This window comes from Euleptes europaea, chromosome 1 (assembly GCF_029931775.1).
Source record: "Euleptes europaea isolate rEulEur1 chromosome 1, rEulEur1.hap1, whole genome shotgun sequence".
NCBI lineage: Eukaryota > Metazoa > Chordata > Lepidosauria > Squamata > Sphaerodactylidae > Euleptes > Euleptes europaea.
The window spans coordinates 76490813-76562901 of NC_079312.1; positions in this window are offsets into that span (position 1 = coordinate 76490813).

A 72089-nucleotide genomic window follows, 5' to 3' on the forward strand; every position below is an offset into this window, starting at 1 on the left:
TTTATGTTTTATGATTCTTATCTTGTTTGAATTGCACCAGTTCCGAATTTCCAGCAGAATAAAAAAAATAATAATATATTTTTTTCTTGAAAATGCTGTTGTTTTTGTGGGGTCATGTAAGTAAGGATTAATTAAATAACCATTAGCCAAAACTCATTTGTGAACAATTAGAAACAAAAAATTAGATCAGGATAAAAGTGCTTTGTGAAAATTTTAATTTTTAAATTCTTTTTTTCCCTGTCCCACAATTGCTTTGTTCCTTATAGGCATGGGCATGGCAGCAGGGGCATTCCGTTTTTGTGTATAATTGGCACCTAAGGGCTACACCATGTTTTATATCGGCACAACTTTGTACATCGGTCAGGGGGTGTTCCCAGGCTGAAAGGGCTTAGGGAGCCAACTAACTCTGGCCATGCCCCCAGAACCACCCACAACCATGCCGGTGCAGGGGCCTGTGCCTCAGTTGTGTTGATGGGCAGCAGCTAGGGTTGCCAACCTCCAGGTACTAGCTGGAGATCTCCTGCTATTACAACTGATCTCCAGCCAATAGAGATCAGTTCACCTGGATAAAATGGCTACTTTGGCAATTGGACTCTATGGTATTGAAGTCCCTCCCCTCCCCAAACCCTGCCCTCCTCAGGCTCTGCCCCCAAAACCTCCCAACGGTGGCGAAGAGTGACCTGACAACCTTAGCAGCCACTGCAGGGCTGCACTGGTGCCCAACAGCAGTGCAGAGGTTCTGGGGTCCTGTGCCAGTGTAACTGACCATTACGCTGGCATGTTTCGGATATACACTGGTATAAAGGTCATTTCTCCCTGAGTGCATTCAGCCCCCCCCCCTTAGGATTGCACTCTAAGCACTCTTATGTGAATAGCCTGACCCAACAGAGAGAATGGAACCATTTCAGTACACAATAGAAATTTGGAAAGCTTGCTTGCTGTTTCCAGCTCATGGCCAGTCAAAGGAATCTTGGCAGAACTTGGTATTAAAGAAGAGGATGTCCATTATCATCCCCGATGTATCACAATCTTTTATAACTATCTTATTAACAGCAATGCTTAGAAAGCACTTCTAAAGGAATTGCTTAATCAACCATTAGCCAATACACATTTGATCAGGATTTGAAGCACTTCACATACGTTATCATCATAATCCTTAGTCTTGTAAGGAAGGTTTAGTATGATCAATCCTGAATGGCAGACCAGGAACTAGGGCTAAAAGATGGGGCTTGCTAAAGGTCATCTAACAAGTTAATGACAAAGGAGAGATTTGAACTAGGAACTTCCTGGTCCTTTATTAAGAATTTTGAAGAATGACAATGCATAAAATTTGCCATGGGAATCCAGGGTGACAACATTAATACAATTGTCAGCATAACAGGAGAGCCTGAAGTTTGCCAGGTGCCTCGTTGGAAGGTTTCGTAGAAGGCATAGTTGGCTTTTAACAGACATTTCATGCTCCATAATACGCTCTCGAGACAACTCTCTCACCAAGCTGCTTCCTGTCACCTCTGACATCAACAATAGAGCCTCTCGCTTATCTTTGGCATGTAGGTGGTTCATTATACTTATTCCAGTTCTGATGGCCCCGATAAGTGACCTGTGCATTCAACCCTCCCTCTTTAAGTTCCCTCCTTTGGCGGACAATGAACCAATTAAGATCTGGATGCTAACCTGCTAATGCAAGCGGGCACGGCCTCTTTCCTGCCCTCCCCCTGCACAATGACAAAGCGCCCCTGCGACAACAGGGCCAGCTCGTTAGTGGGGAATCTGGGACTGCGGAAAGCCTGGTGGCAGCCCTGCCTCTGAACTTTGCTGTGCAATTATATGTAACCATTTCTGGTTCATCTCCTCTGTATTCATCATTTTATGTGCATGCTCAATTAATGATTCAAGGCCAAGGGGCCACTGGTAATGTGGTCATTACATTGTGCAGGCTGAGGCAGTTGCAGCCAGCTCCATGGGAAAGTTTAATGGGGTGGAATCCACCTTCAGACAGACCATGGCATCAATTTCCACTAACCACAATCTGTTTGGTTCAATTGATGCAAAATTGCTTTGCTAAGAAGCAGCCAGAAATGTCTTTTTGATCTGCACTGATCGTCTTCTTGCAGTCTCACAATGTGAAAAGGCAAGTGAAAGAGGGCAAGTGAAAACAACTTCCAGGTCCATTGCAGCTCTGCACCCATTGCATCTCTTGGGTGATCCCCAACCCCACTTTCAACAGCATCAGTATATTTGAGCTGCCAGTGCCATGTGAACCCTGGCCCTATAGAGTGGAAAGGAATACATTTCCTTTTGCAGGTCCTCAGATGGCTTTGGCATCTACACTTCTGCAACAAATTACATCTGTGTGTGTGTGTTGGGGGGGGGGAATCATGGGTACAACCACAGAGTGACATACATGAGAAATTAAAGTACTCACCATTGTCACGTGCTACCAGATCAAAGGCCAGATACCCTGGATCCAGCCTAGCTTTGAGTATGAATTCCCTCTGTCCCTACCCATTCCATCTGTACTCTTCCTGCATCTGTGGCCCTGGGCACAATGTCATAGAAAATCAAGTTTTTGAAACAATATAGGGGCAAAGTACTGACTATTACAGGACCAGCAGTGTAAGCCTAAACAGAGGTAGGCCTTTCTAAAACCATGGTTATCAATTGACTTAGAAAGGTATGACTGTGCTGATTGCACTGTGGGTCTTCCTTACCTGTGAAGAACTCACAGGTCTCTCTAGAGTCGATAATCCAGAAGATCTCCTGTCTTGCCTATCCACCACAACAAGAGAGAGAAATTACCATGATGCCCTGCATATGCCCTTTGTTGTGGCTAGCTAGCCAACTTAACTTTGTTTTAATAATATTCCAGATGTTGGGACAGGTAAGGAGTGGGGGAGAGAATCTGATCAAATGCAGCAATTAGAATGTAAGTTAATCAAACTAGGAAACGAGATTAATTTTTTAAAAATGTGTCATTTAAGTGATCCCTCTAGTAGTACAGCATTGTCCAAATTTAACTCTTAGTACAGTGGTTCCAGCCCTGCCCTGGATGGCCCAGGGTAGCCTGATCTCATCAAATCTCAGAAGCTACACAGGGTCAGCCCTAGTTAGTACTTGGATGGGAGACCACCAAGAAATACCAGGGTTGCTGTGCAGAGGAATGGCCATGGCAAACCACCTCTGTTAGTCTCTTGCCGTGAAAACCCTGCTAGATTGCCATAAATCGGCTGCGACTTGATGGCACTTTACACACACACAGTGGTCCCAAAATCTTTTGCTGAGAGGATCCACTAATAACATCCCAGCTTTGTCCAAGAAGACCTCCTCTTGGCATCAGCCTTTGATCTTCCAGCGGAATCGAGCATTGTACTCCATGTCTCTGTATTCTGGTAGCCCATTCATGAGTTTCATGTCACCCACAAGTGAGTTGTGAGTTTGACTCACTTTGCTAATACATTCTTGATATATCTGTCATCATTTCCTACACATCTGTATGCTGGTGTGTGTCTCCCCCCCCCCCCCATGTGAATTGAAGAATCTCTGTCTTGTCTGTCTGCACATTTGTCTTGCTCCTGGTTTCACTGTCTCTCTGCACATTCTAGTCTACCCGCTGGACCTCTAACCTTGTCACTCCCTTAACCTCCCCCATATTAAAGAACACTGTGGTCTTAACTAATGACCCTTGGGAGCACCAGAATCTGCTCCAGAGGCCAGAATGGATCACTTCATATAACAAAAGCCTTGTGTTTCCAACACTGGCTCTTTCATGTCCTCCAAAGACCTGGACTTTTAACCTTGCTGCTAAGGCTGTTTTCCTAACCCCAACAGGAACTCAGCTCTCCAAACCTTAACATTAGCCTTACTTTCCCCTCTTGACCTAAGCCTAGGTTTCTGGATTCCTTAATGCTGTCAGCACTAGCTCCTGTGCTAATGCCCTGGCAAGTTTCCCTTATGGATTTTTACCCAGACTGCAGGCCATTCCTTATCATGTTCAGAGAGACCCATTCTTCCTCAGAAAAGCTGGTCATATTAACCTCAGACCAAAGCTGCTTCCAGAAAGGGGTTCACCTCCCCTGCATGGATAGCAAGAGGTCTCAACAGTAAAGGGAAGCATCCAGACAACATTATGCTCAATTGGGGCATGACTCATCTAGAGCCTGTTTTCCCCCCCTTTTACTCTGGAGAAAATATAAAGCTCACTTTCTCTGAAGTAAAGGAATTGAGGGATGGCTACAGGATGGAGCTAACCTTCAACTTCAAAATGGCAGAGGTAACCTCTTGATTCCCCTCCACCCTTCAGCCCTTTACAAGTGTTTTTTTCCAGTGCATGACAGCAATACTGAGTGGCTGGGGAAAAAATCCCTTTAAGAGGTTTTAAAGAATGGTTGTGGGCTGTGTGGGGACGTTCCACAGAAAGCACAGCAGGGAGGAGTGGGGGTCAGCAGCACAGCAAGTGGTATTGGAAGAGGGTGTGTGGACAATTTTTCTGCCAGTGCTGCAGACATGGCAGGGGGGACGGGTATCCTCTGTTGGAAAAATATGCCCTTCTTACGGTGTCACTTGTCTCCACATTCAGAGGGGGGGGGGACTGGCCAGAGAGTCAGATAGATAGACAGGACACAGGAGGTCCTCTCCAGTTACACCTCTCTCTCTTCCATTTCCTGTCCCCTTTGATGTTTGGAGTTATATTGTCAGGGAAAATCTTCCCTTCCTTCTTCTTCCCTCTCCCCTCATCCGTGCAAGCCGCTAGAGCCGAGCGCTCCCCCGCTCAGACCTTCTCATCCCACAATGGAAAGAGAAGGCAGGATACCTTTTGATATCTAGAAAGCTAGCAAGATAGATTAGGATAAAGGACCCTGTTTGTTCTTTCCTATACTCATTTTATTTCACCAATAAATGAGTTTAGTTTAATTAGAAAGGACGTCTGATGCTTCTTTTGTTTTTCTAACTTGCACACACGCCTGTGTTGCGTTGATTGCATACTTGCGCACTCTGCGAAGAATGTGTAATATCAGACCATAGGTATTACAACATCCTCACCCCATCTGAAAGCAATCTTAGTGTCCCTAAACCAGTACCATGTGACTGGCTCACCTTGTCTCCTTCTAGCTACTATTATATATCACTGATAATATCTGCAGTTGAGGTAGGGTTGTCAAGTCCCTCTTTGCCACCAGCAGGAGGTTTTGGGGGCCGAGCCTGAGGATGGCGGGGTTGGAGAGGTGTATCAACCTGCAACCTCTCGCCGAGGTCTGAAATGCTAACGACGGCCTTTTCAGACTCCCAATGGGCAAGGTGTGGTTCGTTTAATAGTAAGGTCAGGAGATTTCCTTTGCCAAAGCCTTATCTCTCTGGCTTTTGGTTCCTCCCCGGGAAAGTTGCACTCACAACACGCACAGCTCCTCTCATTAGTTTTGTAAAACAAAATTTATTTTTAAGAAAATAAAGAAAACTCTTTCAATTAATAACAAGCAAATAAAACCATCCTACACACTAGTGAAGATTGTCAGAAGAGGAAACAACAACAACCACTGACTCCAGTTTGAGGCTAAATGCCTTAAAAAACCTCCCCCACCAATCAAGGCCCAATGCTCATCACTCTCTGCCAAGCAACATTCAGTTTTAAAGCTGTACACCTGTTACTTCCATACAGGAGGGGAGGGATTTCAATGCCATAGAGTCCAATTGCCAAAGCGCCCATTTTCTCCGGGTGAACTGATCTCTATTGGCTGGAGATCAGTTGTAATAGCAGGAGATCTCCACCTACTACCTGGAGGTTGGCAACCCTAAGTTGAGGGGTGGTAGCAGCAGCTCCATGTACTGACTTATATTCATTAGATAGGTGTGTGGGGATAACAGGGTTTATCCTGTCATGGCCCTGGTTCTTTGTACGTTGACATTGATCTTGCTGCCCATTTGGCAAAACTCGATCGAGTTTCCTTCTACTCGGACTTGCCAAGGAAGGTCCCTTTCAACAGGTCATTTCCTCTAGCAAGGACTAAGTGTTCCCACCCGCTCCAGGCTGAGATATCACCTCCAGCCTCCCTCCGCTGAGCCCATCACCGTGGTGCTGACACAGCGCAGGCTCGTTATCTCCACCATCCCACCTTGCCTACGGCACAGCGAGAGGGCGACCTGTCCCCTGGGGAAAGTGATAAAAAAGAAACTACATTGAAGAAAAGGGAAAAAAAATTACCTTTTCTGAATTTAAAAAACCACCCCGGGTTGCTGTAGCAACTGAAAGGTGCATCATGTTGCCATGGCAACTAGGGAACATCCTCATTTGACTTGCTTAGCTTTGTGGACTGCAAATGATTACATGTGGGCTAGTGAAGAGAAAGTCTGGAACGGAGAGAAACCATTCTTGGGGATCTCTCCCCCCCCACACACACACACATTTTATAGAATATTGTTACTGGAAACCAGTACCAGCCATATTCCTTATGTCCTCCTTCTCCTCAGTCCATAATTTCCTCCATTTTCTTCCTTAGGTATGCTGCTTCCAGGGAAAGCAACTTCCAACAACTTATTACCACCATTTACTACCAACTATTTACCACCACCAAGGGTCAATCACTTACTGGTACTTTTTTTAGGGTTGCCAACCTCCGGGTAATAGACTAGAGATATAGAAAACCTATGCTGCAAATAGTGAAAGCTGTATGAGGGGCAGCACGTGGCTCAAAACTGAAATATGCAACATCAAATGCCAAAAAAAGTTGTAAGCATGTATCATTAAATTATTAAAAGAAGCACTAACACAAAACCAAATACTCGTGGTAGCCTCACAGGGCTTAAGGCTAATATTGCTTACAATCACAACTCAAATATAGCCAACCGACTTGATTTTAAGACGTCAAAAATATTAACAAAGCCAAAGGCTCATATTTCTACACATATGTTTAAAAGGCACATATGTTATATGGCATTGAAGTCCCTTCCCTTCACAAACCCCGCCCTCCTCAGGCTCCGCCCCAAAAACCTCCTGCCGGAGGCGAAGAGGGACCTGGCAACCCTTTTTTATAAAGTGGTGACAACCAGGAAGCAATAAGGAAGAGTGGCTTAGAAGAGTAGGCAATCTCTCACATGGTTAACTCTTAGCAAATCCCACCCCTAAGAGGGCCTATTGGAAGGGTAGGCCATAAAATTGAAGGCAGTGGTGGCATATCTTCTCCATGGAGGACTCTCAAGGTATTATGTAGTTCTTCCTTAAATGCATGGGAAGTTAAGAGCCCACTATGGTGCCCATAAAAGGTTGTCTTGCTTAAAAAAAAATCCCTTCAACACTTAATCCCCCAGTATGGTAATAAGAACATAAGAAAGGCCATGCTGGGTCAGACCAAGGTCCATCAAGTCCAGCAGTCTGTTCACATGGTGGCCAACCAGGTAATGTTTCTCTGATAAAGACACACACACCCCTAATATGTCACTGTGATGAGATTCCTTGACAGTTATGGTGATGGAAGGGAGCAGAGGTGTCTCTGTGGCTGGGAAGAAGGGGAGAAGGTACTCTTTGCTGGATTCAGAGCATCCTTTTCCAGCAGGGAGGAATATCATACTAGTCTTTTGGGGAGAGGCCATGGCTCAGTAGTAGAGCATCTGCTTGGCATGCAGCAGAAGGTCCCAGGTTCAATCCCCTGCATCTCCAGTTAAAGGGACTAGGCAAGCAGGTGATGTGAAAGACCTCCACCTGAGACCCCGGAGAGCTGCTGTTGGTCTGAGTAGACAATACTGACTTTGATGGACCAAGGGTCTGATTCAGTATAAGGCAGCTTCATGTGTTCATGTGATATTTTAACACCTCTTGATTGGAGAGTCCCACTTTATTGGAGAGTCCCGCTGGAGCCCCAAGGTTTAGCACCCAGATTGGTTGAGACCCTACATGTCAGAGACATGTGGAGTGGAGTCTGAAAGGGGAAGCTATTGCTTTGTTTGGGGCTCTTTGTTTGAGAACTCTTTGGAGCGTGTGTTTTACTGTGAAGAATAACAGAGAATCATGCAAAAGACAGTTGCAGATGCAGCAGGGAAAGGGGCATCATGGAACTGCCAAGGATCACATGTAACATGGATTGTGAATACTTAGTTAACAACTGTCTTTTTGTTTAATTTTTCTTAGTGCACCTAAATGCTGCCCTTTGCAATACCCTGAGTTTGTGCCTTATAGAAATAAAGTTCTTTAACTGAGAGAGTCGGCACAAGTCCATACCCACCTGCCTGGCTGCTTGATGCACAATAGAATGATACCCCTGTGAGGCTGGCTTTCAGCAACCCATGTGGGGGCCTGGATTTTACCCAGAGACCACAACAGCCACACAGAGACCACAACAGCCACACAGAATTTTGACCTAAAGACAAGCTACAAATTAGGTACCGGTAAGTGAGTAAACACTAAGGATTTGGCACAAAGAGGCCATGTGCTACCGGTAATTAAAGCCCACCCTGCAATTAGTTATCATCTTTGACCTGGTTGAAAAGGTATGGTATGATGCTGGAGGATCCTGCTTTATCACATCAGTATTCTCCGGCTGTAACTAACGTGCACCCAAGCCTGCAAACATTTTTCAGGAATTTGGCACAGGCATATCCTCTAGATCAGACTCTAATCAAAACAGATAAGGTGAATGAACAAGTGAACTTGTGTTAGTGCAGGCATTCATCCTAAATAATTATGCTAGAGACGGAAGTACATCAATGTGTCATCACATTTTTAGCAGTTCCTTTTCTTTTCACCAGTTGTCACAGCTTTGCTCTCTTTTCCCGGCATGGAGAGAGCTCCTGTACGTCATCTGCTTGTTTCCAACAAGTCAGCATTTAAACTGATCTGGGTGGGTGTCGAGCCGCTTCAGGGCCAGGACAGGAGACTGTGGCAACACCGGGCTGGAGGAGCCCCACCCACCAGCAGCTCTGGGTCCAGGCTGGGAGGCCACAACATGGGCAGGGCAGAAAGAGCCCTCCCAACACTCACATGGCCCTTCAGAGCAGGGCTGGAGGGCTGCAGCATCAAGGGGAAGGAGGCAGCAGCTGGGGAAATCCATAGGGTTGCCAACCTCCAGATGGTAGCTGGAGATCTTCTGCTGTTACAACTGATCTCCAGCCGATAGAGATCAGTCCACCTGGAGAAAATGGCCACTTTGGCACTTGACCTCTATGGCACTGAAGTCCCTCCCCTCCCCAAACCCTGCCCTCCTCAGGCTCCGTCCCAAAAATCTACAGCTATTTCCCAGCCCAGAGCTGGCAACCCTACTTCAATGCCACTCTAATTGCCAAGGCAGCCATTTTCTCCAGGTGAACTGACCTCTATCAGCTAGAGATCAGTTGTAATAGCGGGAGATCTCCAGCTACTACCTGGAGGTTGGCAACGCTACTGATGCAAGATCCCCTACCAGGAATGGTGGAAGGGGGAGGGAAGAAGACACACCAGCATTTCCAGAGACAGTGGGCCCTGTTGGCAATCCAGGAGGGCGGAACAGGACTAGGGCAGGAGCCACAGAAGGGGCCTGGAAACAGGCAGAGGAGGGTGACACAGTGGCGTCCTCGGAGCAGTGCCGACCAGGAAAAGGGCCTTTTTGAGGCCTCAGATCGAGTGAGGCCAATTGAGAAGTAATGCAGAGGGAGGCCCAGGAACTGAGAATAGGCCAGGCATGATGCGGAAGCCAAGCGGATTAGCAGTCTTGTCCAGGATACCCATCAGAAAGTCCACGGCCACATAGAAAAAGTGTAGTTTATTTGTACAGTGCAGAAATATATACAGATACTCCTTTCATACTCTCCGCTCATATCATCCCGCATAGAACTGCGGTTTCACTTCATTATATACACCTGGTGATTTCAACCACCAATCACAGTAGATATCCAATTATCCTGGCATTGCTACTGCATTGCATCAGCCACCTGGCTATAGCTGGATCAGGCCAGCTTTCTCTAGCTCCCCAGGTACTTTCCAGGCTGATTACATCATCCTTAGATCTCACTGATCTATCCTGCACCTGTCAAACTAACTGACAGACTTGTAATCTTGACACTCCTTCTCAAGAATTTCAGATTAGTTTGATTAGTTTCATGAATCTATTGCAATCCACAATTTTTGTAAATAGATCTGCCACATTACCAGCACTGGCACACTTTACAATACATACCAAGCCTTTGTTCACAGATTCAATTACATTGACATATCTGATTCTTATATGATTACTTCTGCCTTTAAAGTTTTGCTCAGTCGCAAGTTGTAGCGCTGATTGACTGTCAGTATACACCTTTACTGGTAATTGTACAGACACATTGAGTTCCTTCATGAGATAGACAAACCATTCCACCTGATTTATACATTCACTCACAGCACTATATTCTGCTTCACATGAACTCATGGCTACAAATGACTGTTTTACAGATTTCCAATGTATGGGTGCTTTACCAAAATACAACACATACCCGGTCGTTGATTTCGCGTTCCCCTGATCTGACCATGATGCATCTGCATACGCAGTCAGTTCCCCATTACATGCATTCAAGCATAACTGTTTGTTCACAGATCCCTTCAGGTATCTGAGTACACGCTTAGCTGCTTTCCAGTCACTCTGCTTTGGTGACATATTTTTCCTGCTCAGGCAATGTACCGCCTGATATATGTCTGGGCGAGTCCAACAAGCAAGATATAACAAACTTCCTATCAGGGACTGATACAGAGATTTGTCACACTCTTCTTGTTCCTGAGACTCTTCACATAAATAACCTGTGACCATTGGGGTTTCAGCTGCATTAGCATCAAGCATGCTAAACCTTTTCAGCAACTGTTTTATTTTTTCTGTTTGAGACAAGTAAAAAACACCTTTACTGTCTCTGTTTATTTTTACCCCTGGAATCACATCCAGGTGCAGCCAATTTACAAACTGCCACCTGTTAGATTAGAGTGAGAAACCTTGAGCTATTGGCATTCTTCCATTTCAGCCTTCCTTGCTCTGAACCACAATAGCTTTTCTCTTTCATTGTCAGCTACTATTCTTTCATAGCTGCCAGGTTCACCATCATCCATACTGTAAACATGATCACAATCTTCAAAGCCATATCTTTGTGGAGGTACTCCTTTATTACTTCTGTCTGACCGTCTGACCACTGTGCCACTAGACTCCCCTCCTTCTGGAGTCTCAACCTTTACTGTTTCCCTGCTTGCAATAACTTCAGGAAAAACACTTTCATCTGCCTCTGGCTGTCCATTAGCCGGCAATAAAACTTCTTCAGAAACCTTCTCATTTCCATGTAATCTTGGCCAATTAAAAGATTCTCCGAAATTCGCAGATTTGCTAAAAGACACCTGGTTCTGATCATTAGCAAAGCGATAAGATTTTGCTGCATTCTGATATCCCAGAAAAATCAGCGGTTTGGATTTCTTGCCACCTGCTCTGCGGTTCTTTAAAGGTATATTCACCCAAGCCTTTGTACCAAACACTCTTAAATGCTTTAAAGAGGGATTTCTATTGTACAATGCCTTGTAGGGAATATTGTTGATGCTGGAGGTCCAAAGTCTATTAATCAAATAACAAGCCACCTTGATGCCTTCCCCCCAGAACTTGGGTTTTAGATTAGCATCCTCTATCAAAGCTTGCAACATTGACTTTAGATAACCAATCCTCCTCTCAGCCACACCGTTCTCCTGAGGAACACAGGGATTAGCCAATCTGTGCTCAATTCCCTTGCTTTCTAACCACTGGGTAAATGCACTAGAGACAAATTCACCGCCTCTGTCAGATTGTATACTGGATACCTTGAGGTCTAGCTGCCTTTCCACCCTTTTAATCCAATACTTGATGGTTTGACATGCCTCACTTTTCTGCTTCAGCAGATACACCCAGCCATAACGAGTAAAATCATCCACAATACATAAAGCGTACCGGTTCTTAGACACACTCTCAGGAAATGGACCACAGAGATCTAAATGAGCAATTTGCAGAGGTCTGCTTGCCACCCTTTGGCTTACCTTAGCCACTGGACTACGTCTGCTTTTAACAGATTTGCAGACAGTGCAATCTAGGAAAGAATTACACCCATTCAACTTAATGTCATCCTTCCCTAACACACTCAGGGTCTTCTTTAGAATGGAAAAGGAGGCGTGGCCAAAACGCCTATGTAGAAGGTGTATGCACTCATTATGTGGATTTTTATTCACAGACTCCACTACCATAGAAGTTTCTCCTATCCTTCTATGCACCACATAGACATCCTTTTGCAAGTGCCCTTCTAACATTACAACCTCCCCCTGGCTTATCTGGCAGGTGTTTCCTTCAAACTGCACCTTAAAACCAGTCTTAGCCAGCACAGAAACACTTAGCAAACTATGCTGTAACTCAGGCACACAAAGTACATTTTGAAACTTATGATTTAACTTTGGTAAAAACACCTCCCCTTCAGAGTGTACCTTTAAGTGTCTCCCATCTGCTAGACTTGCATAAGACTTAGCAGACTGCTTTTGGTTAACCAACATGGAAGCTTTGTTAACAAAACATGTACTTGCCCCACTGTCCAAGAGCCAAATGTTCTCTTTGTCTCCAGCCTCTGCCAGCACAACAGAAGTGTAAGTTCCATTCACTGACTGTCTCTTTAGTTGCTTTTTCCTGGCCAACTGGAGACAATTTTTTTTCAAATGTTGTGAGGACCCACAAAGAAAACACTTTCTGACAAACATCACGCATTCCTCATCTTGCTTGTAGCTCCTACTCTGCCTTCCGTCGCCTCCCTATGCTGCTGCCACTGGCTCTGCGCTGAGTAGACCTCTTGCCCGTCTCGGGGTTGTCTAAACAGCTCGGCTGCAGTCCTCGGCGTAGACTCTATCCAGTCTCTCTGCCTGGGATGAAAAACGCGCTGGGGGGCTGAGGTCTCGGCAGATGGGCGATTCGTTGATTTAACCTCGGGGGTGTATCTCAGCTGGGCTGCTGTCTTCTGCTTACGTCCTTCCTTCCGTCGTTCCTCTTCTTCCAGAATTCGTCCAGTCAAGTATTCATAGGTTAATTGCCCTGCTGCCAGGCTCTCCAGCGAGGCTACTAAAACATCAAAGCTCGCATCCAGAGAACTCAAAAGCAAATACACCCGGTCCTCCGCAGATATAACTTTTCCCCTCAACTCCAGCGGTCTAAACAACTCTGCTAGGGTCTTCAAGTGGGCTGCGGCCGGCGTGTGCAGTGATTTATGGCATCTATAAAGACGCCTCATTAGTGCTAGCAGCGTGCCAGCTGAGTCCCGGAGATACACGGCTCGCAGACTATCCCATGCCAACTTTGCATGCTCTTTGCCCACAACAAAAATGAGCTGGTCATCTCCCACCATCAAGGTGATATTGGCAAGGGCTTTTATGTCCTTGGCAATCTCGGCTGCTGTAGTAGGGAGTCTTTCCACAGCATCCCATAAATCCTCCCTTTTCAGATACTGCTCCAACCTCACAGACCAAACGTGGTAATTCTCTGAGGTGAGTTTATCCACTGGGATAAAAGATTGTTGTGCCATTATTACTCACACACAGCCATCACTTCTCCAGTAGCCTCTGAAAATCCTGGACTCTGCTTAACTACCACCACACATAAAACCTGCTCAGTGTAGCAGAAAACACTCCTGTAACGTAGAGGAGCTGGGCCCAGAGCCCTGACGTGGAAGCCAAGCGGATTAGCAGTCTTGTCCAGGATACCCATCAGAAAGTCCACGGCCACATAGAAAAAGTGTAGTTTATTTGTACAGTGCAGAAATATATACAGATACTCCTTTCACACTCTCCGCTCATAACATCCCGCATAGAACTGCGGTTTCACTTCATTATATACACCTGGTGATTTCAACCACCAATCACAGTAGATATCCAGTTATCCTGGCATTGCTACTGCATTGCATCAGCCACCTGGCTATAGCTGGATCAGGCCAGCTTTCTCTAGCTCCCCAGGTACTTTCCAGGCTGATTACATCATCCTTAGATCTCACTGATCTATCCTGCACCTGTCAAACTAACTGACAGACTTGTAATCTTGACAAGGCAGCACCTTTAAACAAAGAACATTGGAGGAGCCTGGGGTGGTCCTGTCCCCAGGCAGGCCTTTATTAGGCAATGGCCCCAAGACCCCAAGGCAATCTGGGAGGACAAGCCCAGCCAGCAGGTAGACCAAAGGTTGGAGGAGAGATGGCTAACTGGTTAAGGGTGTTGTGAACCCCCCCCCCCACTTTTCTGAAACTCCTGTACTGGACCTTTTCTCCTCTTCTGAGAAGTTCCCTTAGAGTTGCCAACCTCCAGGTACTCAGTACAGGAATACAGCTGTAAATAATGCCAAATATATTCTGGCTATATCTTTACAGTATGTGGTAATATGACCACCAACATCATATATTACCAACAGACACGTGTATTTTTTCTTATTTATAGAATATTCCAACAGGTAAGTTTACAATCAATTCCTCTATCAGGTAAGTATTGAAGCAAAGTTCACTTAAAATGTCCTTTAAGGTGTATTTCTTTCTTTTCAGCAGCAGCAGGATATTAAAGGAGAAAACGATCGTTTCGGAGCACAAAGCCCAATTTTGGATTACACACATTAACAGATCACTTCAGGATACAATGGTTCCATATTAACATACCATACCCTCATTAGCACATTATCTTGATACTTACAGGACAATACTTTTGCAGGACAATACTCAGCTCAAACCCAACCCCTTTCTGACTATATATTACTCTTCCTACACCCTTGACACTGAGAGACACTGTCCTTCAGTGTTACTACTCTGAAGATGCCTGCCACAGTTGCTGGCGAAACATCAGGAAAGAAAATTCCAAGACCACGGTTACACAGCCCGGATAACCTACAAGAACCAATGAACTCTGACCGTGAAAGCCTTCGACAATACAAAGCCCAATTCTTCCTCAGTTCTTCCTATATAATACAATAAATAAATCTTTTTCATAGTCTCAAGCTTCTTATCATCCATTCCATGTTAAGCAATAATTTACTACAATTAAAAGTCAATTAGTAATTAAATACATACAAAAAATACTTCATATACTTACAAAAATATAATGTGTGCAGTTATACATCACCACCCATGATATCTGGTTTCAGATGCAATAGCTCCTGCTATTACAAATGATCTCCAGCTGACAGAGATCAGTCCCCCTGAAGAAAATGGCCACTTTGGCAATTGGACTCTATGGCATTGAAGTCCCTCTCCTCCCCAAACCCCACCCTCCTCAGGCTCTGCCCCAAAAACCTCCCACCGGTGGTGAAGAGGGACCTGGCAACCCTAATTTCCCTTCATTGTGTAGTACAATTTCTTTGGAAATTCTAGTATAGATTTCCACAGGGCTGGGATCATATGGGTACCTTTTCTCAGCCCAGCAATACTTCTGACTACTCATAGTATTTTTTTTTAATACTGTCAATTAAACTGGGATGGCCCTGTGTGCACGGCCTGCCCTCTGCCATTGAGAAACAGATCTTCTTCATATCAAGTGTGGGTGATGAGCCCATAAAATCCCAGAGCATAAACTTTATGATTGCCTTGGCTTGCAATTACTAGCCTGCTGTAACAGTGGCATACAGCAGGACATTGGTCTGAGCCTGGCTTCTAATTGAACTGGCCTGTATCTAATTTGGGCCTATATCAACTACATCTGCCAGATTATAATCTGAATCTGAAAACATCAGTTCCAAGCAAAAACTGAGCGTAAAGTCCTAGGACCCCAATGCTGAGTCAGAGTTTTTTGCTTTAGGCTTTGGTAGGATGGGATGAAGACAAAACAATCTTGCCATTTTCACTTGCCAGGTTTAACAGTGGACGTGACAAAAATGGATCCTCCTCTCTTAGCCTTCCCATTTTTTAAACATATGCACAGCAGTGCAGGCATCCCACCCCCAGAAGTGAGACTCCTACAGCAAGGTATCGCCACTCTTTGTCCCTTATTCGCCCATAGTTCCCAATTAACGGTTTGCATGACAATTGCGCAAAAGAAATAATGTGGTTGTAGTGTACTTTGTACGATCATATAAATGAGCCCTACGACACCAATTCTCTTTTTAGTGCCTTGTCCGATTTTTGAAAACTGAGCAGGAGAGCCCTGGGAATGCTCGTTCACATATTACACAAATAACTTTTAGCTAAGTCTCAAAACACTCCATGCCATTGGTAGCTACTGGAATTCCCTTCCCAGACCAGCTGACGAACTGTCCAAATCTCTCTGCATAACATAGAGATAGATCAACTTCTGTGTGATGGCCAGTGGGTAGACAAGAATAACCTGTGCAAGACTATTTCCAACAAATCTTTGGACCTTAAGAAATGGCCACAATGCTGGGCTATGGCTGACCTTGCCAAACTGGCAAACAAGCAAGCATCATGTGTACTGTAAAAGAGCCTGTGCTGTGGAACAAATGAATAAGCCAGCCATATACACAATGGCCCATGCCAGAATAATGCCACCAATAATCACCACAGTATTTTTAAAAAGAGTGAGAATAATTCAAGTAGCCCAGAAAATGCTTTGGATGGACCAAAGTACTACAATGTTTAAATTCCTAAATTCTGAAAGTTTTTTCTGGTGCCTTCCTATCCCTATTCAGTCAACCTTTGGCTAGAACTTTGTTAACCAATGAGCAAGTCTCCAGCAAATACTTTAGAGCATGGGGCCAGCCTTCATGCTACATGTCCAACTTGCTACACAGTCTGACGGGGGGCTGTCCAGATAATCACTGGTGACAGAGGAGGGGAGAGCTTAGGGGTCCATGAAAATTTTGAAATCAAAATGGGATCTTTGGATCGCTAAGGTCTGAGAACTGCTGGCCTAGACAATGAAAACCTGTTATCGAGGAGATAAGCAGAACCCACTGGAGCTGGATCACCAAATTCCTCTTTGTTTGTTTGTTTGTAGTAAGTCAGCATAGAGCAATCGGATTTTTAAATTAATTTGGGTAGGTGGTTTTAGAAATATATTGGGGGGAAATCATAGTTTAGAAATGTAGAACTTTGAAGGTAATTGTTTTCAAAGCTTTACTGGCCTGGCATAAGTGATCATGTATATCATTTCATCAGAAAGTGAGTAGGATTCTGCACAAGTTGAAAGCCTAGTTTCTGATGAGAGATTTGGGCACGATTGAGGAGCAACACATTTCGGACAAATTTGTAGGGGCAAAAAAGACTTGGCCCCACTCACTGCACATTTCATCTGGTCTCCAGAAGCCTTTGCGTATAAATAAAAGCTTCAAGGATGATCAAGTAATCCTCAGACCAGCAGACCGAGATTCTGTGCTGATTTGGACAGCCTATGGACTTCAGGAGAGCTGTTTACTTAATATGTGATGACAGTCTTGTAATATCTGGCAGCCACTTCGTAATAGTCTGCAATTAGAAAGAAGTGTATTTTAATCGTCTGTGAGTGATTCTGCTCTGGAATTATGTCTATAAATTAGCAGCATTAGAAATAACTTTCTCATCAAAGGAATAGACACTGAAGGGAAATATTTATGGAAAAGGTTCCAAAATATACCCAAAGGGTTATTCCTAAAATTAGGTCTCTGTATATGCTTCTGGTTACTCTGTCAGCAGTTGTTGAGCAAAATTAGGCATTGTGTCTATAAAATTCTTAGCTTCTCTTTTATCAATATTTGTTCATATTTCACCATCAATTCCACTGGCAATGGAGACTGGACTTTAGCTATTATATTGATGCAAGACATGCATTTTTTTCTCTGAGAATAAGTGACCTTTGAAATTCAGGTGAAATAATAATGGTATATTTGCAGGGAGTACACTATATTGTAATGCTACATTTTAGAGTCCTTTTATTTACTGCACTTCCTCCACCCTTCCTCTAAGTAACTAACCGCGCATTCCTGAGCCCTGCCGGCATCCAGGACAAAAGTCCTCTGGAGGCCAGCGAAGGCCTGCGCCAGCGCAAGAGCCCACCGCGCCGGCATCCGGGCAGTGTACACCAGCATTTGTGGCCCCAATGCCGGTGTGAAAGCCGGGCCGGGCCGCCAATGGAGTCTTTCGCCAGCGTCCAGACTCTGGCAAAGGCTGCAGTGGCATCCCGGGAGGTGTTCCCGGGGTGTCCCAGCATCCCAGGAGGCGTTCATGGGGTGTCACAACCCCGGCCTAGGGGCGGGGACACCATTAGGCAGCCTCCTAAGCCGTTACGGCTCAGGAACGCCCTCCTTTTTTGGCTGAGATATCAGGGTTGCACAGATTTTTGGTGCTGGGCAGAGGTTGCCTTCTAAGCCCGGCGCAGACATTCCCCTCAGGCATTCCCCTCAGGAATGCACAGTAAGTGTAGAATACATAGCTTACCCCTCCTCCAGTACATGCTCAAAACAAACCTGTGAACAAGGGGTTGGGGTACCTTTTCTATGAGGAAAGGCTGCAGAATCTGGGACTTTTCATTTCAGAAAATGTTGGGGGGGGACATGATAGAGTACACAATAAAGTTATGCATGGGATGGAAAAAGTAGAGATAACTTTTTTCCTCTTCTCCCATAATAACAAAACTCAATGAAGTTGATGGGAAACAGATTTGGGGAGGAAAAAGGAAAGATTTCTTTATTAAGCGAATAATTAAACTGTGGAATTGTGGAATTCATAGAGTAGATTATTGGAGAAAAGATGAGGGGGCAAAAGAGATGGGAGTAGGTTGACAAATAAAGGGATTGGTAGAAAGGGGGAAATAGGGGTAGGTTGACAAAGAAGAGGAGAGGTAGATTGATGGAGAAGGGGTGGGGACAAAAAAGATGGGGGCAGGCTGACAGATAAGGGGCGGGGAGAAAGAGAGGGAAGATTGTTAGAGAAGAGGGGAAGGACAGGTAGCAAAGGGGGGCAAGGTGTATACCTTGTCTGCATGTTTCTTGCGGGTCCCCATTTATACAATAAGTAACTACTTATCTGCTAAATTTATGACAGGTTTGAGAACCTGTCAATAAAAGTTTATCTGCTGAGACAGACAGATCACTAGCCTGTCTGTAGATTCCTGTATATGATCCTAAAGATGTTTTTATTGTTTAATGCTCATAGGTGTAGGGCAGTAGAGCTGATGATCATCTGCATATTGATAACAAATCTCAAGATGACTCCCCACCACCACCACCCTGTGATTTTTGCTGATGTTAAATAGCACTGGAAACAATATGGAACTTTGAAGCTCTGCACTGAAAGGCCATAGGGCAAGAAAAATCTCCAAGCCCTACCCTCAGAGAGCTACCCTTCAGGAAGAACTGGAGTCATTGCAAAATAGTGCCACCCAGTCCCAATCTGGACAGGCAATCCAGAAGTACAGTATGGTCAATTGTACTGAACTCCATTGAGAGGTCCAAGATGAGCAACAGAGATGCACTCCTCTATCTCTCAGCGTAGATTGTTCACTAGTACAATAATATCTGTTCCAAAAGCCAGGTAGAAACCAGACTGAAATTAGTTTAAGGAATTAGTATAATCCAGGAATCTTTGCAGCTGCATAGACTCTACTATGGACCATGCTGGCCTCCAGGTCTCATTTGGACTGTGGAAGTCAATGATCAATGGAAGCATATCCATCCCCCTTTAAATCCACTACTTAGACACATAACTGCTAACATGCTGGTGCAATCTTAACAGACTTTCCACCTTTTCAGTGTCAGGGGGAAATGCTTGTCAATTGCACATTTGCATCTGCTTATTAATTTCCCTGCATGAAAATTTAAATTTGCCTGTTGCTATTCAGTTTGAACCTGACTGGGAAAAACCCAATGTAGGCCAATGGCAGAAATAATCAAGGCTAGTTTAATCTGCTTCAAATACCATCCCTTGGTTGGAGGCATCATAAGTTGCGCAAGATGAGCTCCCAGATACTACTCATTTTAAAAAAAATGGTCTTTTTCTAAACGAGTAGTCCCCGGGAGCTCGTTTTAGAGCAACTTATGCAATGTTCAAATTTATGCAACCTTAAAATGTGTATTTAAGTGGAATTTCTGATACTGTCACAAGTAGCCTGAACTGCCCCTAGAAGCTAAAATGACTAAACTGAGGCTATCATACTTTGGTCCTATTCTGAAAATACAAGAGTCACTGGACAAGACAATAACACTAAGAAAAGAAGACCCAATGAGAGATGGATTGACTCTATAATGGAAGCCATGACCCTCAATTTGCAAGACCTGAGCAAGGCTGTTAACGATAGTATGTTTCGGAGGACACTGAGTCATAGGGTCACCATGAGTCAAAGCAACTTGATGACAATATGCACCCCCCCACACACACACACACTATTTAGCCATTGATTACATTTTTGAAGTGTTGATGGGACATACTGTTGTGATGTTCGTTACACACTTTTGGAGCTTTGTGTTTGTCACATGAATATATGTACTTATCACATTTATGTGTGGTTATTTTGTTTAGATTTTGCAGAGGTCTTTACTTTGTAGTTTCTTTCTTGCTTCCGAGGAGACAATTGTCCACTATGATAAATGTGCTGCCACTGGGAGCTGCCAAGGGCAGGAAGGGAAAGCAGAGAAGCAGGGGGTGACAAACAAAAGCCCCCCCCATCCTCCGTGTGCTGTTCTTATTCTATAAGCCACACAAACAAGGCTTCAGCCTCCAGGGGCTGTCAGTCTGTGGAAGATTTCAGCAGTATGAAATCCATTAATTTAAAAACGTATTTATTTTATTTATTTATTTTTACAAAAAACACCCTCCATTGCAGTTTTCCCAGGCTCTGTAATTAATCTCACTCAGCATCTACGACTGACTAACCGTGTGCTTAGGTAAATTATTCAAGCTCAGCTACACCTGTCCAAATAGAACTCCCTTCAAAGGCTGCACGAAACAGGTTTCTGCAGCTCAGCACCATCTCCCCAATGACAAGAGCAGTTTAGCTTCCTCAGTATCATCAGCAATCAGCCATGGCAGGGATAGGTTTGTGCAGAGACATTTTCAACGCTTCAGTCAGATCAGGTGTTTTCCAGAGATACCAGCTCTCAGTGGACTCCGGCTTCCTAATAACAACTTTTGCATACTGAGCCTTGGATGCTTCTGTCCCCAAGCGGAGCGCAATCTGCATTAGGTCACCGCTCTGCAAATTCCATTTCCCTCCCATCAATCTCCGTCAAGAATGTGTCAGGATGGAAATGTCTTACATTCTTTATTCTTGAAAGGGGGAGGAGAGGATCTTGACAGGCAATGTCGTTTTCTCCGGTGCATACAAGAGGGGACACTGGAAAACCACCCTACTTTGCCTAACCCAATTCTCCCAGGACGTTTTACCAATATGTAGTTAATTAGAAGAGGGAAATGAATAATTCTTTTTTATAACCCCTTTTTCAGTCGAGCTCTGCTGAGCAGAAGGCACAAGGAACCTCTCAGCACAGCTATTTATACTCTGAGACAGATTTCAAAGTGTGGCTTTGATGTTCTTCCACGCTTTCTGGGAAAAAATAGTCCATCTCAAAAATAAACTTTTTAAAAAGTAGCATCATTTCATTCTCAACATTATTCAGACGGGGGGGATCTTGAATGGATGGTAGAACAAAAGTCCTCATGTTTAGCCCATCACATACACTTTTTAAGTTTCCTCCCAACCTCTTGCCTCAAATGCTGGCACAAAAGGAGAGAAAGAGGAAACTGGGTACTTGAAGTTTCTCAAATAGCCAGGCCTGTAACATTATGCCAATAATAACTGTCCAGATGAATGGTTCTCTCATTAAAGAGGCTGCTTTGGCTGTATACCTAGTGTGAATATCTCTAGAAATCTAGATTTGTATTTCAGAAAGTTTGGTAGCAGATTATGAAGAACTCCCCTGAGGCAAGGCTTTTTATATTTGGCCTATTATCTCAAGCCTTTTATGAGGTGTTTTTACAAATATATGGGTAGCACACACAGGTGGAGGCAAAAGAGAACCTCTTATAGGGCAGCAGCCCCACTACCCCACATCAGATCCCACATCACTACCCCACATCAGATCAGAGAGAGAGACTCTTCACCAACCAAGGGGCTCCAACCAACCTCCGGCAGGGCCTGTCTGGTCCTCTCTCTCATGCCTTTTGCAGCATCCAAACCACACTTTCTTGCCATACGGACACCCATCTGTTCCCTCCCTTCGACTAGGTGAGAAGCTTCCAAGTCCTAATAGGCACAGTGGCCAGAGTCACAATAATCCTACAATTAAGGCCCATTGAGGAAATATCTACAACTGTTATGACATATTACCATTCCTTTTGTAGGATAGATGGAACCAGATGATCAGAAGTCCACAACAATTATTTCCTTTCCAGACCTTGTCTCTCGACGATGCTGCCTCCTCCACCCCATTATCTGCTTTCCCTGCTCAGCTAAGAATCTTACTGCTTCTGTGGTTGACCTGCACACAGCAGTTTTTTTTTTTTTTTTTTTTAATGACAGGCCCAAACCCCCCACCTCATGGTTTCTTTAATAACAAAACCTGTAGTTGACACATTCCTGGCTTTTTCTCCAATTTTTTTTTAAAAAGCAGAGTGCAGGCAAAGCTGAGACATGTCAAAGATGTTTGTTTCTTTGTGGCTTCAGAACTCAAAGACTTATAGAATGTCATCTTTTCATTCACATGTTACTAATGACCGTGGTTGTGCTGAATAAACTGACCTCCATGCATTCCTGTTGTTGCAAATAATGAAGTTTGCTAAATCCAGTGCAATCCAGTAAGACCCTAACAGGCAGGCTGTACATTGAGACATTTCTCAGGGGACATCAGCAACATACCAAACACCAGGGCCAGAGTTTACTGAGGTAGTAGTATGAAATCAAAATGACTCAAGCCGTAATGCCTGCTGTTACTCACTTTACCAGGGCATGGCTTCCAAGACCATTAGAAGGGATGAGAGCTATACTGGTTGCTCCACTCATCAGATCTCTGGAAACAAAACATGTTTCTTCCTCGTACACTAATCCGAATAAATTGGGGGAACTATCTCAGAAATCATCTGGATATGGCAGTGAGTTGCCAAGAGATAAGGGCTAGACTTCCATTTGTTTCCCTTCATAATCTCAAACAAAACCAGACAACAAATAGGCTACTCTTTCTTCACCACCAGGTTTTATTTTTCATTTTATGAATTAATGATGCTGATGAGGACTACAATACAGTACACAGTAAGAGTTCTTAGTCCTTTCAATTACTGTTCGCAGAATTCCTTGTTTGGGAGCCACAGGAATGAAACTAGTTTTAAACAGATTTAAGCGTGTAGTGTACATAATGAGGTAGAAGCTTTGATTCCTTTCACTGAAAACCAAGGACTCCAACATTCTTTAGGGTCTGATATACCATTAAGATCTTGGCTAAAGTAGTAAGGTGCAGGGCCAAACTACATAGAATCATAGAATTGGAAGGAGCCATACAGGCCATCTAGTCCTACCCCCTGCTCAATGCAGGATTAGCCTAAAGCATCCCTGACAAGTGTTCATCCAACTGCTGCTTGAAGACTGCCAGATGAATGATACGATTTCTAACACATTTGGATTGGTTCGATCTCAGGATATTATTCTAACAGAGGTCTTTTATGCATGGGAGTTTTACCTGGGGGTCGAGGCTCACTCAGCCTACACTTTTCTGTTGCAAATTCTAAAAAATGCTATGCACTAGCAAAATCACCAGCTCAAATCTGGAAGCATCTGAGTCCCCACCCCTTGAAAACGCTGCTTTGTAATTGGCTGCATGCTTACTGTGAGAAAAATGCGGTCCACCGTAATCGTATCATGCTGGGCTTGTTTGGTTGACTAGGTCCAGGAGGTAATAAATGCCTTTCTGCAGGAGGGTGTAGTCCTGACTACTTTGAAAGAGGTGATTGTGAGACCTCTCCTGAAGAAGGCATCCCTGAACTGAACCCGGGTTGCCCACTCTGGGTCGGGAAATACCTGGAGGTTTTGGGAGTGGAGCCTGAGGAGGGCAGGGTTTGGGGAGGGGAGGGACTTAAGTGGGGTATAATGCCATAGAGTCCACCCTCCAAAGCAGCCATTTTCTCCAGGGGAAGTAATCTCTGTCTCCTGGAGATCAGCTGTAATAGCAAGAGATCTCCAGCCACCACCTGGAGGTTGGCAAACCTAGACTGAACTGACATAACCAATTACCACTCAGTGGCTAATATTACATTCTTGGGCAAGGTGTTTGAGCAGGTGGTAACTACACCTCTTCAGGCAGTCTTGGAGGAGACAGATTCGATAATTCAATATGGATTCAGGCCTGGTTCTGGAATGGAAACTGCCTGAGTCACCCTGACTGATGACCTTTGCTGGGAGAGTAACAAGGGGAGTGTGTCCCTGCTGTTTCTCTTGGATATCTCAGCAGCTTTTGATACCATTAACCATGGTATCCTTCTGGAGAGGCAGACTGAGACGGGATGCTGTCAGAGTAACAAATTGCCCATAATAATCTGACAGAGACAGCTGACAGGTAGCTGTCAGATCAGAGGCATCTAGGATGATGCAAGAGGCAGCAATAGACTTGCAGGTTCTAGGGTGAACTGCAACTAACCGGTTTGAAGCAGTAAGGATGATGTAATACTGTGGCCAGGTCTGCAGATGGCCTTATTGGTTTCAGGTGCTGAATTGTATATAAGCCTATGTAACTGTAACTGTGTTGGGAAGTTTGGTGGAGAGAAGTGTACGTGACATTTGTCTTTTATCTGTGCACTGTAAATTAAACAACACTGTTTTCTATAAAGCAAGGAGTTCTGGTGGTGTGTCCTGGATAACTGCTAATCCGCCTGCTTCCACGTCAGATGCTTCAGTGGTTCTGCTCTTACTTGACCAACCAATTCCAGCAGGTGGTGCAGGGGGGCTGACACTTGGTCCCGTGACATTTATGCTATGGGGTCCTACTGGTTCCATCGTATCCCCCATGTTATTTAACATCAACATGAAACCACTGGGAGAGGTCATTTGAGAATTTGGAGTGAGGTGCCACCAATATGTGGATGACGCTCAGCTCTATTTCTTCTTAACAACTAAGCCAGGTGGGTCCTGGAGAAGGTGATGGAATGGATGGGGGCCAATAAACCAACGCTCAATCTAGATAAGACTGAAGTGCTGTTGGTCAATGGAGAAGTTACAGGGATCGTATCATCCCTGCGCTGAAAGATCTGCACTGGTTACACATCTATTTTTGGGCATAATTAAAATTCTGTTGTTGTTTTTTAAGGCCCTAAATGGCTTGGGGGTCAAGCTTGAAATACCATCTCCTCCCACACTATTCAGCCCATCGGTTAGGAGGTGCCTCTCAGGCCCTGCTCTCTGTGTCCCTGCCTTCAGAGGGTGAGGTGTGTGGCAACTAGAGACAGGCTCTTTTTTGCAGTGGCACTTCACCTTTGGAATGCCCTCCCCCTTGATGCTTGCCTGGCACCCTACTCTATGTTGTTTTAGGTCCAGGCCAAAAAACATCTTATTACCTAGGCTTCTAAATAGGGGGTTATCTTATCAGCTTTTCAATGGCCTGTTTTGTTTGATGTGGCTTATGTCTAGTGGCTTGTATTTTTAACGGCTTGTGTTTTATATAGTGGTTTTTAATTATCAAGTGCCTTGTATCTATTTGAAGAGTAAAAAGCTGATAAGCCACTTACGTCGTCTTTGGAGGGAATAAAATCGTCAATTTTCAACAGTTTTGTAGACTTTGTTGGAGAAAGCTGGCCTGAGTTCCTCCTCCATTTTCTTTTCCGTCTCAGACACAACAAAGATAAGTCCAGCTGGAGTACAGGAAATTAATTACCTGGGACTGCTAGAGATAAACAGCAACCTCTTCAATTAAAATTAAACTAAAATGAGATAAAATAAATGCTAAATCTCTAAAATTCTGGCAGGAGAACATGACACAGCAGCATGCTGGTCGCCATCTTTGTGGTCCCCCTCGCTCTTTATCAGTTTTTTAATTATAAGCCAAATCAAGCAAGACTAAAAAGACAGCATAGAAATATTTTAAATCAGCCTCAAGTCTTTTCACTATCATCATTTGCTGGCCCCCCCATCCTTCCCCCAGTTTTGTCTGGGGGCCCATTGCAGACCGAACCAGCCGAGCAGCTATGATGTAGAAGAAAGTGCCATCTTGTTTTATTATAAATATGAAATATGGATTTTAACATATGTTTTAATTTATGTTTTACTATTGTGTTGTGACATGTTCTGAGCCTGTCTTGCCAGGAATGAGGGTGGGATATAAATCTAATAATATAAATCGAAGGAAGGAAGGAAGGAAGGAAGGAAGGAAGGAAGGAAGGAAGGAAGGAAGGAAGGAAGGAAGAAAGGAAGAAAGGAAGAAAGGAAGAAAGAAAGAAAGAAAGAAAGAAAGAAAGAAAGAAAGAAAGAAAGAAAGAGTCTAGGTATGGAAAGGTAACTCCTTCCAGGGCCATTTTGTCTAAGGAAAACAGCATCTCTCCCTTTACATTGCAGTCCTGAGACGACTTTGGCTCCCTCAGACTTTTAAAGTGCTGCTGGCCTCAGCTGCTGTATGGCTGTGTGGAAACTAGGTTGGCTCTGGGCAACCCAGACCCCACTCATTAGAAATCATATTCTGTAGTTTGACTCTCAGAGGTCACTGCTAAGAAAACAGAAAAATTCCAGTTATGTGATGCAGTGCAGAATAAAGAATGTATGATAAGATATTTGCATTGTGGTTCAAAACTAGTCACAGTATCTCTTTCACATGAACAGTCTGGGAAGGAAAACTGAGGCCATTTATGAAACTTTTCAGAGAAAACTGCTGGGGGTAGCAGCATAGTAGATAAGAAGGCAGAAGCAGTATAAGAAGTTGCTGGGGGAAATTCAACCTTGCTTCTTCCACAAACAAGAAGATGTGTTGCCAGTGTAACAGCATGTCTTTATGTTTTGATTCTGGAAGCATCAGAGCCTCTTAAAAGTTTTAGATAAGGAAATTGTTGATTAAATGGTGGCCCATACCTTCTCCTTGGAATGAGAAATGCTATAGAAATTGAATTCCTCCCACCAACATTTTTCTGGCCTCTTAGCTGCACCAGCCTACGCCCGTTAAGTAACACACATGGCAGGACTGCCCGCTGTGGCATCTGGAACTGATCTACACCTTAGTTGCCCTTGAACGAGCCTGGCAAAGAAGCATCTGCCTTGCTACCTCAGTTAATCCTCAGAATTAGAAATTGAAAAGCCCTTATAAATTCCTCCACAGGGAAGCTTCCCTTGAGCTATTTGCAGAAAGGCTGTCTAGCAGCAAACTCCTCTTTTTGAGAGATTAGCCCACAGTATGAAGATATCAATGACAAGAAGCAGCTTCAAGATCTTGGAGTGGATGTTTGGCAACAAATAAAAGTGAAGGAACATTCACAGCAGTTGCATGGCACTTTTACCCTGTACAAAAAAATCAGCAAACCTACATAATTAAGGGGACTGGAAAATTCATAAGCTTCTTCCAGAGGGCTATACTCAAGAGACCCTTCTAGGTAGGATTGCCAAACTCCAGGTAGTGGCTGGAATCCCCTGGGATTACAACAGATTTCCAGGCAATAGTAGGGTTGTCAACCTCCAGGTGGTGGCTGGAGATCTCCCACTATTACAATTGATTGCCAGGCGACAGAGATCAGTTCACCTGGAGAAAATGGCCACTTTGGACTCTATGGCAACAATGAAATGGAAATGAATGCGCCAGTGTTTTTATGTTCTTATGACCCCTGCACTGAGATAGCCAGAAACAAACTGTTTATGGGGGGGGGGGGGTTGTCCGGACCGTTCTGTGCTTTGGCTGTAAAATGGCCACTCTGTTTAGATCAAATGAAAGAATCCCACTGTGGGGCTGGAAGTGGGCTAGTGACGTATTTCAAAAAAATACACTACAGCCAATTACAAAGCAGTGTTTTTAGGGGGGAAGGACTCAGAAGTTCTGCATTTTCACTGGGGATGCATAATTGATAACCTGCAAGTTCTTTTGGGAGCAGCCCCTGGGCATAGTATTTTCAGAATTCGACTGCAAATACTGTACAGTTAGAGAGCAGCAGAACCAGTGGAAACAGACCATGCATAAAAGGCCTTAGTCTTCAGCTTTTTCAGATGCAGGATTTACCTTAACCCAACCTGAAACATAGGACCCCTCTTATTATTGTTTTTTTTACCATATACGTAGGACTTTCAACTCTGTTTCTTTTGCTGTCAGTCTTTTCCCCTCTCTCTTGACACCTATTCTTACCTTTCTGTCTCTCCATTTTTATCTTTCTTTCTTTGTCTCTTAAAAAGAGGAGAGAGAAAAAATAATATGTTAGTGGTGACTCTGATGTGACCCATCTGAAGTCAGACCACAACCTAAGTGTCTGTCATCAGAAGCGACCCACCAGCTGCAAACCAATGTTCTAAACAAATCACTCATTGTGTACAGTTAATCCAAATGTATTTGTGGCCTCAAATCCTGAAAGGTACTTTTCAATTTGTATTCAAGAGACACACCTAAGAACCCAGGGGCAAAGGGATGTTTGACTGAAATGCTTCTCTGGATTCAGTGTGCCTATTATGAATGCTGGGCATGGGTACAGCCCTCCTCATACCATGGCGGACTCCCCTCAACTTGCTGTCTTGCTCTTTTGGTCTATGTACAGCAGTGAATTGAGGGGACAGGAACATGAGTTTCAGGGATGTTAGCTCAATGGAATCTTAGCCAGCACCGTTTCCTTTCCTTGCTGTCTCAGAAACAAGGAAGGCTTCCATTTCTCATATTCTGCTTTGTTGGTTTTTTTCCATGGGATCTCTCTCCCTCTCTCTCCCACAAGCAGTCTATTTCCCTTCCTGCCCTCCTTTGGAGCAGCACCGTTTCAGTTATTACCTGAAGGCTTTGGACTGTACCACAGCCAGAATTTTTTATCTACAAATGCAAACAAAAATACATCTAACTGAAAACAACAACAGTATCAATAAATGAATCTATTCCAGCATTGGAATAATCATGACTGGTCAAATGAAGATTGAATATTGGATTGGTCATGTCTTTTGGTGCTTGTGGTCACACCCATGTAAAACTATATATAATGGCAAAATATCTGTTTGACTTACGTGTTAACTAATGTGTTAGTCTTTATGATGTCATAAGACTCTTTGCCGTTTTTGCTGCAGCAGACTAATATGGTCCCCCCCCAAATTTGTCATAGGCTGGCAGTCTGTTGTGCATAAGTCAGACCTCAAGCTTTCACTTTTGCACCATCCCTGAGCACTTGCCAAGGAGGCCTTTCACTTGGCATCACATTAAACACACCATAGACCAGAGGTGTTGAACACATTTGTTAGGAGGGCCGGATATGACATAAATGTCACTTGGTCGGGCCGGGCCATGTGTAAGTAAACGGGGCGGTGCTTATCAAGGATGGGACGTCACATTGTGAGGCCACATCCTGTGATGTCACTTCCAGGTCAAAGGTCAAGTGACATCACTTCCAGGACAACACTTCCAGGACCACTTCCTATGATGTCACTTTCCCCAGTGATCAGACAGACTCTCATTCCATACAGATAAGTAGCCTACAGTCAGTAGCTCTTTGATCACATAGAGATGTGTGTGTGTGGTTTGCTGTCAAGTCACAGCTGACTTACAGCAACCCCATAGGAAGCCCCCAAACAAGATGACTGCAGCAGCACCATCCTGCCTGTGTTCCAAAGCACCTAATATATTAGGCATGCTCCTCTGATCCTGGAGAGAACAGAATAGCCAAGACCTCTGCTAGGAACTCATCTTCCCCAGGACTGAAGGAAGAAAGTGAGGGGGAGTGGCAAATGCAAAAAGATGCATGTCGGTCACCAGGTAGCCAGCTCAGCACAGAAGAGCAGCTTTTCCCCAGCCAGCCAAAGGCAGAACATGGCTGTTGTATAGGATGAGCAGAGGGGAGCTCCTGTCTCTCCCCAGCCCAGGCAAGATGGAATAAAAAATCGAGGGGAGAGGCACACAGGAAGAGCTAAGGATGCTCAGAGCAGGGAAAACTTCTCTCACACACTCACATGCTAGCCAGGGGCAGCTCCTGCCTCTCCCCAGCCCAGGCTGAATGGGATAAAAAACGAGGGGAAGGAGAAGCACCGCCACAGGTGCCCAGCACCAGGAAAACTTCACACACACACACACACACACACACACACACACACACCACACACACATACACACGTGCGCTAGCCAGGGGCAGCTCCTGCCTCTCCCTAGCCCAGGCTGGATGAAACAAAAAAACTAGGAGAGCCCCAAGGAAGACCTGAGGGTGCCTGGTGCTGGGAGAGCTTCTGCGTCCCCCCCTCCAAGGGCAGCTCCTGCCTCTCCCAAGCCCATGCTGGATGGAGAAAAATGAGCTGGAGGAAGAGGCACCCGGGAAAAGCCGTAGGTGCCCAGTGCTAGGATATCTTCACCCACACACCCCAACCAAGGTCAGCTCCAGGCCAGGCTGAATGGGGAAAATTTAACCCACCCACCCCCCAGCCAGGGGTAGCTCCTGTATCACCCCAGCCCTGGCTGGATGGAGAAAAAAATGAGCTTGAGGGAGAGGCATGCCAGAAGAGCAGCCAAAGAGAAGTTGCTGGCTGTGATGAAAGGGACGGGGAGGCAGGTGTGCCAACAAAAGCGGGGAGGTGGACTCAAGTGAGGAGAAACAACCTACCTTCTCGTCTAGCAACTAGTGGGACAACAGTGGAGCCCAGCCACATGCTACGCTCTGTGTTTGTAAGACTGCGACGCTCCGTTGCCTCCTTGTGCGTGGCAGGAAAGGGAGAGAGGGAAGGGGAATTCTGAGCTGGTGCGCGAGGCCCCGACAAGGCTGAGAGAAGTGGGAGGCAGCTGGGGGTGGCAGGGTTGCCCCGCGGGGCAAGAATGGCCCCGATGAGGCTGGGAGAAGAAGGGGGAGGTGGCTGGGGGCGGCAGGGTTGCCCCGGGGAGTTGAGGACTCGTGCAAAGGGAGGTCTTCCAGTGAAGTCCCAAGCAGTGCCATCCTGAACTCAGTGCAAAAGGGGGGATTTGGGGGGGCGTCTTTTATGCTGGGGGGGTCCAGGAGGGTTGCCGCCGCCCCGGGGAGTTGGGGAGGCGCGCAAAGGGCGATCCTCCAGTGCAATCCCACGCGGTGTCATCATGAACTTAATGCAAAACGGGTGGCTGTTTGCAAAGGGGAGAAATTTGGGGGCATTGTTTAGGTGTGGGGGGGTTCAGGAGGGTCACCGCCACCCCCCAGGGAGTTGAGGAGGCATGCAAAAGGGAGATCTTCCGGTGTAATCCCGCACAGCGCCATCCTGAGGTCACTTTTCTGGGGAGTAAGCACCACTGACCAGACTGGAACGGGATTCCAAGGAGACCTGTGTAGGATCGCATTGTTACTCCCGTGTAAGGCTCAGTGGGCTAAGGATGGGGGTGACTCTACATAGGATTGTGCTATTTGGGTGCAAGGTAAAGGGTTTGGTGGGGCTTCTGTTTTAGGAAAGTTGGGTGAGGGGTGAGTTGTGTTGGAATGTGCGTAGTCGCATATTCCTAATATTTAGCAGAGTGCATTAAGCTTAAGCTTAGCAAACAGTGGGAGCTGACTCATGCGTGCGTGTGTGAAAAATAAAGAAGCAGCAGTCGTTTGCTCTAATCAAACTAAATACATTTATTGTGGAAATACACTTTGGATAGAAAAGGACATACAGGGTCCCCTATCCTAATCTATCTAGCCAATTCCTTAGATATAAGAGAAGTTACCTGCCTTCCACTCCATCTTTGGAGTGGCAAGGCCTGAGCTCATGAAGAGCCCGGCTCTATGCGACTTGCATCGAAGAGGGTGAGGGGAAGAGAGAGAAGGGAGACGATATTGTCCCTGACAATATAACTCTAAACATCAAAGGGCAGGAAATGAGGTGAGAGGTGCAACTACTAACAACCTCCCATCTATCTATCTGACTATCTGGTGAGTTCCCCCCCCTTTGAGTGTGGAGGCAAGTGACACCCTTAGGGAGAGCCCAATTTCCAACAAGTTAAAGTGCCAGAGGGATACAGGGGTGCTTGGAAGGCAAAACAGCCTTGGATCGCCAGAGTCAGAATCCTCCTCATGAGATGAAAGGAGGCACTGATCCAGAGAAGAATCCTTTTATACTAAGAAGTTGGAAGCCATGGCTCAGTGGTAGAGCATCTGCTTGGCATGCAGAAAGTCCCAGGTTCAATCCCCGACATCCCCAGTTAAAGGGACCAGGCAAGTAGGTGATGTGAAAGACCCCTGCCTGAGACTTTGGAGAGCCGCTGCCCGTCTGAGTAGACAATACTGACTTTGATGGACCAAGGGTCTGATGCAGTATAAGGCAGCTTGGTGTGTGTATGTGTGTTCAAGAATGGCCCCGATGAGGCCAGGAGAAGAAGGGGGGAAGTGGCTGGGGCAGCAGGGTTGCCCCGAGGGGACAGAATGGCCCCGAAGAGGTCGGGAGAAGAAGGGGGGAGGCGGTTGGGGGTGGCAGGGTTGCCCCGCGGGGCAAGAATAACCCCAACGAGGCTGGGAGAAGAAGGGGGAAGGCAGCTGGGAGCAGCAGGGTTGCCCTGAGGGGCCAGAACAGCCCAGGGAACTGAAGCTGTGGTGGGGGAAACGGAGGATGGACGCAGCGAGCCGCTGAAGGCCTGCTGCGCCTGGGGAAAGTGCGGGAGAGGCAGAGAGGGCAACCCGGGGAAATTGCAGCGGCGGGAGGGGGATGGGAGGGGGGCCGGCGTCAGCTCAGCGGGCAGAGAACAGCCCTCTGGGGGACGGATCCGGACCGGGGGCCAGGGGTTTGACACCCCTGTCATAGACAGTCCTATTCTCAATCACTGCTGACCACTTCTACCATCATGTACAGGCAGTGACATCATTCCAGTCAAGATGCTACAAGACCCATTTCTATGAGCTCATTTGATCCCATGACTTACAGCATTAGGTTTCAGGGTTCCAACATCATTGCAAAGGGATAGCATATCTTAGTACCAGTGATGGGAGTCCAAACACAGAATCTGATGCCAGTAGTAAGGACCATCTAAGAGTTATGTGGTATGGGCTGATGGCTCTTTGCATGTAGTCCTGGTTGCCTCCAAAAAGGCTGTCTCACTAGTGCAGGGGTGTCAAACGTAAGGCCTGTGGGCCAGACGGGGCCCATTGAGAGCTCTTATCTGTCCCGCAAGCCAGCCAAAGCAGCCACCACCACCCTCCACTCTTGATATGGGCTGGCAAGGTATGGCCTGGCCCGACCAAGTGACATTTATGTCATATCCGGCCCTCGTAACAATTGAGTTTGACACCCCTAAACTAATGGAATAGAAATTGGATGGCTGTGCCCCTCTTGGGTTGTTTAACTGTAGCAGTCAGGAAATCTTTCTTTGTACACTGAAGCTCCTAATTCAGCTCCTAATTCAGCTGCCATTTCAGGGTCAACTCACATGCTGAAATTTCCATTCATGGGAATGCTCTTACAAGTTGCTCCCTTGACAACAACTGTAATTTGGGAAGGAATTATTGTCTACCGACAAGTCAAGCATGGATATGCCAAGCTGAAGCTTGTCATACCCATATCTGATTTAAGGCACAGCTATAAATCCTCCTAACTATATGTTTTGTCATAATGAGGGAAGAATATTCGGACGTTTTTGTGTAAATGGTAAGGCCCTTTACTCAACAGTACCATTACCAAAGACAGCAATGATGGTTGTAAAATATATGTTTGGTATGATTGATTACCAGAAAGTATTTTATTTAGTTACATATATATGATTAATTAAGGTTTGAATGTACAAGCCCCCATCTTCAGCAATCAATGTTTACAAATAAGAGGAAGTTAATACATGTCTGAAGAACAAGACGGTAAATAGATCTCACTATGAAATAAATCATGTCATTTTCTAAAGACATCCTTTCTTTGTAGCACTTTACTACATTTGTAATGTACATGTTGATGACAGATCAGAGGTCAAGGAATCAATCATATCCTGTCCATGAGTAACCATTGTGTCTGGCTACAATCCAATGCAGAGTTAAGCACACTTAAGCCCATTGACATCAGTAAACTTAACATGCTGTAGTCTGTGTTGGAATGGTGGCCCCAACACAAAAACATTTGCGGAACTTGGTAACTTGCTGGAGGTCTCCAGAGACATCTTCATTTGGCTTATTAGCATGTCCTTTAATCTTGGTAAGTGCAATGAAAAGGACACATCTAGCTAATCTGCAGAAAATGTGTGCTCTAATAACCCATTCCACTACTTAAATATGAAGTCATTTGGAAAAGAAAACCATGAAGAAATTTTCATGAACATAGTAAAAATGAATGAGCAAAAACATTGGAAAACAAGAGTGGAAGAACCACCACACTGGTTGAGGTAGATTTGGTTCGAGCCAAATCCCTCCAGGAAGTCCAAATACAAGACATGATTGAGATAGTTATCTTCTGTACCTAGTATTCAGTGGCAAAGTGCCCCTGAATATGAAGGATCCATTTGGTTACTGTAGGTAGTAAAGACTAACAAGTGGGGGACCTGCAAGGACTTGTGGGGGGGATCTCATTTTGCCCTCCCCCACTATTTCCTCTTTCCCTTCCCTGAAAGCCCTCACAGCCCCTTCCCCCACTCACCAGCCAATTTTCCTTTATCTGTCCCCTTATCTTCAATTTTCCCTCCTTCTCTCCCCGAGCAGCCTCTTCCTGGGAAAACTATTGCATAGTGCTGGCTGCTGGGCCAGGCCTAGTTGCATGGTGGGGAACCCACAAGGAACTATAAGGAGCACCTCAGTATCTTTCTCTTTCCCTCTTCCTGGCAGACCCCATACCCCCAATTTTCCCTTCCTCTCCTTCCCATCCACCCATCAACCTACCTTTTATCTGCCCCCCCCATCTTCAGCTATATTTATTTACTTCATTTATACCCTGCCTTTTCCCACAATGGTGACCCAAAGCAGCTTACACACAGTTCTTCTCTTCCATTATACCCTATAACTTAGGCTGAGACTAGGCTGAGTGTGCGTAACTGGCCCAAGGTCACCCAATGAATTTCCACTGGAGTGGGGATTCAAACTTGGGTCTCCCAGATCTTAGTCTAAAACTCTAACCACTACACATCACTGGCTTTTGGATGGTGGCTGCTGATGAACAATAGCAAGCAGCCAGTCCTGGATGAATATGGTTTCCAACCTCCAGGTACTAGCTGAAGATCTCCTGCTATTACCAATAGAAATCAGTTCACCTGCACCATCCCAGGTCTGCAGCCAACTCCAGCAGTCTGTCCACTCCTCTCTTTCTCTGTTCCATCACCTCAGATGCGCTTTCTTTTTATGGAAACACTCATCTGCTTCCTCCCTCCAGCTAGGTGTGAAGCACAGCTCCTTCAGCCCTGAGAGGCACTTAAAAAAAACCCCAATGTTTCTGATACTCAAGGCCCATTGAGAAATTATCTACTGATCCAAAGCAAAGCTCACAACAATATATAACTAGAAATATTTCTGTAATCTTCCAGCGATTTTATTAATATTTAATTCCATTCACAATTCCCTCCTCAGAGTTCGCCCAATACTGTTTGCAAAGGCCCTGTCCCATAGGGTGGGCCAATGGGCAGACTGGCCTTTTAACTTACAGAGGAAATTCTGGGTGGGCCCTGGCCCTAGAGGGGTGCTGGCAGCCAGGAGCAAAAAAAGCTCTGCTTAGCACTACTGCAGCCGCTCAACCTGACTTTCTCCAGGGCCATTTTGATTTCCCAGTCCATGCCTGGGTGGGCCATTCAGCTCCATCTCTTCACAGAGACTGCCAATAGGAACCCATTGCCCTTCCTTTGCTATACTTTTCCTCAAACTATCACAGGCCATGGATTGAATAGATATGAGGCAGTTAAACCATGTGCCTCTACACTTAAGATCATGGACTGAGGATTCTGCCTGTTACCCTTCTATCTTTTTAAATTTTGTAACTTAAAGCCTGGCAAAGAGCTCTGGTGATCTTGAAAGGTTGGAGAGTGTTGCACCACTTTGTTTGTCCAGTAAAAGGTATTACATGGATTGTGCTGCTCTATGCTTTAGCCTTTTCATGTATAAAATTTGTACTATACCTTTGTATGTTTCAGCCATCCATTATAGTGAAGCAAATGAATGGGTATCATAAGCAGAGGTATCATAAAAGAAGAGCTGCCCAGAGTTGATTGAGCAGAAAGTGACATGTAGCCTAATTCAGAAGAATGTTCTTTTTTATTCCAGAAAATGTACTTCACATGACAAAGTCCTCATGTTTGTAGGGTAACAACTCGAGGAGAACAGCTCCAACTTTGTTTGGAGTTTTATGTGATGGGAGTTTTGTCCCTCCAAGAAACGCTCCTGCTCTGTTCTGTTTGCAACCACAGCACACAGAGAGAAGCACCTGTAGCCTCCCTCTGCACATGTTATTTTTGCATCCTCAAGCCACACCATGTAGCCACTAGTGGGCCAATTGTAAAAATCATGTTGCCTGTGTGGCTATGTGCAAGTTTCACAGTGGAGCCACTTCTCCCTGCATGCTGTGCTTACAAAAAGAGATGATGTATATCTGGAGGCACAAAACTCTTATCCCATGTGTGATACAAAGTCCTTGTTTTGCGGATGAGGGAGTCTCCTTTGGAAGCCTGGTGGTAGCAGCAGTCGAAACTGGCACTTTTTAGTTGGAGGGTATATCCCTCCGGATGAGACTTGGTGAGCCCCGTCTTTTAAAAAACCCTTATACTTGATCCAGATCAACCCACTGAATGGTTGGTCAGATCGAGTTGGCTACAAAACCAGTCAAAAAAAGATATAAAATGGGAGAAAGCACAAAGCCTTGCATCTGAGCAAAGGCGAATAGCTAAACCCAAAAAAGCCAAATAATTATTTGGCTTTTTCGGGAATTGCCTATTTGGTTTCGGGGAGATCCCCAAGTTTTGGCGTTCAGTAAACCTAAACCCCAAAAATTACTGAAACAGCTAATTTCGAATTTATTTTCGGTTCAGGTTTATCGATATGCACAACCCTAAAGTCAACATTAACAGAAAAACTGCAAAGAAGCCTTGTAAGTTGGAGGGAAAAGAGGAAAAGAAAACACCCTTTACCCATAACTAGCATTTCTTCCCGCGGTAATTAGATCAGAAAAAGGTGGCAGCTAATGTGCTTTGATTGAAATTTACAGGCTATTGGGGGGGGGGGTGTTGGAAGAAATGTGATTCCTTTGCTGTCACTAACTGGAGTGGCAGGCGAGAATGGCCCAGCATGTACTAGCTGGAACCAAAGCTCCTTCAAACAAAGCTCACACCTCCCCTTCCTCCTCAGAGGATGTGTGTTATTGGGATGTCAGGCTGCGTAATTAAAATGGAATCAGGGGCAAAGCCTAAAGGGAAACATTGAGCAGCATATTAAATACAAGGAAATAAGTCACAGCACTCTTTTTGACTTCTCTGAGCTACCGTGAGGCTGTACAGAGCCTTGGGGAGCCGGGCAACAGCAGGTTCATTGAAATGAAAGAGCTCACAAGCTCACGCACGGAGACAAAACTGTTTGGGGCTATCATATGCAGTTCTGATACGGTTGGATGCTGATTGTGAGAGAAGAGGACTGAGGATATGCATTGTGGGGTAGCAATCATTTCTTACCGACAGCACCTCAAGCCCTTCTCACCTGCATGGGGTTATTCCTCAGCCATGAACTCTCAGTCCTTATTCACAGGATGTACATTTGGAATTCTGTCCTCAGAGACCCCTCAGTACTGCCCACCCCATTACGGTTACACATGGGAGGCCACTCAGCTCAGCTAACCAACAAGGACCTATCATTCATTCTTAGCTATATTTTCCCCCAAACTATCACAGGCCATGGCTTGTGAGGCAACTCAACAAAGTGCCTCTGTTAACTTCGGCCATCAATAGGGTTGCCAACCTCCAGGTGGTTGCTGGAGATCTCCCACTATTACAACTGATCTCCAGGTGACAGAGATCAGTTCCCCTGGAGAAAATGGCCGCTTTGGCAATTGAACTTTATGGCAATGAAGTCCCTCCCCAAACCCTGCTCTCCTCTGGCTCCACCCCCAAAATCTCCAGGCAATTCCCAACCTGGAGCTGGCAACCCTAGCCATCAAGTATGTGTGTCACAGCCGTCCATACTAGTAAAGGAGGCTGGTAGTTATCAAAGGTACCACTTTCTGAAAAGAAGAGCTGCTGAGGGGTGATTGAGCATAAAGTGACATTTAGTGTGAGTCATCAGGGTGTTTTTCATTTCCAGAAAGTTGCACTGCAAAATGAATGATCATGGACAGAGGTGTAACAAGGGCTCCAGGAGCTCAGTGGAGAAGACACAGAGGACATCAGCTCTAAACACAGCAGCCGTATGCCTTTTCCTGAGTTTCTGCTTGCTGACCTAGGGCCAGAAAATAACCATCAAAGTCCTTTAGGACTTTTTCCCCACACCATTTGAACTAATTCACACATTCACTGTTTCCCCGCCTCTTTGCACGAGGACTTCCACTTTATCACTTACTCTGGACAAATGGGGAGGGGGATGATAAGTAATTCATAGCGTATAGGCAAAAGCGCATTCTCCTCACTCCAAACCAAGTGGTGAATATGTTCATAATCGAACAGCAAACTCTTAAGTTCAATCAGTCTATGACAGAAGAGAAAGTGGGCAGATCTGGCCTTGTGATAGACTAGAAACGACCAGCAATCCGAGTGACATGGCACTCTTAGACCGTTCCAGCCTGATTTTGTCCATTCTCTGCACTCTGGCACATCTGTACGCTCTAGCCTGTCAGGCCAATAACATTTGAATTGTTAATAAATTGGAACACTCAAGCCTTCTTGACACATATTTGTCATTCATTCCCCACATCTGTTTGTGAAGCAGAGAAAAGCCCTCCAGGCTCAAGGGCCTCTCCACCCCCTGACTCAGCACAGGGAAGCGTACATTCAAGTTGGGCCTTGTTTTGCTGTTGAAAGGCAGGAGTGCTGGTCTTGGCAGGAAGGCCTCCTGTGTTAATTACCCATCACCAAATGATCACAGTCTCCCTGAGCCCCAATCAGTCAATCAACAGAGATGCTTACAGGGCTACTGTATACTTCACTGGCTATGAACAGAGGCTGACACTCTGCCCTTTCACCTCCAGGGACCCCAATGTGGGCTGAGATGTTCAACCAGTGTACTCGACTAGTAACCCATTGCTAATGGATCTTAGGATGAGAGTACACCATCAAAGCAACCCAATAATGTAGCTGCTTCTGCTCACAACATATCCAACTCTGGAATATAGAAGGACTCAGTTTCACCAGCATAGCTAGGATATAGCGAAGGACTGCAATAACAAGGGAGGCAGCTCTAGATGAAAAGATGTCAACAGAGGAAGACTAGGGATTACATGTCAAAGAGGGTCTGGTAGCCAAAAAGCAGGAAAGGTGTGGATTTAAGGGATGCTGGATGAGGGGGTTGCTAGGAAGACAAGATTTTGGGGGCCGTGGTCACCCCAGGGACCCACAGGACTGAGCAAGTCATGTTGCATAGGATATCTGGATTGGAGCGAGAGAATCTAAGGGGAAACACACAGACAAAACCTTGTTTAGGGGCCTGAGGTGGCTCATAGTGGCTCTGAAGCGAACAAATAGCAGCACGAACTGGCACCTCTGTGGATGGCTGTGCTTGAATGGCACTGGAAGCTTTGGTGCTGCAGTGCTAAAGCAGGAGAGTGGGGAGACGTATCTAGAAAAAAATGCTGTGGCACAGGATCAGGTTGTGCTCCTTGGGACACTGCAGCGTGTCTGCCACTCTGGCTGGGTGATCATCCCCAAATGAAGTACAATGTTGACCTCCCCTCCTCCAAACACTGTGGCTTACACACTGACCTGCCGGTATTAACTGAGAAGGTGGTGTGCTACATGGTTTGCTTGGGTGGCAGCCATAGCTTTGAGAAGCTGATCGGAGTTCTCTGCATTAAGGGCAGGCTGTTCCTCTTGCTCGCCAGACACTCGCCATGTCTTTTCCTTTGCCCTGGGGTCACTGAGCAGTTAAGCTGGGAGAAGGAAGACACACACAAAAAGAACTGAACTGCTTTCATCCTTCTGACAGGCAGCTGCTTGACAGAGGAAGACAGTGCTAACATCTTGTGCCTAAGAAGTCCAGAGTGTGATTCCCAGGAAATGTTTTGCTGGAGTGTGAACAGTTTCTCCCCCCTGCCCCCCGCCGAGAGTTCTAGCTGTTCTGGTGGCTTAAAGGGATGGGTCTCACTTAGAACGACACCCAAGAGCTGTGGTACAAATTCATTGTGACATCTTTTTTAAAGCAGAGGTGATGCTCTCACCCTCTGAGTGAGAGGTCATAGGACCATGTCCTGAGAAGCTGTGAAACTCTCTGTCACTGATCACAGAATGTCAGAAGCCGCTGCCGTCCTGTGGCAGGGCTCTTTGCACCTGACCTGGCAGCAGGAATAATTGGCACATTTCAGCTCCCAAAGCTGATAAAGACAATTCTATGCTCACTTTTAAAAAAAAAGGCTCCTCAAGCATAACAGAGCTTTCCCCCCTCTCTCTCAGAGCAGCCACAAAGCCTTCCATGAGTGCCTAGCTCTGGGCAGAAGCCAAGCACCAGAAGTTTTTCCTCCCACCCACACATATCTTTATTTCAGAACTAGAGTGAGTGGGAAAGAAACCCTGTGCATAGGCAGGGAAGCCTCAGCAAGGAAACTGTGCATCCCTGGCCTCTCTTGAGAGCCTGCGTTGTTTATTTTTTAAAGAGCCATCAGATAATCCAAACTGCAGGCTGTGATTCATAATTAGTCCTTCTCAATCAAACTGATTGCCTTTGAAGCAGGGGAGAAGGGAGCTCGGTTAAGAGGCACCAGCTGAGAGATGCCCCTATTACTGCCATCGATGGATTTGAGACTCACTTGCAGTGTTACCCATGCTGCCCCTCCTGGTAGGGTTGCCAGCCTCCAGGTACTAGTTGGAGATCTCCTGCTATTACATCTGATCTACAGCCGATAGAGATCAGTTCACCTGGAGAAAGTGGCCACTTTGGCAATTGGACTCTGTGGCATTGAAGTCCCTCCCCTCCCCAAACCCCGACCTCCTCAGGCTCCGCCCCAAAAACCTCCCGCCGGTTATGAAGAAGGACCTGGTGACTACCTCCTGGTAACTTTGGACTGCAGGAAGCAAGCCCCCCCCCATCTTGAACTACCCCCAAAATGAATGTAAGCAACAACACTAAGAAATTAGTGTTATGGGTGTGGCCTGTGATCACTGTGGATCACCCTCTCTTACAAGACAAAAGGACTAGAAATGTGACTTAACAAGTGTAGCTGTCTCTTCCAAGCACCTTGAGTGTCAGAAAGTAGCTCTGGCCAAGTGCACATCAGGGTTTGGAAAAGGTGAGCTCTGCTCCTAGGTGAAGGGTGGGCGTAGGTGTGCCTATGCTTGGCAAGAATCTATGGTTGGTTTTGATACTGGAAAAGACAGTGAGAAAAGCAGAGAGACTCTGCTGGAAGTTGGTTAGGCCCCTTGAAGGGTGCAGGATCTCTTTCTCTGTGGATCTGATGTGAGATAATGTGGATGTGGATCTGATGTGGAATCTGCTGTCCAATAGTTTCTTTTTGCTTCCACCTGTGCTCTACTTGTAAATCTGTATATAAAGCAAATACTGCAAAAGTACCATATATCTCCAATGCCCTGTCCTCCAAAAGGGGACCAATCTAGGCAGAAACTGTCCCTGTAACTTTTCCCTACTCAAATAAATTGGGCACATGTAAAGTTACCAGCTTCCATCTGCAATGAGTGTGACCTAATCATGGGGAGACAGAGAGCATATTTACTTTCTCTGCCTCTCAGTCCATCACTCCTCCCTCTCCTTTGGCCTGCCTTCTCCTCATACTCTGCAACTCACTGAATATATGAGTCCCTGCCCATGGTTGTCCATGTCAGGGACTGCCTGGGCTTTGATCATTTGTTGCAGACTGGAAACTGCTGCCTCTTTTGTCCTCTCCTCCCACAGCTCCTAAGGAAATTTTTCCATAGGATACAAAGAGGTGTCATGCGTGGGAGGCCCTGCCTCAGATGACCCTGGGAGTGTGGCCTTTTGTTGTTGTTGAGGCACCCACTTGCTCATGCTGTGCATACAAAGCCAGATGTTGGGAACCAAGTTGTGGATCACACATGAGAGACCACATCACATGCCAGATGCATTGTCCTCCACTCTGATCAGCAGATGTCTTTCTGTATTCGGAATACATAATAACCCCAACCAAAATCTCAGTTCTCTCAGAAGTCATACTGTGTGGGTGGACAAGTGTGGCATAGGCCAGATTGCTGGGGCATAACAATTGTTGTGGGTAGTTGAGTTGGCTGTTGCATTTCCCAGAACCTCTATTTTGATGAGAGGGGGAAATTTCTAGGCTTTTCCCTAAAGCCTCAAATCAGTTTTTGGGATGAGTATTATATAACATTTTAAGTACACAGAATGGGCACACAGAATCCAGGTGTCTTTCCTCAAGGATGGCATGTGTTGTTGGAATATTGCACTTCCAGAACTCAAATTATAATATTTGGCAACTGAGAAAGTGCTTTCCTCCCCACAGCTAGGTCATGCATTTCTATAGCAAATGTTATGCAGAATGAAGTTGCATAATTGGACACCTTTTGAATAATATCTGGAGCATCACTTTTGATGAGTGATAAGCCCTCTACCTATTACTATTACATGAATTTTTGAAACCTTTCTTGTACAGTTATATATATACTTGGATAGGATCTTCTTTAGTGTGCTTGGAGAGCTCGTTCAGTTCATATTTCGAAAAGCTTAGAAAAGCAGAAAGGCTACCCCACTCCTTTCCCCTTCATTGCCCTGCTATTTCAAGAATTTTCGTTGGACTTTAAAAATATGTCCTGATGGTATGCTCTCCAAACAACCAAGCCAGCACCAGAAAGTTCATTCAACCCCTTGTCATTAAAAGGCAACAAGATTGCCTCTGCCTCCTTCCAGTATTTGGGGACAGGATGTTAGGTCCAGAATGGGCTACTGCAGGTTTAGGAATAATGATGAAATTCAATATTTTTATATAATCTGGGATAGCTCCGTGGTCCATCTGGCCCAACATTGTATCTCTGATTTAGACCAGAACACATATGGTTCAACATAGCAATTGGATAATCTGTTTTCTTGACATCTCAGGGATGACAAGACAAAGATTCTAACATTACACAGTAAAAATCTATGATCTCATACACCAAACCTTAACACACACACACACACACACACACACACAAACAGTCGATTCGAAGTAATTTGCAAGTTACAAGTTCATAGCAAGAATGCATGGAGAAATGGTGATTTGGGCCTAAGGTCCTGCATAGAGTTACCAGGAGCCATGCTGCTGGCTACCTGCTGCTCTCACCACTGTCCCTTTGAGTGGTGGGAGAATCTTTTTAAAATCATTGGCATCATCCTCTATGTGATGTCATTTCCAGGGAAAACCTGGAAATGATGTCACGTTGCTCTAGGAATTGCTGAAAGCTCTCCAGTTTTACCATAGAGTTTCTGGTTATTCCTACAGCAATGTGATCTCACTTCTGGTTTTCTCCAGAAGTGACGTCATGTTGCACGTACTGCTGACACACACAACCCCCTGCCCTTGCTCCTATCTCCCGCTGACTGCCAGCCATCAGCTGATAGTCCTATACCTGCAATCTCATATTTTGTACCAAGATAACTAATAAAAATTATGGGAATGTGCTTAGTTCCCCCCCAAAAAGTATCCCTATTTGCATGCTTTATTCTGAATCTAGGATTCAAATGTTTGCAAAACTTTGAACATTGACAGTGCAAGGGTGAGAAGAAAACAGAAAGTAAACTGAAGTCCCACCACCAGTTCTAACCCGTGAACACTGGATTCAATTGAACACTAAATTCAATTTAGATCCAAATTAAATATGAGAGAAGCATATCCATGTGTTCTTCACATCTGTTTTGGCTCATAAATGATAAGAATTATTGCAGGGGGTGGGGGAAGAAGTTGTGTTTCTTGTCACCAGTTAAACCACATGAGCAATATTCAAAACATCACTCACAACTGCTAGTTGGTGCACAAGCTTGGAGAAGGAGAATCCCTTTTTTTCCAAGCAAGAAAATGTTGCAGTTTGAATATAGGGAATATGTTATACAAAAAGCCTGGAAGCCCAGCAACAAATGAGCAACCCCTGCTCCTTTATTGTACAAATACAATGGAAAGTCCTTGACTCTTGAAATCTCTCCACACTCATTAGATCTGAAACCTGCTTGTCACTAGCTTCATTTAAAAAACACTGAAAACACAGATATTCTGAACTCTAACAGCCCATTCCTGAGCCTTACAGTGGCTGGGGACGGTATGGCTGAGGCACCACCACAGCACCTCCAAAGGGGTTTCATGTAGGGTTGCCAACCTCAAGGTGGTGGCTGGAGATCTCCTGCTATTACAACTGATCTTCAGCAGATAGAGATCAGTTCACCTGGAGAAAATGGCCACTTTGGCCATTGGACTCTATGGCATTAAAGTCCCTCCCCTCCCCAAACCCTGCACTCCTCAGGCTCCACCCTCAAAATCTCCCGCCGCTGGTGAAGAGGGACCTGGCATCCCTAGTTTCCCAGCCGCTGCAAGGCTAAAAAAAGTATTTAAAAGAAAAAAATTGGGGGTGGGCTCATTGAAAACAGTGATGCTGCACCAAGAAAAACCTGGCACAGCACACTGTTGCTGGAGGGGGCGTTCCTGGGCTGGAGAGGCTTAGGAAGCTGACTAGAGTCTGCCCCTGAGAATGCCCTGGGAACACCCCCCCCCATGCCGACGCCACGTTTCTCTTCTGGAATTTAGGTCTTGGAGAGGCTGTGGCATTGGAGGAGCACCGTGCAGCCCTGCAGCACCCAAGCGCCGATGGAACTGCCCCCGCCACCAGAATAAGTGCCTCCTATTCCGTGATAAGAGGGCGCTTACGCTGGCGGCGGAGTCATGCCGTCTCCACTATACTTTCAGCCCAGTCCTCAGGAATGGGCTGTAAGGCATTCAATTCTGTGGAATATGGACATGGAATCTCAAAATATGAAAGGCCTAGATATCTACTGATCAAATATGAATAAATTACATTACCAATGGGTCAGTGAGCTGAAAGATTAAGCCCCATGTCTGATCTGAAGGGAAAATTATGGTAAAAGAATTAGGCTGGTATGCAGTTTTCTACAACTGGTGTTAGAATAGGGTTGCCAACCTCCAAGTACTAGTTGGAGATACCCTGGTATTACAGCTGATCTCCAGCTGATAGAGATCAGTTCACCTGGCCACTTTGGCAATTGGATTCTATGGTATTGAAGTCCCTCCCCTCCCCAAACCTTGCCCTCCTCAGGCTCCACCCCCAAAATCTCCCACCGGTGGCGAAGAGGGACCTGGCAAACCTATGTTAGAAGGGGGAAAGATACGATTCTTCCAGATAGTGCATGATAGCCTGCCACTCACCTATGGAAAAAACTAAACATGCAAAAGTGGCCACATATCCATGTACTGTTGTATGTTCCCAATGCTCTTTCATACTCCTTTATTCATACTCTGCTTACTTATTTATTTAGTACATTTTTATCCCACTGTTCCACCAATGAACTCAAAGTGATTTACAACATTTTCCTCTCCTCCGTTTTATCCTTGCAATGACCCTCTGAGGTAGGCTAGGCTGAGAAAGAGTGGCTGGCCCAAGTTCATCCAGTGAACTTTGTGGCTGAGTGAGGTCTCCCCCGTCCTAGTCCAACAGTTTAACCAGCATGCCACAGTTGTTCTCTGCTTTATATCGAGTGGTTCCCACACCCAACCATTATGTTCCACATATATTTTGATATTGATACAGGAAGTAGGAGAGCATCTCTGCTTGTATGCTGAGGGCAGATGAAGAATTTGGGTCATTGCTTCAAATGGGGTGTGATGTGAATGCAAAGCCTACCTTGGCCAAAAGGATCTGTCATATTACAAAGGCCTCTCTTCCACATTAAGAACAACCAGATATTCATGTAAATTGTGTGAGAGCAGCTCAAAGAGTACTTTAAGTCTCACATATACTATCATGTTTACAGATAGTGCTTTAGGCCAAGCTTGTCAGCTTTCAAAATAAAATTTCCTGGCCCTCTGTTAGGAATTTGTAAGGGCTGCTGGTGAGGATGACAATGATGAGCGAACAGGATGACGTTATTGTAGAGTAATTATGCCAAGTATGTCAATTTAAATCACAAGCACATCTTTTCACATTCCTACAAGATGGTGCCACATCTTTTCCTGCCACTGCTGCTTCTAAGTGAGATAGTTAAAGTAAAAAACAAAGTGAGTTCCCCTGCTTCAGCAGCTGCATTAAAAAATGTGTCAAATGTGTTGTTAGCAAAATGCTCGAGAAATCATGATGACATCAGCAGAAAAGGAACCATCCCCTGCTGGGAATGTTGGTTTCAAGGACTGTATTCGATTGCCTTCGAAGGGAGCCAGAGAAATATTATCCGGTTAACCCCCTCCCCACGTTGAAAAGCATGTTCTACAAACAGTTCTGGCTGGCACTGTTCCAGTTCAACTATTTGAGCCCCAATTCAATCAGTGGGACGTGTCAGTTGAAATAAGCATATGCCACCTTGGGCAGCTTTTAGAGACGACAGTGTACAGATTGTTACTTCAGAGGGCCATGGACATTTGGAGAGTGTTATAAATTGTTCCTAAACCTATTGGATGCTGAAGCCCCACTGATGTGCACAGAATGGGATTAAAAACAAGAAATTTCAGCAAATTCTTATTAGCTTCTGAGAACAGAGCTTAAATCTGCAAACACTGCTTCCTACGGCAATGAAAAGGTGTTATGTGTATGTACTAGAATGTTGACATGGCCGTCTCCATCCCCAAAGTGTTACCCCATACCAAGTCCCAGTGAAATGAACGTGATGGGCAAGCACCAAGCTTTCAGGGCTCAAATGAAAGACTATATATTTTAATTTGTAGATTAGATTGTAGATCTATTTGAACAAAAGGTGAGATTTAAAAAGTTAAATAAATGGACAAGTAAAATGTTCAGCAGTTTTGTAAAATGACTCCCTTTTTGATTATTTTCAACAATTCCCATAAAACGTTCATCTAATCCAGGGGTGTCAAACCCCCGGCCCATGGGCCGGATCCGGCCCCCGGAGGGCTGTTCTCTGGCCCCCGAGCTGATGCCGGCCCCCCTCCCATCCCCATCCCGCCCCCGCACTTTCCCCGGGCGCACTTTCCTTCAGCAGCCCACTGCGTCCATCCTCCGTCCCCAGCTTCGTTTCCCCGGGCGCAAAGGGCCACTGAAGGCCCGCTGCGTCCACCCTCTGTCCCACCCCACCCCAGCTTCAGTTCCCTGGGCCATTCTGGCCACTCGGGGCAACCCCTGAGGCAAGCCCTCAGCCACCTTCCCCCTTCTTCTCCCGGCCTCATCGGGGTTATTCTTGCCCCGCGGGGCAACCCTACCACCCCCAACCGCCTCCCCCCTTCTTCTTCAGGCCTCATCGGGGCCATTCTGTCCCCTCGAGGCAACCCTGCTGCCCCCAGCCACTTCCCCCCTTCTTCTCCTGGCCTCGTCGGGGCCATTCTTGAACACACACACGCGAACACACAAAGCTGCCTTATACTGAGTCAGACCCTTGGTCCATCAAAGTCAGTATTGTCTACTCAGACCGGCAGCGGCTCTCCAAGGTCTCAGGCAGGGGTCTTTCACATCACCTACTTGCCTGGTCCCTTTAACTGGGGTGTCAGGGATTGAACCTGGGACCTTCTGCATGCCAAGCAGATGTTCTACCACTGAGCCATGGCTTCCAACTTCTTAGTATAAAAGGATTCTTCTTTGGATCGGCGCCTTCTTTGCACCTCATGAGGAGGGTTCCGACTGGCGATCCAAGGCTGTTTTGCCTTCTAAGCACCCCTGGATCCCTCTGGCGCTTCAAATCACCCCTCACCCAACCTTCCTCAAACAGAAGCCCCCCTGACCCCTTCCCCTTGCACCCAAATAGCACAATCCTATGTAGAGTCACCCCCATCCTTAGTCCATTGAGCCTTAGACGGGAGTAGCAATGTGATCCTACACAGGTCTCCTCGGAATCCCGTTCCAGTCTGTTCAGTGGTGCTTACTCCCCAGGAAAGTGACCTCAGGATGGCACTGCACAGGATTACACCGGAAGATCTCCCTTTTGCAGGCCTGCTCAACTCCCCGGGGGTGGCGGTGACCTTCCTGAACGCCCACACATACACCTAAAAGACGCCCCCAAATTTCTCCCCTTTGCGGACAGCCACCCATTTTGCATTAAGTTCATGATGACACCACGTGGGATTGCACTGGAGGATCTCCCTTTGCACGCCTCCCCAACTCCCCGGGGGTGGCAGTGACCCTCCTGGACCCCCCCAGCATAAAAGACGCCCCCCAAATCCCCCCTTTTGCATCGAGTTCAGGATGGCACTGCTTGGGACTTCACAGGAAGACCTCCCTTTGCACAAGTCCTCAACTCCCCGGGGCAACCCTGCCGCCCCCAGCCACCTCCCCCTTCTTCTCCGGGCCTCATCTTCCCTTTACCCCCAGCAAGCTGGATACTCATTTTACCGACCTCGGAAGGATGGAAGGCTGAATCAACCTTGAGCCGGCTACCTGAAACTGACTCCTGTAGGGATTGAACCCAGGTCGTGAGCAGAGCTTTTGACTGCAGTACTGCAGCTTACCACGGGGCTCTTAGTGTACTGAATGCTTAGTGTACTGAATGCTTAGTGAACCGAATGCTAGTGTACCAAAGGGAGTTTGAATCATAATCAAGGTTCATATCCATGTCTGTATGCCACAGGTGGAAAACTACCACAGGCTGTAAACAGTTCCACAACCAACATAGAATCATAGAGTTGGAAGGCACCACAAGGGTCATCTAGTCCACTCGCTTAGATCATTTCACCAACATTTAGCTGCAGTAATGTGCCATCTCTGCAGGCAGATAATGTATACATTATATTTATACGACCAACAAAGGGAAAATCCCACCACTACTATTCATTCAACTTTGGTCCTGGATAGGATTCTTAAAAAGGATTTCTAATTGATGCAAACCTGTGCTGGAAAATTGAGGCTGTGGATCTGTTGCTATGGTTTACATGTTGTCTATATTTATATGTGCGCTATTTTTTTACTTTCCTCCCAACTAGTCAGGAAGTGGCTTGGCACACTAGCTGGTATAAACGTAGGGCCTATTCTCATAGTTACTCCTATTACTTAACAGTACAATAATTATTGTGTGAAATGCTTTCCCCTTGTTAGCTATCTGATGCTTGAGCCAGTTGGACATGATGTGCTATATCCAGTGTTGGAATATTGCTACAGATGTCACTTTTTGAGCATGTCAAAAGCCAAAATTTGCATGGCAGCAAATATAAATGATTCACTTATCATGAGCTGAAGAATCTGGGCACCAATAGAATCACATCTTTTTCATGGCTTTCGGTGTTCATGTGACATGTCATACTACACTGTGTTTACTAGATCTTCCTACTTTTAAACAGTTGACTTTTCATCTACCTATTGCAATACTGATGTCAGAACTCTGTAGCTTCATTCAGATGTAGCATCCTCCATGAAAACTGTCTCCTCCCTAATTTTTAATGTTTTGAATTAGCAAGCAGCACCAGCTATTCAGACCCTGTTCCTTGTATCCCATCTAACCTATATGCTTCCAGTACAGCTTGTGACATGGGGCACAGAGAACTTCCCTGCCTCCACCACTGTGTGCCACAGAAGGGGAGAGGGGAAGGTCATGCTATTACTGGTGGGAAGGGCTGCCAACTTGGGTTGGGAAATGTCTGAAGATTTGGGGGGTGGATCCTCAGAAGGGCAGGATCTGGGGAGAGGAGGGACCTCAGCAGGGTACTCCATCCTCCAAAGCAGCTGTTTTCTTCAGGGGAACTGATCTTTCAGTCTGAAGATCACTTGCAATTCCAGGGGAACTTCAGGATCCACCCAGAGGCTGGCTCCCTAACTGGTAGACAATATGGTGTGGTGACAGGTGGCTCTGACTATATAGCTCTAGAGTGGGCTAGTGGAACCTTGCACAACACGATGGTGTCGCTTGCTGGCACCTTGTTCCACTAGCTACTCTGCAGCTGGATGCCTGCACCTTGCTGGAGTGGTGGCCCTGACACCTCTGTCACTGCCTCTCAACACCTGCTAATAAAGGTGCTGTCTTCCCTTCCCTCTTCAGTGGTGCACAGTGGTGGAAGCAGGGCTATTCCCTGTGCCACAACCCTTGTGCTGTTGCTGTCTCCTACACTGAGGCCAAAAGCTCCATAATAAACTTTTTGTACTGTTAAGTAATGGAATTTGATAGTTGTGGAGTCTGCCATCCCAACCACATTCACTGGATGACAGCCTAAGTGCTTGTTCACTGCAGATTGCAAAATTGTCTGGGAAAATTGCAAAATGTACATTTTTTTTTTACTTTTATCAGTGTACGTTATAGAAATATACACAACTCTCTCACTTGAAATATTGTTTCAAGCTTCTCTGAATTTTTCAAGGTCAATTTCCTTGTTAGATTTATGTTGCTTTTGTAACCTGTGTTTATTTACATATGTTGAGTTGAGCAAATGGAAAGCAAGGGCATATGCAGAACTAATTCCAAAGCTGTGTCACTTCAGCAGGCCAATGTACTAGAAGAATCTTCGACCAGCCAAAAGGCGCCGAACATGAGCAATCTCCTTCAGCCAACACGATTGTTTTCCTCTTTGGCCCAGCTAAAGTTGTTCCTTCATTCCCCCAACCCAGGCTGATGAGATGTGAGGCCAACTCTAGCGGCTTGGAGCAGTCACATACCATCAATGGCCACAAAGGGAGCGATCCTAACCAGGCCTATGCAGCAATAAGCTGCGTTTTGTTCAAAAGTGCGTATTTCCAAGAAAGTGTTCTTAGGATCCCTATTGTCAGAACCCTATTGTCCTCTATCAGGAGCCAGGTTATACAAAAAACCTAAGATGAGAGGGCTATTTGGCGCAAGCAAGCAACATGTGTATAGCACGGTGTATTTCAAATATAATATAACAAAAAGTAATGAATTTTTGATTAGACAGATGAAGCCGGATAGCTAGAGGCTTACACCTAAAAAACAATACACCCCCCACAGCATTTCAGATGGCAGGGTTTTTGTTGTTGTTTATTTGTTTGGTTTTGGTCCTATTGTCATACTGAAGAATTTGTCTTTCTGAAGATTTTTACCCACCATACTCCCAAAAGCAACATTTGAGGATAATGTATTCTTCTCTCTGGATTTACATCCATTCTCTTGAATAAACAAATGTGTGCTATTGTTTATCTCCGCAGAAAAAAATATTACAAGGAGTGCTGTGATGTCACTTCCAGGTTTCCCCCAGCAGTGACGTCATGCTGTCCTATCAGTGGCAATGTTTAAATTAATTTTTCTCCCACTCACCAACAGAGCAGCAATGGGAAGCAGGGGTTGCCAGCAGGAGGTCTCCCGCCATTCTGGGAAACCCGGCAACCCTGTGTGTGTGGGTAAAGTGCCGTCAAGTCATAGCAAACTTATGCCAACCCAGTAGGGTTTTCAAGGCATGAGACTAACAGAAGTGGATTCCCATTGCCTTCCTCTGCATAGCGACCCTGAAATTCCTTGGTGGTCTCCCATCCAAATACCAAACAGGGCCAACCCTGCTTAGCTTCTGATATCTGATAAGTTCAGGTAGCCTGGGCCATCCAGGTCAGGTCCTGGCAACCCTATTGGCAGGTAATTCCTACCTTGAAACAGGTGCTCACAGAGGAATGGGTAAGCTGTGAGCGTCTGTGAAGTGTAGGCCTTATGCCAAAGGTAATTGTGGCTCTTTTGCTTGATGACAGTGGCGAATGTGGCTCTCTGAGAGTCATGGAATAAGTACCACTGGCTTAGAGTATTAGACAAGGCCTCAGGTTTGAATTCCCACCCATTCCCATCCTTGGGCCAGGCATTCCTCAGGGTTGCCATTCTCCAAACGGGGCCTGGAGTTCTCCCAGAAGTACAACTGATCCCCAGACTACAGAGATCAGTTCCTCTGGAGGAAATGGCAGTTATGGAGGGTAGACTCTATGGAATCACATCCCCACTGAGCTCCCTCCCACACTCTGCACTCACCAGGTTTTGCCCACAACTCTCTAGAAATTTCCCAAGCCAGAGTTGGCAAACCTAACTCACAGGTGGGGTTTCCAGCTCCGGGTTGGGAAATACCTAGAGATTTTCAGGGTGGAGCCTGAGGAGGGTGGGGTTTTGGGAGGGGAGGGACTTCAGTGGCTATAATGCCATAGACTCAACCTTCCAACGCAGCCATTTTCTCCAGGTGAACTGATCCCTATCGGCTGGAGATCAGTTGTAATCCCAGAAGAACTCCAGCTACTACCTGGAGGTTACTGGAAAATCTCAGGCACTTATGGCAAAATGCAAACACAATTATGCAGTTATCCAAACTGTATTGTATGCATAAGCACAACAGTAAAGTATGCACAAGCACAAATATACATGTACTTCTCACAAATATCACAAATATCAGAAGATACAACTACATAAAGTCCTGATTATGTTACATCAACGATCCGTGGGACTCAAAGGTCCTTGAAGCTTGTAGTGGGACTTCTGCATAAAAATGCATAGGGCTGAGCTAGGGTTGCCCACTTCCAGGTATTAGCAGGAGATCTTCTGCTATTACAACTGATCTCCAGCCGATAGAGATCAGTTCACCTGGAGAAAATGGCCGCTTTGGCAATTGGACTCTATGGCATTGAAGTCCCTCCCCTCCCCAAACCCTGCCCTCCTCAGCCTCCACCCCAAAAACCTCCGGCCGGTAGGGAAGAGGGACCTGGCAACCCTAGGCTGAGCTGTTAAGACAGTACTTGGACTCTCCCTTGCTTACACTGAAGAACTGTGTTACAGACATGCAAGAGAAATCTTTCACTCTGACTACTTTTTCCTTGCAGTTGACTGGTGAAATAAATCGTTTATAAAATAGCACTTCCACACCTCCAGACTGGCTGCCAGATCCCTTGCCAGATCCCCAGCTAGATTCCGAATTTCCCCATTCTGTCAATATGCATACCAGCTCTCACACTAGACACATGCATGCACATGTTCGTGCCAGCCTACTCTCATGCTCCTGTGGCTGTCCCCTCCCCTTTCTCACTGCCTTCTGTAGCCTGGGGGTTGATTGAATTAAGCATTCCTTTCCCAGAAAGCCGGAGTGTGGAGCACAGCAACCAACTCTCCTTGACAGGTGACTGGCAATTTCTGGGAGGAAGGGGGAGGGGGACTGTCGGGACATGTTTCTTTGAAAGCAAATAATGAGAAGAGACAGCAGGAGAGTCTGTGTTGTATGAGAGGTTGGACTCTGGGGTTGTTGCGTGAGGAAGCAGGGCAGGGCAGAACAGTGCCCCAGCTGTCTCACTTAGACAGAGTCACGCTGAGAACTCAGGCCAGGATTTAAGATTCCTGGGTACTATTGTCACAAAGATTAATATTGTGTGTTGCCACCTTGAACTTCCCTGATGGTCTCCTCACAGCAGATTTACAGTGCAGTCCTAAACAGATTAACACCTTTCTAAATCCACTGAAGTCAATGGGTTTAGAAGGGTGTAACTCTGTTTGCCCTGACCTGGTTAGCCCGGGCTAGGCTGATCTCGTCAGATCTTTAAGCTAAGCAGGGTCGACCCTGGCAAGTATTTGGATGAGAGACCTCCAAGGAATACCAGGGCTGTGATATGGAGGCAGGCAATGGCAAGCCACCTCTGAACATCTCTTGCCCTGAAAGCATCATTGGGGTCGCCATAAATCAGATGTGATTTGACACCATTCTGTTTAGAATGGCGCTGTCGGTCATTGACTTTTCATCAGGCCCTCCCAGGGGTTCAGAGAGGCCCAGGCCACTTCCAGCTGTTGTAGCCTCTTCGAGCTGGGGTTGCCAACCTCCAGGTGGGGTCTGAAGAGCTCCCAGAATTACAACTGATCTCCAGACGACAGAGATCAGTTCCCCTGGAGAAAATGGCTGCTTTGGAGGTTAGACTCCCTCTCCAGGCCCCATTTCCAAATTTCCAGTAATTTATCCAGAGTTGGCACCCCTATGTTCTAGCTATAATAAAAATTAAAAATGACAACACATGGAACACATAAGAACAAGTTTTGAAACATATCAAATGGAAAACAACTAACAAAATCTGAGGGCCCCTTTGAGCCTGAGGTCCTCCCTCCCACTTGACTGGCCCTGCTGTTCACCATCACATTAGGAAAGCTAGCAAGCCCCTTATTGGTAGGGTTGCCAACCTCCACGTGGTGGTTGGAGATCTCCTGGGATTACAGTTGATCTCCAGGCAACAGAAATCAGTTTATCTTGAGAAAATAGCTGCTTTGGAAGGTGAATTTTATAGCATTATAACTTATTGAAGTCCCTCCCCTCCCCAAACTCTTCCCTCCTCAGTCTCCACCCCCAAAATCTCCAGGTATTGCCCAACCAAGAGCTGGCAACCCTACTTATTGGGTTGTCACCTTTTTATCAAGCCTGCTCCTTTGCCTTTAACAGAAACCTGAACTGTAGGGAAAAAGAGTTTTGTAGCTTGCCCAAGGTAAAGAGGATGTAATGGGTAGGCTTTGAAACACAGAAAACTTTACTGTTCTGCCTTCTTCATCCTCTGTCTTTTTTCTTATCTCCCCCCACTTCTTCTGAGTTTGATGAGAAATCTAGTCTTGAGACCCAAACTACAGAAGCTTAAAAAGGGCAAACACCTAGATATGAACAGGAAATCAGCTCCAGCTGGGAGGTTTAAGGTTTGCCACCTATTCCTCGTTTGAAGGAACTCTCATTTATTTATTTATTTTGGAAATATTTATGGAAATAAAGTGATGCACTGGAACTTCAAAAAGCAATTTTAATTTAATACATTACAAAGATGGAATATTCCAATAAAGTACTGCTAGCATTCTGACACATGTAAGACATCATTTTATTACAGTTTCACAACGTGTTCTTTATTCTGGAGCTCTTTAAGCAACACCCTTAATTAGGACATACCCTTCTTCTTTAGAGTAACATCAAAATGATGGTAAACTATAACTAAAGTCAGCTGCAAGATGCTCAGATATTTTAGGCCATCCCTTTTCCCTCTTGCACTTTTTCTCAGTATTGGAAAGGCACGAGAAAAGCTGAGAGTTGAAATAATTTCCAGAGTGGCCACAATGCAAAGGGTACCTTTCTTACTCTATGCAGTCTTGGCACAGCATCGCCTTTTAACAAAATCTTATGTGAACTTTCTGGTTCCTTTTGGAATATCAGTGAACATTTGGATTTCAGCACTAATTTCCAAATGTGACAGCAATTTGGCAGTCAAATTCTATGCATTTTGTATCCAGAACTATTTGAGGATGTCTTTGATGATTCTGGCTTAGAACTCTCTTTTGGGCTACATGCACTTTTCCTTCAAAGAGCAACATCTGAAAAAGCAATATTATATAATTTTATTTCTTTGTTTTCAATATGTATATACCACACTCTCCACTTAAGGGGTTCCTGAGGCAGTTCACAGTCACAAATATTAAAACCATTCATGAAAAAAATTATAAAAACATTCAGAACAAATGGGATGGCCTTCTGATTTAATTTTAGCACGGAGGCATTCCAAGAAGCTCTGCTGCAGTTTTCAGTGAAAGCATGGACATCTGATGATTATGTCCACATTCTTAGTCACAAATTATTACATGCAACCATAAATGGAGAGCAATGTATTTTCCACACTATGGATAGTACCATACAGTGGCATGAAGATAGCTCCCTGAAATGCAGATTCCTGACTAGGGTCATGCAAAATATATATATATATATCGGTAAATTTCAGGTTTGAGTTTATTGGGCCCGGGTTTTTTTTATAAACCTGGAATAAGCCGAATACACATACCGGTAAATATAGGTATTCAGCTTATTTCCGGGTTTACTGAAAAAAATCAGATCCATCATAGTCTATGAGGATTTTTTTCTGAAGCTTCTGTGGGGGCATTTTTGGAGGTAGAGTCACCAAATTTGCAGTGTGGCTGCAAGGGACTCTCCTTAGACAATTACCGAAGTTTGGTGAACTTTGTGACAGCGGGTCCAATTTTATAGGCCAGCAAAGAGGTCGCCCACATCCTTCAGGCACCTGTGAGCTGAGCTGTCCATTGGTTTTCAGGTTCAGAAGTTCAGCATTACAGAGGACTGGTGGAAAGAGCTGATTGGCAGGCTGGCACCACAAAGTCTGGAGCTCCCTTCATATCTGGGTCACATAACATGTCCATGCAAATTAGCTTCCAAACTGAGGGAAAAGGTTTAAATGCAAGAAAAATAAGGCACAGAAAGCATTTCTTTTGGTGGCAAATGACATCCGGTGAACAGTCCTTTATTATAGTAATCAAAAATCTGATTTCAAGAGATGGTCATGATGTGGGGAAATGAAGCCTCTGCTCAGGGCAACCTTCAGATTGAGAGCAGGGTTTTTTTTGGGGGGGGGGTGATATCAGAGCCAGCTGGAGTCATGACCAAGGCCACTCTTGTGAAGAAGATTGCTTATCTGCGCAGGTGAGGAGTCTTCTTCAGAAGTCTGGTAAGCAGCTGTAGAAGCTGGTGTTTTTTAGTTGGAGGGTATATCCCTTTGGACGGGACTGGGTGAGCCCCTTCTTTTAAATAACCCTTATGCTTGATGCAGAATTACAGATCAACCCACTGAATAGTTGTCAGACCAAGTTTGCTCTGATTACACAATCCCTTCCTCAAAAAGGCCTCAACTATGGGACCCTAACAAAACCAGCCAAAGATTTTTAAAAAAATGGGAGAAAGCACAGAGCCTTGTATCTGAGCAAAGGCAAATAGCTGAACCTGAAAAAACTGAATAATTATTCAGCTTTTTCAGAAATTGCCTATTCGGCTTCTGGCAGATTCCCAGGATTTGATATTCGGTATACCCGAAACCCAAATATTGCCGAAATGGATAATTTCAGGTTTATTTTCAGTTCGGGTGTATCGATGTGCACAACCCTATTCCTGACTGCTATACCATCTTGGTCATCTCAGGTCCCTTTCCAAGTAATATTGCCAATATACAGTAATGATATGAATGTGTTGGCCATTCTTCCAGGAAATCTGTCATGCATATACATCAATGCATGAATCTGCCTTCTACTGAGTCAGAACATTGGTCTGTCAAGGTCAGCAATGTCTACCTTGACTAATCATTTTAGACGGGGATACAGAAGATTGAGCTTGAGGCCTTCTGCATGCAAAGCAGATGTTCTGCCAGTGAGCCATAATAAGCAAAAAGAACAAAAAACAAATTTGAGATACTAACAATACAATCCCATGCAGAGTTACTCCAGTTTGATTTCTTAGCCTGAAGTAACTCTGCAAAGGAATGAACTGATAGATATGAAAACCTAGATGACATGTTAGTGATCCACACTGCGTAAATCCTTACCAGGATTTCAACATTTCACCAGATGTGACTACAGTACACTGCAGTCTTTTCAAGATAGGAGGAAGGGCCTGTCCTTTCAAGATTCTGGAAAGAAGCAAAAAAGGCACATGCTGCACTTTCATCCTGAGGCTATTCAGATCTGGTGAATAAGGCAACAATACAGAGCATTAAGATGTTTGTTTGCCAGATGTGTGGGTTTAAAAGCTTGAAAACTGTAAATGAAGCAAGGTTGTAGAAGTTCATCGATGTGTACAAACCAAAAGATGGATCTCCCCAGAACAAGATCAAAGGAACAGATGGAAATACTATACCACCATGTAAGCCTGTCATCCAGCAGAAAACACAGCGGATGAGTTTTTTTGGTGGAATCTGGAACCAAACTACACAAAGACGTGCGAGCCTCAAGACCATGGAGGGAATACTGAAAAAGAGAAGTGCACAGCTTCACAGAAATCGTGCCCCCATATCGTAACTATGAAGAATACATAGATGATGAAAGGCCTCAGGGCCATATCATGCAGATGATGGAGAAGAAAACCTCCATTCTGTTACCTGAACCCAAACTGGACCCTGAAGAGGGAAATTAGATAAAAGAAGGGGTTCCAGAAGAAGAAGAGTTGTTTTTTATACCCCGCTTTTCACTACCTTAAGATTTCTCAAAGCGGGTTACAATTGCCTTGCCTTCCCCTTCCTCTTCCCACAGGCACCTTGTCTTTTGTTCTTGAGAAAGATATGCCATAGATCTTGGGAAGTTTGACTTAATCCATTTTAATTTCAGCAACACCCTACCTCTTCCCTGGGACCCTCCAGTTTCAGATCTCTTGGCACTGAGTTTCAGATCTCTTGGCACTGAGGCTCTAAAAAGGGGTGCCTATTCAAACAACTAAGTCCAAGATATAAGGGGGACCGTACTAAGGGGTCTTGGCTGGAGGGGGGCAGGGTCTTGGCTGGAGGAGGTGCCTATTAAAAGGGGGTATCTATTAAAACAACTAAGTCCAAGGTAAAAGGGGGACCATACTAAGGCACTTTGGCTGGAGGAGGTAGCAGGGTTTTTACAATACTGATGAAGATAATAAAATAGATTACTGCCAAGACTAATAATCAGTGTAATGAGCTCTGTGTGATTTTATCTGCTTATTGCATTTTACCGTCCCACGTTGCTAATTATATCACATATAAACATACATTGTATAGTAAGACATACAATATAAAATCTTTGGTAACTGATAAAAGAAGGAATCTTAAACTCACATATTTAGTGAAAATGGTATAGCAGTGCTGCAATGAGATTTGGTTTTTAAAAAGTGTTATTAGTTCATTAAATCTATTTGCATGTCTAAGTTTATTTTTTTTAAATTATTTTTATTATTTTCTACAATTCAACAAAAATAAACATATCTCAACAATATATTCAGTTGTAACTACTTGTAACAAAAAAAAGCTCATTGCTATTACTGAGAATATGTTATCTATAGATTTTATCACCATTTCCACATAGCATTCAATAGTCATCTCCTTAGTAGAACCTTCTATTTCCATTGACATAATTGTTGCCGTATCTTGGGTCTTCATATCGTGGATCTCCTCAATAATTGTATCCAGTTTTCCATTAATTCCATTAATTGATTTAAATAGGATATTCATCATCTCAGCTAGTTGAAATACTAGAGCGCTTGTTGTTTTTCAAAGACTAAATCTTGTTGCACTGCAAACATGTCCATTTGTTTGAGTAACATCTCTTCCATCCTCTTGTTTGACATATCTGCTTGTATTCTTATATAGAAGCAGGCTTTGTAATTTTCAAGATATCCTCAATTACGCTTCAAAGCAGCACAGATAAAGAAAAGAAAGTAGACAGGAAACTGCAGTATCATAGACCCTGTGTCGTCTCCTCTCGGTGGTTAAGTGGTAGGAACGATCTGATGGTTACACCGGGGAGATTCACTTCAAGTCTTCCAATCTGCCCTGTCTTTTCGATGGTAACAAAGCCCTTCTTGTTATCTTCCGGTCTTAAGAGGCGACGTGGCTGGATTGATTGAATCAAAGAGAACCGGAAGTGGGGAGGGAAGGTTTTTGTCTCCCTCCCTCCCCTCAAAACATTTAATTGGTAGTTGTAAAGTCATTCAAAAGTCCCTTTTATTGAGTCTACTCACTGATCAAGTTGATAAGGTCTTAGTCGGTTCATTTAATGGCATTTGTTTATTTAAAAAGTCTCGTTACGCTGGGCAGGGAGTGGCCGGTTTTCGTAGGTGTTGTTATTGTCATTCAGGTCTTCTCAATCAAAATAAAGGCAAAAAGTGTCTTTTTACTCACTCTGACTTCCAAAGGTGAGGCTTCTTGTTCTTTTCATAGATTCTTTGATGTTAATGTATAGAGGAGGTCAAAGCCTAAATCCAAAGAGTCGTCCGTGGCAATGGTAACCCCTATGTGCCGGCGTGGACAACTTCCCAAACTCCGAGAGGCTTGATAAAGGCTCTCTCAGAGAATATGGGAGTCCAACCGCTCTTGAAGGCTGCAAGGGAATTTCCTGCTTCTCGATCCACTGTTTAGGACCGAGTTGGGGTGCTTTCTGCACTCCAAATCTAAACGACTCTTGGTGTCTCCTGGGAGCCCCCAAGAAACAATGGCGCTCGGACCAAACGCTCTACAGGAAGTCCTGCATGTCTAAGTTTAAAGATACTAATTTGTATTACAATATATTGTGATGTAAATTTTAGTTAAATTATTTGTAATGCTTTTTTCCTCTATCAAATACTGTATGATTTGGACATTCTGTGGTAATCATTTCTACTTGAAGTAGAAGTTTAAAAAATATTGGTTTATAGCTCCCAGCATATTTCCTTGAGCAGAAGAATAGTCACTCATGGAGCACAACTGTCTCATCTCCAGCAATTGCCTGAAATGCCTCCTGAAATCTTATTTTTGGAGGACCCCCCCCGAACAGGATTTTGGGGTGCACCTCAGCCTGCTGTGGGAGGGGGGAGGTGAGAGAGTTGCACTTCTTTCACTCATGGAGATACTCTCGGGGAATCTAAGCCATTATTAATCAAAAGTTGTTTTGCAAAGTATAATTTTAATATAAAAAATAGGTTGGATCCAGTAAGTTTCCCCCCACTCATTTCCCTGTGTGAAATTTGTCCACACAGATCTCCTGATCCCCAGCACAGATTTTTAGTGGTCAAAAGGGACTCCCTCCTCCATTTTTCACCAGTGGAAAAGATGGTTGGATTCAACCCAACACCTACAATAGAAAAGTTATACATCACAGTACAGATCAAATGTATGGAAAGTTGAAGTCTGATAAAAATCATTTAAATCAATTTACATTGCAATTCTTCGAAGTCTATTAAAGTCAATGGGAATAATTTAGGATCGCGCTATTACTCTCACAGATGAAAAAGAAATCCTGTGCTTTAACTAATATGATAGCCCATACTGCATGCACCCACATATTTTCAAGCTGAAAGTGGATCTGAAATCAGTAGACTTGCATATTACTGCATCACTGCCAACGAGGGCTTCATATATAAGTTAGAGGAGGGTTGTGTGCTTATTTCAACATAATGTGATCAGATTTGTGGATAGACCTATGTAATATGGTCAGGCTGGATATTTTGGCTATTGAAAGTTGATTTCCACCAACTGGAACCAGTTACAACCATGTAAAGGTAAAGGTCCCCTGTGCAAGCACCGGGTCATTCTTGACCCATGGGGTGATGTCACATCCCGATGTTTACTAGGCAGACTTTGTTTACGGGGTGATTTGCCAGTGCCTTCCCCAGTCATCTTCCCTTTACCCCCAGCAAGCTGGGTACTCATTTTACCGACCTCGGAAGGATGGAAGGCTGAGTCAACCTTGAGCCGGCTACCTGAAACCAACTTCGATTGAGATCGAACTCAGGTCTTGAGCAGAGCTTTGGACTGCAGTACTGCAGCTTACCAATCTTTGCCACGGGGCTGTGTAACTTGAAGTAATTATTGGTTCCCTTTGCTCCTGTTCAGAGGAGTAAGATAGAACCTGAGCCACACTGTGGCTGATCAGACTGGACAATTTGGTTTGCTATTCAGCTGCACATATTCCTTGTTTCATTTATGTACCTTATCAAGCAGGCATATTCTGTATCTTAGGGCATAATTATCTCTGCATGGGCTCCTGTACAAATTACAACCTTTGTATTCAGGAATAACAGTAAAATAGCCTTGATACTAATGGGAGACCCGCCATAAGCTCCAGGGCACCAGCCTAGAAGATGCAATGAGATAGCCCAGTATACAGGTAATGAGAAGTTATGGTGTATAGTGAACCAGAATCTGCTAGCATTTGCATTTTGTTGCTATTAACTTGCTCCATGCTGCGTCAAGAAGGATGATCTTGAATTACACACCAAATTTTGTCAGAAATTAGTATACTATCCACATCCTCATTGGTGGAAACAATATCCACTGCAGACTTGCAGGGCCTAAAGGTGCATGAACTATTGGCTGCACTTTCTTTGTGGTTCTCTGATGTTATCTCCAATTTGTTGTGTAAATTGTTCCTAGCAAGGATTTGAAATGCAAAAAAAAAAAAAAAAAACCACCCTTAGGTTATTATGCAGAGCCCCTTCCTTCCTCTTTCCTTTTCTTTCTTCCTAAGCACATTGGGAAGACTTGGCCTGAAGATCAAAGGGACAGACTTGTAAACACCATTATTACTAATTGCATTTTAGAATGGCATTCATGGTTCACTCCTGTTCTTCTCAACAACCCTGCAAAATAGGCTTAGACTGAGAGAAAGATCAGCCTGCCAATGTCGCCGAGTGAGTGTAATGGATGAGAGAGATTTGAACACAGGTCCCCTCAAATCCTAGTCCAGTGCTGTGACCAATACACCTTAGTGGCTCTAAATACCCTGGGAACAGTAAACTGGATGTACAAGCATACAATAAGGAATTGCCAATTCTGTTGGCCTGAAGGTAAGAAAAGCATCACCTGATAAATTCAAGATTCTGTTTGCCAGAAGCAGGGCCAGAAAAAAGACAGTCAACCCAGAGTTCCTTCAGTCACTCTTTGGGCTGAGATCTGTCCCAAATATATTTTCTTCTGCTGAAACTCCAGGAAGCTGTTCTTGGATGCAATGGAAGAGATTAACAGCTGAGCTGATAATACCAATCTCTCATTGCAGGTTTTTCTTTTATCCAAACCATCTTTAAGTTAGATAATTGCCTGCTGAAAATCCAAATAACCTTGGCCATTTGCAGCGTTCTATGTGTTGGTCCTCTTCGCCATGGCAAAGCACTGGTTATTCACAACAATCTGAGGCCACAGCATTAGGTCAAGCTATATTAATTATTTCGACCCTGTAAAGTTTCTCACAAAAGCCCCAGCAGAGCTGCAAGAAAGGTTGGCTGGTTATAGAAGTCCTCCGTTGCTGTGGAGAGGCCTAATAAAATGCATGCTTTATGAACTCAGAAACGCAGAAACAGTGGTATGCTTATGGATCTTGAGTAGCAGAGGCCTGGTCTACAATCCTTTAAAAAGAAGGGTTTGATAGGCGCATGCAACATATCCAGTTTCACATGCACCAACAGTTTCATTGGTTCCTGTTCACTGGGGTGATGGGGACAGCTGTGAGACCAGAAAAGACTGTCTTATCCTACCTTCAGAGCACACTTCTTGCTGTTGATATAGGGGGTTGTCCCATATGGGCATTACCTTTGTTTCTACCTGTACAAAGTAGCCTGGACTAAGAACAAGAGCAGTCAGCATATGGATGCAGATTAGGGTTACCAGCTCCAGGCTGGGAAATACCTGGAGATTTGGGGGTGGAGCCTGAGGAGGGTGGGGTTTGGAGAGGGAAGGGACTTCAATGCCATAGAGTCCAATTGCCAAAGCAGCCATTTTCTCCAGGGGAATTAGTCTCTGTCAGCTGGAGATCAGTTGTAATAGCAGGAGATCTCCAGACACCACCTGGAGGTCGGCAACCCTAATGCAGACTAAAACCACTGCTGGAGTCAAGGGAAGTAGTTCATACAGTCCTAATTCTGACCTGATTTCCACCCTGTGGATTTCCTAAGTGCAGCTTCCACAGTGACAACACTGTCAAACCAGAAAGTGGAACAGAAAGTCTCTTGAAGAATACCTTGTGTAGGTGGGGGTTTGGTGCTGCTATCACTGGTGATGATGGGACAGATTCACAATGATACACATGATCATGATGATCCTCCGGGTTGGACTTGGGGCAGGCAACCAAGGTAATGGAGGGCTGTGCTCAGGAGGTGCCATGACTGACTATCTACTCAACTATCGATAGCTGAAATAAATAGTAGAAGCAAAGGAACAGGGTTCACATCCTAAGACTGTGGCTTTCGGCAATATGATTTAAATACTATAACCAATAGTTGTCCACCAATTTTGCTGCACTAGTCAATTTCTTGATGTTAGTATGTTTCGGTTATTCTTAAAATTAAAACACTTACACAGTCTTAGAGGAATGAAGTGTGTTTTTATTTGCTTAGAAATAGCGAGAACAAATGCAGATTTCCAGGTGCCAACTTGGAAATTTATCCTCTTATATGAGAAACATAAATCATGCACACATCAAAGCCATGAAATTGGCTATAAATGCAATAAAGAACAAGGTACTCAAAAGCTGATCAAAGGAGAAAGGGTGCTGAAGACCCTCATTAATTGATCTTGGGCCAATTCCACTGATCATCGTTTTCTGTTTGGATTGGCAGCAGACAGTGTGGGGGGTCACCAAAGTCCACTATGTGCATTGCAGGGGTGAGGAGTGCCTGTTGATTAGGGTTGCCAGCTCCAGGTTGGGAAATACCTGGAGATTTTGGGGGTGGAAACATGAGGAGGGTGGTGTTTGAAGAGGGGAGGGACTTTAATGCCATAGAATCCAATTGTCAAAGTGGCCATTTTCTCCAGGGGAACTGATCTCTGTCACCTGGCTATCAGTTGTAATAGTGGGAGATCTCCAGCTAGTGCCTGGAGGTTGGCAGCCCTATTTGTGACCTATTTTTCAGTTTCTAACAGAGACATCTTTTCAATTTTTTTTGTTTTTTGTTTTTGTTTTTTGCATCTCTCTCCGGCCCCTTCTTCCAATTTCTGCATATTCCAGCAATGTGAGCCATGTATAAAGGGAGCCTGGGTCCTGCTGTGCGTAAATTGTTAAAAGCAAGCACATGGCCTGACCCCAAAAATGCAAAGAACAGCACAGAGATCAAGATTTTAATACAGATGCACAGGATGAATTTCATCAGCACTGTAAAGAGGGCACTAACCATACAGCACAGAGGCAACAACAATATGTTCAGAGATCAGGATTTTAACACAGATGCACAGTTTTGGATGCATGTCTATTGTCACTGTCTATGTTGAGGAAGGCAGGCTCGGCCATCCTCATTCAGATGACTTTTTGTTGACGTTGCTCCTGGTGATTAGAGGATTGCATTGAGATTATTAAAAAAATAATTTAATGTTGATTGGCTGCTTCTGTGGGTGACCGCTGTTTTTAGAAAGGTTGCATGCCACATTGCCTGCTTTGACAAGCAACACCCCACCACCACCCTCTAGCCTGTCACTGCTGCTCAAATGAGCAGTAGGAGCAAAAAATGAGGGGAGAACAGTGTCACATAAAACTGCTACAGCACTTCTGGACAAGCACCTGGAAGTGACATCACTGTATCATGCACAGAGTCAAGTGACAAAAGCGATGTCACTTCCAGAAACTCACCCAGCAGTGACATTACAGCATCATATGACTTCATTTTTTTCAGTCCCTACCCCACCAACCTCCCACTGGTTGCTAGCAAAGAACATTTTTCTGTATGTACTTTTCCACCAGGTTGGCATTGTGTTAACCAGCTACCTTGACTCATCAGAGAAATGTAGGATATATATGTTTTGCATCTCTCTCCCACCCCTTCTTCCATTTTCTGCATGCTCCAGCAACATCAGCAATGTATAAAGGGAGCCTGGGTCCAGCTGTGTGCTGGACCAATATCAATTGCTTTCTTTATTACAGTCACTTTTGTTATGGCAATCACAGAATGTCTTCCACAAACTGGAATCCAAGCATCCTTCTACAGTGGGAACAGCAGTTTTTGAATGCATTATTCCTACAGATACAGAGATGATCTGTCCCATGTTTTTCTGAAGTGCCTCCTGCTCCAATGAGACAGAGAAAAGCCAGGACTTGTTCGGTGCTTCAGTGAAGAGATATTTTGGGGAAGGAGGAAGTGGGCACCAAGAAACACGTTGGTAAGTACCCTGGTGGGGAATCATCAAACTAGCTCTAAACTCCATGTGAGCTGGGATGATACATGAAAATTATTATACGTATAAAGTGATAATAATAAAAGCAACATAGCTAATGTTATTTTATTATACATTTATTGAAACTTGCTGCTTGATAGCACAGTGTGGTCATAACAAGCAGTGCACGTGTCACTGCTGTATTCACTTGATGTGATCCGATTCTTGGTTTTCTTTAGAAGCTTGAATACACTGGAACAATTTCAAATTGATGACCAGAATACTTGGCAATCTTGTTTAGCAAAACAATTTCTCCCCCAGTGTTGCAGTTTACAACAAGATAAAAACATCATCAATGCAATAATAAAATAAGACATAAAACACAAAAATTAATACATTAAAATAGAGAAAGATACACCAATTAAAATATGGCACTCACTAATCAATCAACCCCCCCGATGTTAAGACATTAAATCACAGTCCAAAAGCATGGGGAAATTAATGAAAATCCAGACTGGATAAAACAAAAAAAGGGAGGCTGGAGGGGGAGAGAGCTGGAAAGAAGAGGCAAGCAGGAGAGGAGCGCAAAATTCTAGGCCAGTAAATAGAATATCATAGATGTAAACCGTTGCTGCCCTCAACCATAGGCCTGGCGGAACATCTCTGTCTTACAAGCCCTCCTCAGGCTCCGCCCCAAAAACCACCCACCGGTGGCGAAGAGGGACCTGGCAACCCTAACTGGATCCATCATCATCATATCTTTAGGTCATTGAGCACCAAGAAGTCTCTAGGTTTGCCATCCTTCCCAAACCCCACCCTCCTCAGGCTCCACCCCAAAAACCTCCCACCGGTGGCGAAGAGGGACCTGGCAACCCTAACTGGATCCATCATCATCATATCTTTAGGTCATTGAGCACCAAGAAGTCTCTAGGGTTGCCAACCTTCCCAAACCCCACCCTCCTCAGGCTCCGCCCCACAAATCTCCCTCGGGTGGCAAAGAGGGACCTGGCAACCCTAGTAGTATCCAAAGGATATTTTAAGATATTTTTCATAAGATAAATAGGGTATGTTGGCCATAGTATTATGTTCATAGTGTATGTGGTAATAAAGTACCCTATACTGTGCGTACAACCTGATTTGCGCTGACCTTTCTCCATGTGGTTGTGCACATGCATACATGATTATGTGGGAAAGTTCAGCTGTGTGAATCAGCCCTAAGTCTTTCAACCTCCACCATCAACATATCCTGTAGGTTACTTAGGTTTTCAGTGGGATTCTGTGGATAATGTGGTGAGGTCATCTGCGTAAAAAGGCATTTGAATTGCTGAGACATTGGGTTGCACTTATGACTTTTACAAAAGAATGGGTTAATCATTGAAGGGCCCGGGCTGAGGCAGCATGCTGATTTCACTCCTTTCCCTAGATTGAAGGTCTCAGTCCCTTGTTTATTTCCATCAGAGGAGCATGCTCTGGAACACAGGCAGGATGGTGCTGTTGCAGTCGTCTTGTTTGTGGCTTCCTAGAGGCACCTGGTTGGCCACTGTGTGAACAGACTGCTGGACTTGATGGGCCTTGGTCTGATCCAGAATGGCTTTTCTTATGTTCTTATGTTCTTATCCCACCTCAGTGATTGACATGAGGACAAGATTGTGTATTTCTTTTTCCTTGTAGCAATTCCTAACTCAATCCAGGATTCTAGTTGGGAGTTAGAATTTCTTTTCTGAAGTCAGTGAAGCAGGGAAATATTTTCTCCCTGTTTTCTACATGTTTGTTAATGACCATCTGTAGTGTAAAGTGTGTGGGTGGTTTTGTGTTCCAAGAAACTAAGTGGTTTGGCTTTTCATGAACTATATTGTGCTTTTCAGGTATCGAATCCTTCTTGTGTGTAGGGAAGGACAGAGATGGTCCAAAACCAGATTTGCAGTCCAAGTAAGATATTTACGTTTGGCAAAACTTTAGATGTCATCTTGAGAGACTTGCCAGTGGCCCCTGTCAGCTACTCTCCCCCACCCCTCCGAATGTTATGACAGTACAGAATAGTGTAGCGTTTTTAACAATATGAATGCATCCACACAAAAGCACTGTGCAGACAAGCCACTGACTCACTGTGTGAGGAGGGAGGGAGGGAGAGCAGGCATGAGTGTGCCGGACCCTCCCCTGCCTCCACACAACCACCACATCATCTGCATGGTGCAAACACCTGGAAGAAGTGCCCGTGAATAGGAGGGGGTGCAGACAGTTCCACTGTGCATTTGCACTGTGCAGCAGCAATCATGTGGAGGCAAGGGGCAGGCCTAGTGCACTTGTGCTCATTCTCTGTCCCTGCTAGGGTTGCCAACCTCCAGGTGGTGGCTGGAGATCTTCTGCCACTGGTGGGAGGTTTTGGGGCAGAGCCTGAGGAGGACGGGGTTTGGAGAGGGGAGGGACTTCAATGCCATAGAGTCCAATTGCCAAAAGCAGTCATTTTCTCCAGGTGAACTGATCTCTATCGGCTGGAGATCAGTTGTGTAGCAGGAGGTCTCCAGCTAGTACCTGGAGGCTGGCAACCCTACTGGCAACCCAATTTCTTTCCTTGTCACACACAACTGAAAGATAGACCGGAAGTTATGTCTTCTATAGAAATTATGGAACATTGCTTTCTTCTGAAGCTTGTCTCATGAGGCAAGCTCCCTCATTCCGAAGCCTAATGCCGCCTTAAAAAGCAGTGACCTCCTCCCTGTTTACCTAAAGGGAAGTTAGTTAATGGACCAGGTTTCACAACCACTGGTGGGGTGAATTGTGAGCTGAGATGGCACATATTCTTTGTTTTTCCCTATAACAGGACCGGGCAACCCTGGAATGAGGCCTGAATTAAACGGGATGCTGGCTGAGGCAAAAGCACTCATCTGCAGGCGCACTAACACAACATCTTGTTTCAACTAGGTTGCTACTTGTGCAAAGCATCTATCTGCGCATGTCAATTAAATCAAGCCTGAGGCACACCTGTGATAAGCATAATTTTATATCCTCCACGGAGTTCTTCAAGAGCACTGATTTTGCCTCAGGATGCACATCAGCCCTAGCTGAGAAGGCTACACAATAGCTTAGTTATTAATTATCGCTGCTCATGCTGATATTTCTGCAGTGACATATGGACCTGAGCAACACCCACTATGCATGGCCAACATGACTGGGATGGAGGAGCTCAAAGGCTGGAGCTGAACAAGCTCGACCAACCCAAGGCTTTTAAAATGGTAACCATTTGGTTCCTGCAAGCATGAGTAGCTAGAAAAATTAAACCTGACATTTCTTCCATCCCATCAAGAATGTGATATGCATGACTGTGTCCATAGACCCTGTGGGAAGGAGTTGCATTGCAAGAAACCTGAATAAAAATCAACATTTCTGGCGGTAACTTTGGGAGCACTCTATCTGATTGTGCCTCTTGGCAACATCCTGAACAGCCTTATTATTAGAAAGTTTTATAAGGATGTAAATTCATGCACCAGTACTGCAGTCCCTGGAAAAGATCCTTTCCCACCCTCCCACTCATTGGAGAGATTGGAAAATAAAAGTAATGTTTTAAAATGCATAGTGTTTTTATATAATGCAGTTTTGTTTTCATGACATTATTCCAGGGTTTTAACCTCTTTGATTTCCAGTCACGCCATGTGTCACGGTAAGCTGCGTTCAGGTTTGCATTAATGCAGTTTTCTGTGTGTGGTTTCAATTGGAGAGCCTTCTTACGTTTTCTTTTAGTGTTCAGAAGTCTTTAATCAAAACACTGTCTTTGTCTCTCTCTCCCCCCCTTTCTTTTGGAGTTCCAAACTTGTTTTGCCAGTTTTGTTTTAGGAAATGCTCTGCTAAGAACATTCTAGTTGGCTGCCTAAGAGCCTATCTATCAAGCTTTAGATGGCTGCAGCTGGTTCTCGTAGTCTCATTCAAATACTCTCTATAAACCTAAGAGTATTTTAGTAGGATTTGGATCAGGGTGAAGGTTGCTACAGTGAAGCCCCTGGACAGGAGACTGCTACAATGATATTTTATATTCTCACAAATGTATACTGAAAGTACCGTATGTATTTGTGATGCGGTGGACTGTCATTCCATCCTCCTCGTCCCTTTTAATACATACAGGATGTGGTATTCTGAGAGGTGTCTCCATACATACAGTCTGCGTATGCAGAAAACGTTTTTGTTCATGTAGTAGAAGATTTAGGAGCTCCGTGGCGAAGAGTGGTAAGCTGTAGTACTACAGTCCAAGCTCTGCTCATGACCTGAGTTCGATCCCAACGGAAGTCGGTTTCAGGTAGCCGGCTCAAGGTTGACTCAGCCTTCCATCCTTCCGAGGTTGGTCAAATGAGTACAGCTTGCTGGGGGTAAAGGGAAGATGACTGGGAAGGCACTGGCAAACCACCCAATAAACAAAGTCTGCCTAGTAAACATCGGGATGGAACGTCACCCCATGGGTCAGGAATGACCCAGTGCTTGCAAAGGGGACCTTTACCTTTTATTAGAAGATTAAAATTTTAAAATCCTCCAGAGCAGCCCAAAGAAAACTGAGAATGTTTATTGCATTTGTAGGAGTCAAGGAATGTTGAGGGCATCATATACCAGGAAGGAGGGAAAACTGGACAGTTGGAAAGTCAAGAGAGTAATGTTCTGAAATGCCTCAGTCAAAGCCAATATGTATACCACTCAATCCAAACAACAGCACACTCAATATTTTAAACAAATATAAAGTGTAATTGATTGGAAATGACAAGACATAGTTAGCTAGGTAGATAGTTAGCTAGGTAGTTGCTTTAGTCTTGTCATTTCTATTCAATTACACTTTATATTTGTTTAAAATATTGAGTGTGCTGTTGTTTGGATTGAGTCTCTCATTACAGCACAGGGTGAGTCTTATTTTGCTTTAATATGTATACCACGGCTGTCATTGGGAGGCCACATTAAATTGCTTGACATGGTGGCTACAGTTATGTGTCATGCTATTCATGTGCAGTGTGCTTTCATATCGGGAGGGATTTTCTTGTTGCAACAACAGACTGTCCCCATCATTTTCAGTGACAACGAAGCACAAGTTTCCGCACAGGACTAGCATATCTCATGGTGATAGCTGCCAGGTAGATTGACTTAAAGAAGCTGCCAGATGTACACCAGCCACCAGACTCTTGTTAATTGGGATAGATAGGTCAAGTCTCCAGAAAGCTCAAGCAAAATGTTGGACTGTTGTCATATCAGTAACGAATGATGGGAGGGGGAGGAATGGAGGTGTGGGCACAAAAAAGCAAGAATTAGAATACATACCAGTGAAACACTCCCAGTTTTATTTGTGTTTGTCAAGTTTTTTGGTGAAGGAAACTAGTTAGCTCCCTTTGGGCTGCAGATGAGGATTCATATAATGGCATCTTTCCCTTGAAGAAACATCACTATAAATAGGAAACCAGCATGTTACAAAAAAAGATTCTCGTCTGATCTTTCTGCTTGATATATCACTCTTCTGCGTTTATTATATGGATTTGTTTATACAAAGGTTTTGTTTGCAGGAGCATTCAACCCCACCTTTAGCCTGAAGCAGCCGAGATACCACTTCAATGAGGCCAGAAAGGCCAGTTTGAACTGGCATTCAAGTCCTCTCTCAACTGTGAAACTGACAGGGCAGACTTTCAGTTAGTCACAGTTTCTCAGCATAACCTACTTTGCAGGACTGTTGTGATGTTAAACAGGGTGCAGGAATCACATTGTCAGGAACACCGACTTTCATTAAATATGTTTTACAAAATTGGTCAAACTGGCCCACTTCATATTGGCTGGAGAGTAAACCAAAAAAAATCTCCCTCTTTTGTTTGTCAGGAATCTGTTTGATGGCATGTGAATTTTAGTCTTGAAGGCGCCACAAGACTGAATTTATATTGTGTTTACTATCTAGCGGAAGTTCCGATGCCCGCGATATGTTAACTTATACTATTATTCTTTGAGTTAAGTTCTTCTCTTCAGGCAGACCATATAATGATATGAAGTTGCCTGTCTCTTTCTTGAGTCAAAAAATGGTCTATTACATACAGCCAGTGTTGTGTAGCGTAATACAATAACCGCACATTCCCGAGAATTGCCGTACGGGAACGACAGGGAGAAGGCGCAGGCGAGCCGTCTCCAACGCCGTTCCCCATACGCTGATAAACCAAAAAAGCCGTTTCGCAGCTTTTTTTTTTGTTTAACAGGGCCTTTTGCCCCATTGAAAACAGCGAGGCTGCGCCTTCTAAAAAGCAAGCGCAGCAACGCTGTTCCTGGCGCTGGCGTAATGGGGCGAATGGGGACAAGAAGCCGCCGACCCCCCCCCCCCACGCTGGCGCGGCATGGCAATTTTCCCCAGTGGCCTGCACCACGGAGAGACCGCACCAGCGGAGGGGCAGGGGCAAGGCACAGCTCCGCAGTGCTCGGGCG